The sequence below is a fragment of the Mytilus trossulus genome, chromosome 6, assembly GCF_036588685.1.
Source record: "Mytilus trossulus isolate FHL-02 chromosome 6, PNRI_Mtr1.1.1.hap1, whole genome shotgun sequence".
NCBI lineage: Eukaryota > Metazoa > Mollusca > Bivalvia > Mytilida > Mytilidae > Mytilus > Mytilus trossulus.
The window spans coordinates 35,209,273-35,273,026 of NC_086378.1; the positions used below are offsets into that span (position 1 = coordinate 35,209,273).

General features: G+C 32.1%; 2 protein-coding genes across 2 annotated transcripts; both read right to left on the reverse strand.

Moving 5' to 3' along the window:
- Nucleotides 1-13,377: 13,377 nt before the first annotated feature.
- Nucleotides 13,378-28,250, reverse strand: LOC134722682 (uncharacterized). The gene is made up of 5 exons (XM_063586301.1): nucleotides 28,183-28,250; nucleotides 27,093-27,279; nucleotides 25,863-25,936; nucleotides 22,632-22,703; nucleotides 13,378-13,517 (listed from the first exon to the last, which is right to left on the reverse strand). Exons 1-5 carry the CDS (start codon nucleotides 28,244-28,246, stop codon nucleotides 13,378-13,380), a joined length of 537 nt encoding a protein of 178 aa, XP_063442371.1. The 5' UTR covers nucleotides 28,247-28,250.
- Nucleotides 28,251-44,411: 16,161 nt separating this feature from the next.
- LOC134722683 (uncharacterized) lies at nucleotides 44,412-49,642 on the reverse strand. The gene is made up of 4 exons (XM_063586303.1): nucleotides 49,567-49,642; nucleotides 48,387-48,573; nucleotides 46,860-46,933; nucleotides 44,412-44,497 (listed from the first exon to the last, which is right to left on the reverse strand). The coding sequence occupies exons 1-4, from the start codon at nucleotides 49,628-49,630 to the stop codon at nucleotides 44,412-44,414; spliced, it is 411 nt and encodes a 136-aa protein (XP_063442373.1). The 5' UTR covers nucleotides 49,631-49,642.
- Nucleotides 49,643-63,754: the final 14,112 nt, after the last annotated feature.

Consider the following 63,754-nt stretch of genomic DNA (forward strand, 5'->3'; position numbering starts at 1 on the left):
TATTTTTTGTTCTATGAATAATGAGTACAGATTAAATTCTACTTGACAGGTAATCGATTTCCATATTGAACCAACTATAAAAGAGGGACGAAAGATACCAAAGGGACAGTCAAACTCATAAATTCAAAACAAACTGACAACGCCATGGCTAAAAATGAAAAAGACAAACAGAAAAACAATTGTACACGTGACACAACATAGAAAACTAAAGAATAAACAACACGAACCCCACCAAAAACTAGGGGTGATCGCAGGTGCTCCGGAAGGGTAAGCAGATCCTGCTCCACATGCGGCACCCGTCGTGTTGCTTATGTGATTACAAATCCGGTAAATAGTCTAATTCGGTAGGTCAAATTCATGAAAGGGAAGGGGATTGTAGTTACGACATAAGGAACATATCCGATATCATTTGTGAAACGGTCAACCAACTCGTGATGGCGTCCGTAAAATATACGAAGGGATGATTTCAACTTCGCCATTTGGAACTCTTTGTTTAATAGCTTCCTTGTGAGCAGTAACCATCTATCAAGAAAATCATGATAGGAAATGCAAGCACGGGAATATCGTATCAATTGGGAGATATATACCCCGTATGCAGGTGCTGCTGGAATGTTGCTTCTTAGAAATGGAAAGTTCACAATTGGAATGCTGAAATCATCTCTTTTGTAGTAAAGTTTTGTCTTCAACCGACTCTCATTGTCAATTTCTAGATGTAAGTCAAGATATGAAGCCGACTTAACTGTATCTGTAGTATCCTTTATCTCCAATTCGATGGGAATAAACTCATCATAGATACCAGGACTAAATTTAGTATATACGCCAGACGCGCGTTTCGTCTGCTAAAGACTCATCAGTGACGCTCGAATCCAAAAAAGTTTAAAATGCCAAATAAAGTACGAAGTTGAAGAGCATTCAGAACCAAATAGAATAGATGCGATCCACATAGTCACCAAATTTAGAATTGTTTAGTGAAAGAACGTCATCTGTATAGCGGAAAGTAGAGTTAAAGGATATTGCTAACTTCTTATCTTTCTTCCAAAGAAGTTCCTGCATGAAGTCAGCCTCATAATAATAAAGAAACAAGTCAGCAAGTAGAGGGGCACAGTTTGTTCCCATTGGGATGCCGACAATCTGTTGAAAAACACGTCCTCCGAACGTAACAAATATGTTGTCACTCAGGAAATCAAGCATCTTGATAATATCGGTTTCAGAGAATTTTTTGTTTGAATCACAGTGATTCTTTACACAGTAGGATTTATCCCTCCCTAAGACAAGATACTTGTATCTACGTTGGCCATTCTTTTTTATGAAGCAAAGTAATACCAACTCTTTTAATTTGTATTTTAGTTTGGAATGTGGAATACTTGTGTGAAGAGTAGAAAAGTCAAATGTTTTAATACTGTTACAAGATGAAAGAGAGTTAGATTGTATGTACTCTAAAAGATCTTTGGAATTTTTTAAGTATCCACATCTGATTCACGTCACCTCTAGAATAGGCAGTTTCACAATAACTTTGAAGCCCGTCTTTGATTGCTGATAAAATAGATGTCAATAATTAGGAAAGGGGTTTCGTGGAGCACTTGGAAGACCCAGCAATATACCGTTGTTTGTAAGGACACTTATGTAGTTTAGGTATCCAATACAGTGATGGAAGATCCAGTTCTTCATCTTTGGTTGAAATACCAAAGGAACAAAGAACAGACCTATGATTATCCAGGATTTCCTCTTTGGTTAGTGTCGTGAGGGTATATGTTGAGTTTCCAAGTGAATTGTCTATACCTAATTATTTTGGGCTTTGTCTGCAGGGACAACAACATATTTATCATGGAGGTCGGATAGGTTTTTAGCAACATTTGGGTCTTTGAAGATTGACGTAGTATGGGCATTGATGAACCCATTCAGTTTCTTAATTCTGATTTGTATTAACGACCTCACTGCCGTAATCCATTCGGATAGAGTGTCTACGTCTTTCTTCTCGCGCTTAGCCCATTGCCTGGCATAATCCTCGACTGAATCCATCAAAATTTTAAAGTTGTATTTCCAATTGATGGATTTAGGCTCACGATATTTCGGATCTTTCGATAACACGTTTCGTAGAGACGTGTTATTAACAATGTTAAGGTCACCGGTAATAACGTGCCCAGCAGGATTATATGTGAATTGGGAACTAACACAAGTGCAATCAGGAGTTTTAGACTTGAAGTCGTCAATTTCGAGATCCTGCAAAACGCGTTTGTAATTGAAAATTTTAGTTGCAATAGGTTTGGTATAGGTATAAGAAATTATTGGTACAGACTAGTCTTTGAAATAAGGAGGTATTTTCGATTGAACTAATTTATGATGAAGGATATTGCCTAGGTTGACGCCATCGAGACCTTTGTTGGCAAAGGAAAGATTTAGAAAAGATCTTTTCTCTTTTTCATCTTTCGCAATGCGAACTGGCTTGAAAAGTCTGTGACTTGCAATATCCGAAATAATAGCTTGTAGTTTGTATTGGTTTGAATGAGGGTTTGTAACAGTGGATTCCAAACATAAATTGAACAGAGAATGAAGTTTTGAAAGGGGTAATGAATAAAGTTTCGTGCGAATGTGATGAATACCTAACGGTTTTTGTATGTCTGGCAGCAAGTCATTAATAGAGACATCATGCAGAGAGGGTGATGTATAATGACGATGACCATGACTACGTCATATAATCAGGAGAGAGAGGCGAGGATACCAAAGGGGCATTTAAACTCATGCGTTGAAAATAAGCTGACAACGCCATTGCTAAAAATAAAGACAAACAAGCAAAAGTACACAAAACAACATAGATGGGGGTGAGTTCATGAACACCGGAGATGTAAACAGAAACTTTTCCTGCTGTGGCATCCGTCATGTTGCTCAAGTTATATACATTACTCTGTTATATAAATCTAATCTTCCAAAGAATTATTATTTGTTGAACTGTGTCCCTAACTACCCCTGATAGCATATATTATGAATGGGGTTGATGTTTTAACGTATCCACAATATGAAAAAAACTTTCTCGTTTAAACTGTTTTAAACGTCCTTTATTTCGGGCCCTTTAATATGATATGTGTTCACCCATTGTTGAAGGCGGTATGGTGACCTATTGTAACATACTTCTACTTCATTTTTATCTCTTTTGGAGAGTTATCACATTTGCGAACCTACCAATTGGTTTGATTTTCATATTAAAGTAAAGAAATGATTTTTATCGTTGTTCTTAAGACTATTGATCAACTTGTCAACTTCTAATTTTGTTAATATGTTTTATAAATTCTAATCATGTAAGATCAGTGTGTTTTTCAATCAAATAAAATACATTGTTAGCATCTTCCTTGATAAATGTAATCCAACTCATTTTCGCAAATACTTTATTTTGCAAATAGCCTAAAGTAGTCCACTTCGCAGCGATCTAATTTTGCAATTCTCAAATTAACTTGATGAAGTTAAGGTTGGAAAAAATCCCAGTATTACATATTCGCGACGATTTATATTCGCGATATATTTCCACTCGCAAATGTCGCAAATCTCTTTCTGAAATTAGTTGGTTCAGAGTATTTATGTCTTTGATTTTCTTAGTCAGCTGTGTAATTCATATGTAAATTGTTACATAGTTCTGAACTGCTGGTTCCCAATTAATGTCAATGCCAATAGTTTATATTGTTTGAATTTGTAAGTTTTTATTGAATTTCCCTTTTAAAATTCACAAAATTGTAATAATATGAACAACACGATGGGTGCCACATGTGGAGCAAGATCTGCTTACTCTTCCGGAGAACCTTAGCCCCCCTATTTTTTTATTGGGATTCGTGTTGCATAGTCTTTAGTTTTGTATGTTGTATCTTGTGTACTACAATTTTTCTGTTTGTCTTCTCTTTCTTCGCCATGGTCATGCCAGTTTATTTTTGATCTATGAAAATGTTCCTCTTGTATCTTTCACACCTCTTCTTTTTACATTGGCAACCGTTCTTTGTGGTTTGTTTTTAATTTTACTGCACCAAATGTGGATTCCGACGACTTGTAGTTTTTAGGTGATGTTTAAGGCTAAGGTACTTGCAAATCCTAAACCATATACCGACGTTGAAGTTGTGATAAAACCATATAAGAACTAAAAGTGAAATCAAATAAAAATATTGGATATCCGATAAGTAAAACGTATGAGTAATTTACATGTTTTTATTTAAATAATATTAGTCGCTAAATGTCAATCGTACTTTACATGTTGTTTTTTTGGAACTTGTCACACAAGCTGGTACAATTCTAAAAAAAAATACATGAATATGGACATCATTTACGTGCACACTGTTTCAAAGGTTCAATAAACTTGCTATAATAGCATAACTAGTAAATAGCTGATGTATTTTTTTCAAGTTTGGAGAAATCCAAACATGCCACGTTTAAAATTAAATGATAGCATAAACATGATGCAAGAGAAGGAAAGTTTTTTGTTTCTTTATTATGTGTTTATATCAATTCACAGAAATCAAAATCAAGGAACCTTGTGATAAAATGTCCGAACATATTATTTATGTATAGAGTTTGGTAATTGTAAATATATTAACGTACGCCAAGTATTGACAGATGACGAAGTAGAACGCAAACCTGTTTATGTTATAGTTATATACAAAATTAAAAAAAGAAATTCATGAAGTATTTGTTTGATTTATAAATTACTGAGAAACTGACGTCAAACCGGATTATTATTATCAATTGTTTTATAGTTATATTTTATTGCGCTATCAACGACGTCATTTATGACAAATGAAAAAAAAAATGAAATAAGCAATAAAATATGATTGCAAAAGTATATACCTTGATTAAAGTTTTGTATCTATCGACTTTCAAAGAGTTTATTGAAGGAAAGAAAATAAAAGTACCATAGAGACATTCGATATCAAAGGTAAAAAAAACAAACATAAATTCCATTGTCATTTTGTATCCGGTAAAGAGTTTTCCCTAGGCAATCGTATCACATCTTTTGTTTTATTTTAACTGTCTAAAAAAGAGAAAGACCAACAGATACATGTAAACAACAGTACCCCAAAAACAATATAGAAAACATAAGATCCCGCAACATTAACCCAACCAAAAACTGGGGTATATCAGGTGCTCCGGGGGTGTAAGAAGAAGTGGCACTCGTCATTGTCATAGGTGAATTATGGAATGAAAATACACAAATGTGCGATTTTTGTCAATATATGTTAAACGTCTCCATAGTATGAAATCCCTTTCTCTTTTGAACTGTTTTAAATTTGCCCTTTATTTCGGGGCTTTTAATATGATATGTTTTCACCCATTATTGACGGCGGTATTGTGACCTATAGTAATATACTTCTACTTAATTTTATCTGTTTTGGAGAGTTATCTAATGTGCAAGCCTATCATATTTTTTTATTTTCATATTAAATTATCAAATGATGTTTATCGTTGTTCTCAAGGCTATCTATTTACTTGTCAACTTCTAATTTAATTAATATGTCTTATACATTCTAATCATGCAAGGTCAGTGTGATGTATAATCAACTAAAACACGTTGCTGGCATCTTTGCTTGATTAATGTAAATCAACTTATTTTTGCGGATATTTTTCTTTGGCGAATTGACTGACCTAGTCCATTTCGAGGCGATTAAATTCGCGAATCTCAAATTTACTTGATGTAGTAAAGGTGGAAAAAATCCCAGATTATATATTAGCGACGACTTATATTCGTGATATTTTTCTACTCGCTAAAGTCGCAATAACACATCTCCGGCGAAAATTAGTTGGTTAACAGTATTTGTGTCTTTGAATTTCTTAGTCAGTTGAATTTATTTGTTAATTGTTACATAGTTCTGAACTGCTGGGTCTCAATTATTGTCACATAATACTATTATGTCTGCCTCGGTTGCTCATTAAAATTTTATCAATCTAATGGACTGTAAACACCTTATATAAATTCAAGGTTAGTCTAATGTATAACCCGCCATTTTCTTCGAAAAGAGTCTTTGCTAAATCAGGAATATGACAGCTGTTTTCTACTCGTTCCATTAGTTGATATAATTGGTTAGTCAGTTTTTATTGACTCTCCCTTTTCAAAATTACAAAATTTAATAATATGAGCAACACGACGGGTTGTTACATAACTGTCATGTAGAACCGGATCTGCTTACTCTTCCGGAGAACCTGATATCCGCCAGTTTTTTATGGGGTTTGTGTTGATTAGTATTCAGTTTTGTATGCTGTGTCTTGTGTACTAAAATGTGCCTGTTTGTCTTTTTCTTTGTTAGCAATGACGTTGTCAGTTTATTTTCGATCTATGATAATGTCCCTCTTGTGTCTTTTATACCACTTTTGTTTACATTGGCAACCGTTCTTTGTGGTTTTTTTTTTATTTTACTGAAATAAAATGTTGATTTCGACGACTGGTATTTTGTTTGTGGTGTTTAATGCCAAGGTTCTTCCAAATCCTAGACCATATACAGACGTTGAAGTTGTGATAAAACCATACAAGGACAAAAATTGAAATCAAAACAGAATATTGGCTATCCGATAAGTAAAACGTAGGAGTATTTCTCATGTTTTTATTTAAATAATATCAATCGCTTAATGTCAATCGTACTTTACATGTTGTTAGGGAACTTGTAACACAAGCTGGTACTATTCTAAAAAACGAAGAACACATGAATATGAAAATCATTTACGTGCACACTGGTCATAATGCAAGACAAACTTGCTATACTTTCATAACAAGCCAATTTGTTTTATTATACCGAAGTTTGGAAGAAATCTAAATATACCACTTTCAAAAAGATAGTAGCATAAACATAATGCATGAGAAGGAATGTTTTTGTTTCTTAATTATGTATTAATATCGTATTTACAGTAATCAAAATCGAAGAACCTTGTGATATTGTGATAAAATGTCCGAGCATATAATTTATTTATAATGTTTGGCAATTATAAATATATTAACGTACACCAAGTATTGACAGATAACGATATATTACAAACATGTTCTTTACATGTTTCATGATTAAGTTATATACAAAACTACAATTTGCATGAAGATTGTTCAGCAAATTATTTGTTTTGATTGATAAATAAGCTTTGAAACTGACGACAGACTCCATTATTATCATCAGTTATTTACACACAATCAACGACATCATTTTTGTCCAATAAAAAAAATGAAATGGCTAATAAAATATGATTTCTTAAGTATTTACCTTGATTAAAATATTTGAAACTATTGACTAGCAAATAGCCTATGGAAAAAGAGGAAATAAAGATTTCATAGGGACATTTCAAATCACAAGTCGAAAACAAACATTATGTCTTTGTCATTTTGTGTCTTGTGAAGAGTTGTTTCATTGGCAATTGTTCCACATCTTTTGTTTTATACTAACTGTCAAAAAAGAGAATGTCCAAGAGATACGTGTAAACAACAGTTCACAAAAAAAAACCATAGAAAACATACGACCCAGCAACACGACCCTCACCAAAAACTGGGGGTATATCGGGTGCTTTAAAAGAGTAAGAAGAGCCGCTCTACAAGTGGTACCCGTCTTTGTCATAGGTGAATTATGGAGTGAAAATACACAAATGTGCGATTTAAATATAGAATCAATATACTCAGGTAAACCATGTATAAGAAAAGGTATTTGATTCGATGTCGTACAAGTGAGAGGTTGTGCAAGCTAAACAACCACGTTTTAACCACCATTTTCTACCTAAGGAATTGACCTACCAAGCCAGGAACATGACAATTATAATCCATTCGTTTGATGTTTTTGAGCTTTTGATTTTGTCATTTGATTAGGGACTTTCCGTTTTGAACATTCCTCTGAGTTAAGATTTTTTGTGATTTTGCTTTTTATTTGTTATGATCTAAAAGCTAACTTTTATTTAAGAATACTGGCACACACATGTACTTTATTATATTAAGACAATGTGATTTAATCACTTACTTTTTATATTTCACTTAATTTGTATTTTTTTAAGTGAATATGTAATATTTTTTTTCCTTCCGGAGCACCTGAGATCACAACCTAGTTCTTTGTGTGGTTCGTGTTGCTTATTCTTTAGCTTTCTTTGTTGTGTCATGTGTAATGTTGTTTGTCTGTTTGTCTTTTTCATTTTTAGCCATGGCGCTGTCAGTTTACTTTCGATTTATCAGTTTGGCTGTCGCGCTAGTATCTTTCGCCCCTCTTTTACTATACCATGTATATTGCACAAGATTGTATATTCACTGTCAACATAGCACAAAAATTTGTGTTGTAGGCTTTGTTAATTAAGTTTATTAGTATGTTGGTTAAGATTTTCTTCTTTCAAATTTATGTTGATACATATGTATAGATAATGTTTTTGATACTGACTGTATCAGCAAAAATATCTAGCGAGTCAGCTAGGGCAGGATGATATTGAAGTTGATTAAGTCAATATCTCAAACCAAATGCCATTATTTTTATATTTGTATTTTTTTCTTACAAAGTTTGTTGTTTGAGAATATGAAATGAAATTTAGAATTAAATAAGATAAATTTATTTGTCGAAAAGGTTAGCATGGTTATATTATTATTTGGTTGTGTGGATGAAGTTGTGTAAATTCTATTAATAATTTTAAGCGTAATGTTGCTGCACTATTACAGGTTGTCATTGCCTAATATTTTCGAGTTCCAAATCTTTTCCATGATATAGAACAGGCGAGTTAAGATATACAGCGTGAAATAGTAAGTATAAAAAGTACCTATTATCGGTGACTATTTTTGGGGAAGAAAATATCCCTTTTAGAACTAATTTAAATTTGTATTATTTTTCATTGCGGAAAACGTTTGTAACCCTATTGATCAATCATTGCGTATTGTGAATTTCGACGACTGCTAGTTTTCCAGTAATGATTACAAACCCAATGTGGAATATCCGATAAGTAAAACGTAAGGGTATTTTACATGTCGTTATCTAAATATTATTAATTGCCTAATGCCAATCCTACATAACATTATTTTGTGATCTTGACACACAAGCTGGTACTATACTTTAAAAAAAGAAAAAATGAATATGGAAATCATATACATGCAAACCTGTCCGAAAGTATGAAAAACTTGCTATACTTTCATATCAAGTCAATATTTGTTTTATTATACCGAAGTTTGGAATAAATCCAAATATATCTCTTAATATCTAATTCTAAGTAATCAAAACCAAGGAACCTTGTGTAAAATGTCCGAGCATATAATTTATGTACATTTATGTTTGGCAATTGTGAATATATTAACGTACACCAAGTATTGACAGATGACGAGAAATTACAAATATGTGTTTACATTTGTTATGTTCAGGTTATATACAAAATTAAAAATTTTCATGAAGATTGTTCAGCAAATTATTAGTTTTTATTGATAGAATAATTTAGAAACTGACGACAGACTTGATTATTATTATCAATAATTTTACTGTTATATTTTATTATGCGAAAAAAATCCAAGCAACGCGCAATCAACGACGTAATTTTTTGTCCAATGAAGATAAATGGAATAACAAATGTTTGCAAAAGTATTTACCTTGATTAAAATATTTGAAACTATTGACTATTAAATAGTTTATAGAAGAAGAGAAAATAAAGATACCATAGGGACATTCAAAATCAAAAGTCAAAAACAAACAAAATATCTGTGTCATTTTGTGTCCTGTGAAGAGTTGTCTTATTGGCAATCGTACCACATCTTTTGTTTTATATTAACTGTCTAAAAAAAGAGAAAGACCAACAGATACACGTAAACAGTACCCAAAACACAACATAGAAAACATACGACCCAGCAACACGAACCCCACAAAAAAACTTAGGGTATATCAGGTGCTCTGGAAGTGTAAGAAGATCCCGTCATTGTCATAGGTGAATTATGGAATGTGCGATTTTTGTCAATGTAGAATTTACATACTCAGGTATACCATGCGCCTGTCATACAAGTGATTGGTTTCGCTAGCTATAAAACCAGGATCAATTCACAATTTTCTACATAAGAAAATGCATGTACCAAGTCAGAATTATGACAGTTGTTATCCATTTGTTTGATGTTTTTGAGTTTTTGATTTTTCCATTTGATTTAGTCCAGTCGATTTGTGGTAGATTTTTGATAAAATTTCTCAGATTGTGATAAAAGCATGAAATTTGGCATAGTGATAGTATATGACATTGACAACATTTTAAGCTATGGACCCACTCTGAAAGTCGAAAATGGCGGGAGAGGCGGCCATTTTAAAATGGCGGCCGTTTGATCTCTACAAATTTATAAAAAAAATAATCATGAAAATGATATTAGAGAAGATATTGATATGAAACCTATTTAATAGAATAACAGTGCTGATTCCAACTGTCTGGTTGAACAACATTTTTGAAAATATTACTCATATTGAAAGGTGGCCATCTTGAAAAATCTTGAAATTTTTAAGCCCAAATAGGTAGTCATTATTCGATAAAAATAAAATAAAATGCATTATATGTACATTGACAAAAATATACAAATCTAATTGTTTGAGCTATATAAACAGGACAAAAAGCGAGCCTATCCCTCTCCCCCTCTCGAGTTTTTCTTCTGTTTTGTAGCGGGTACAAATAACTATATTTTCCGACAATGTACTTTTATTGTTTTTATCCAAAAGTTCACACCCAACACTTGAAACTTGACTTGTTAAAATTTGAATCATGGTCTTTAATGCTTAAAAGTAATCGACATAGTTAAAACGCGGAGCACGAAAAGGATATTAAAATGATCTATTACGCTTAAAGCAATATTCATACTACCGCTTGTTCAACATAGGATAACCGGAGAAATTTATTTTACAAGTAATACTAAAGCAAAAAAAGATTTGTATACCTGTCATTTATAAAAGTTGGCTGATTATAGGATAATTTGTTTTGTTGATATTGGTGAAGGTGGTACATTGTACCTATAAAGTACTTTGAAATGTCAATTGAATTTTTTGAATTTTGTCACGTTGTACAACTGGAAATATTTACATGTAATCAATAGAATTTTTAAATGTTCTGTAACACATGTGTGAATAATTATGATAATTATTAACTTTCTTTGTCTGCAAAATTTGTTGAAAAAGTACAATGCGTAGTGTTTATATGAAACAACTTTCAAAAACCTTGATTGCAGACATAATGAGTTTCATATTATACAATTAATGTTATAAGAACATCAACTGCTCAAATGATCTCAATTGACGCTAAAAATATCTAACAATAAATTAAATGAAATGTACATGTTTTGTCAAACCGCAATCTGTTTATCATATTCTATCACAATGTCAAGAAAAGCGCTTCGGACGCAAGAAATTATTAAACGTGTTGTTTTAAAAAAAAATTCTCCAAATGTACACAGATAATAACAAGTTAATACTGCCTTTACACATTTGCAGTTCCTGGGTAACCGTGTTCACTTTGACTAATTAGTTAAACGCTTGCTGCAGGAAAGTATTATATAGTCATATGGTACATGCATCACAGATGATAAGGACTGTCATCTGAGGACTTCATATAGTGATTGTTTGGAAGCCATCTTGAATAATGGCCTTTTAACAAACATGAATTTCCAATATATCATTATTCGCTATTTCTATTAATTCACTGTTTGCATTAATACTTTTTTGTTAATTTAAATTCGATATTCACAAAGTGGTCAGATAAGGCGTGCACATGTTTACGAAATAAACATATCAATATCAGAATTACTGTTACTTACAAGTTTGCCTAAGTAATTTTTTAAAACAGAAATTACGTATATATGATATAATGTATGACCAAAAGTTGTTGTTGGAAAGGATCAAAACGAATAGACTAGAAGGAATGTGTGAAACGGCAAGAAAGGACATGTGAGGGTTTGCGATGCCAACAGAATAGACATAGACATTTTAGCTGTCAATTACTCCTTTGATGCAAGTAACGAAGATGTTGGGTCATGAATTGGTTTTCCTTTCGCTCATTTTGAAACAGATGAATGAAGTCTATGAAACTGCAGAATCATTCCAGAATCACAAGGCAATATGGCACAAATCCTGTCAAAAAAAATTTCAGACCTCAAAATATTTCATCAGTTAAAGTGAAAACATACATCTGATATTGAAGATAAGTTGCCAATTGAAAGAAAACAATGTGAAACCAGACACTAGCTGTAAAATTGTACTGAATCAACACAAAAACAATGATAGCAATGTATTTTTTCTGTGGTGATGTATCTTAAGATCTCTATGATACATCAACATTTTCAAATCGGCAAAAATAAGACATGACTGTGCACCTGTACTACAAGACATATTCTCTTAGCCAAAAGTAAGTACTGAACTTCAAGATTCAAATGACTAGTATCCTTCTTGATGATTGATAAAACTTGACAACATAGCAAATAGGCAAACACAGTAAGAAAGCCAGGAATCTTTTATCCTTGGAGTTTTTTTTCCAAAATAATAAAATACATTTACGGCACACTGGAAGAGATATTGTACCAATCTCCAAGCTTGTAGATCACGCTAAATTCTACAGTGAACGCCTTGAACAATTTGCAGTTATCATGGAAGGACGAACTGATACAATGCATCTTACAAAATTGAAATGTAGCTGCCATGGGATATCTGCATGCCTACAAGCAAGGTAAATTAGTTCTCTGGATTTTCAACGAAGGTATTCGTGAAGCTCTGAAACAGACCTCATAATAAAAGGGTGAAATAAAGGCATCACCATAGTCATAGCAGGCAAAATATGTATGCTAGATACTAAAAATAGATTTACCGGGACACTCAATAACAGCTGTTAACACGAATCAGTTCAACAGACATAAGTTTCCTTAGTAAGAATGATACAGGATGGCCAAACACCGAGACACAGTCCTGTAATATCCTTGAGTGACAGACAACACTTATCATTTCTCGGCAATAATAGTTCAATTGTGATGCTCGTCGTCGAAAGGATACAACTGCAACTTATAAGTCCTCCGATAGAGAGTAAGATGTCTCAAATATTATGGAACTGATTCAATTTGAATGTCACATTGGATGTCCCTACCTTTTTATAGTAGCAAGCATAGCTTTTCAAACTATTCTAGTTACTTTGACTATGGAGAGGCCTTCACCATCACGACTATAAGACATGGCCTGTTTCAGAATTTCCCCAACATATTCGTTGAAAATCCGGAGAAAGACGCAACCTTTCATATATGCTTGCATATTACCTATGGCAGCTAGTATTAAATTTTTCAAAAGTGTTGTATTAAATATTCCTTCCATGACAACTCATATTTACTAAGAATGTTTATTGTACAATTTACCGATATCAGCACTTTCAAATCATGAAAAATTATCTGTTCCAGACTGTGAGAAGTCACTGTTTTCTTCATTTTGGCAAGCCCCATTCCAGGTTCTTGACTTTCTTTCTGTGTCTCGAATTCTGTCTAATGGCCTTGTCGTACAGTTTTAACAAACAGTTAGCATGATATCTGCTCCTGAAATAGTAATCTCCAGCACTGAGTCTGGCTAAAAGAACAACAGTGGTTAGTAGTTCAAGTGACAGTCACATACTCTATTGTCGATTATAATTGTCAATGTTTCATGATGATAGTCAGATACCCCATCACAAAGAAAGAAAAAAAATCCCTGCAATCATTGTTCTTGTTGATTCATCACAACTGTGACTGGTTCTTTTACTGGTATTTCAATCAGTGACTCATCTTAGACTTTTTTCGATCCTGGAAAAATACATTTTGATCTTAAGATATGCTTTGACAGGATTTGCACCTTTTGCCTTGTGATTCTGGAGTGTTTCTCCCATTACATGGCCTTCATCAACATGGAACAACTGTATGATTTAAAACAATGACTGATTACCAGCGCAAATGTCTATGTCTGCTCTTTTTGTATTTGCTTGGCATAGAAAAAAATCATCACGTGTCCTCTCTTGGCGTTATAGAATTCCTTCCAGTCTATTTGTTTATAAGTTTTTTCAGCTCCGTCCGTAATTATGCCTAACATGCTAAACTGCAAATACAAGAATTTACGTATTTCTTTAGATACATTTATTTTGTCAACATATGCATGCCTTATTTGAGCACTTGGTGAATATATTCTTTATGAATAGCAACAGTCATAAATAAATGATAAGCAATACTAGTTGTAAATGTATAAAAAAAACCTTAGTATTAATTCAAATAACAATTAAGGATAGCGAATAACGATGTATAGGAAATTTACGTTTTCAAAATGGCCACCATTGAAGATGGCCATTTATATTACTTCAATAGTCCTCAGTTGATAGTCTTTGTCATTAGAATATACGAAAGGTTATCAAAATTGGTAAAATAATATATTGTTTGTATTTTTTTAAATAATTTTTATTATTTTTTTGGAGACAATTTCAAAATGGCCGCCCAGAGCCGCCATTTTTTTCCTGAATTGGGTCCATAGCTATAAATGTTAGTCATGACCTCAACTAACACTTTGCAAAGTTTGATGCTTTTACCACAATCTGAACAATTGTTTCACAAATCGACTGAACTAATTAGTGACTTTCCGTTTTGAATGTTTCTCTGAGTTAAGTTTTTTAGTGATTTTACTTTTTACTTGTTATGATCTACAAGCTAACTTTTATTTAAGAATACATACAAATGTACTTTATAATGTTACGTCAGTGTGATTTATTAACATACTTTTTTATTTCAGTTAATTTGTACTCTTTTAAAAGTGAATCTATCATCATGTTTTACTATTATTATTGTATATACCATGTTTACTGCACAAGATTATATTATTCACTATCAACATACTACACAATATTTTTGTTATCGGCTTTGTTAAGTTTTATTTGTATGTTGGTTTAGATTTTTTTTTAATTTTATATGTATAGATAGTGTTTTTGATACTGACTGCATCAGCAATAATATCCAGCAAGTCAGCAAAGACAGGCTGATATTTGACCTGATTAAGTCAGTATCTCAAACAAAATGCCATTATTCTTATATTGGCATTTTTTTTCTTCATAGGGTTTGTTGTTTGAGAATATGAAATGAAATTTTGTGTACGAGAGGCGTGTACTTAGGAGATTTACGATAATACCACCATAATGTTGAGCCTACAGTTTAGATGTTGTAAACTTATATTACTGTTACATGTACTTTTGATTTTGAATAATACAGTATTGATCTTTTAATCGACTTTGTGTTTATGTTAACTTGCAAGACTTCGTTAAGACTACAACTTGATCCATCTATATATTTATGTGACCAAGATTTCCTTAATCAAGCTACCAGTAGATTTATAGGGTAACCCTGTTAAAGAGTCTACTTTGCATTTGCTGTACGTGAACGAGTGAAACTTATACCACAATATCGTACTCAAATCTACAATGATTTTGTGAAAACCCCATTTTTTAATTTGTTCTTTCAATGAACAACACGACGGGTGCGACTAGTGGAGTTAGATTGGCTTACTGTTCCTCCCAATAAATAAGAAGATATGGTATGAGTACAAATGAGACAACTCTCCAGCAAATTCATAATGTAAAAATGTAATGTTTGAGGTTTTTTTTACCCTGCCCTCTGAACTCACGTGCTCCGGAAGGGTAAGCAGATCCTGCTCCACATATGGCACCCGGCGCCGTTGTGTTGCTCATGTTATTACCAACCCGGTAAATAGTCTAATTTGGTAGTCACATTCATTAATATAACATTATTGATCCTTTAATAAATACATTCTTAAAAGATATCAAATTAACACGGTAGTAAAAAAAAAATTTAAGGTTGCTTTTATCGGTTCTTATCAATAAGAGGATGATAGTCTCTTACATTGATTTAAATTTTGGAAAAACTAAAACATAACAAAATAATTTGCTTTATATATTCAGTTATAAGAACACAAAATTATATGTCCTGTCGAGACTGTTTACTTATAGTTTAACATTGCACAAGGTCATGCGTTTTTTCATGCTGTTAATGACGTGTTTACACATAATCTGTTCGATGTCTACTGATTGATACTACAGTTTATTTATAAGTTGTAATTTTTCTGAACTTGCTTTCAGTAACTGCATGTGAGAGTCGGTGCATTATTAATTTTTTCCTTGTGCATCGTTTCGATCTTTTAAGTTAACCAACCCAATTGCAATATATTTTAACAGTTTGTTCCTTAACTAGTGATGTGAAATCACTGTTTCAGGTTAGGCGAGGATTGAACGCTTAAATTTTTAACCTAGCCACAAACTTTAATTTCCTGTTCCCATTAGAACACTGTAGTTCAGTAGTTGTCGTCGGTTCATTCCTCACGAGTTTTTTTTTTTTTAGTATTTTTTTATTATTTGGGCCCTTAGTTTTTTTTATTTGAACTGTGTCACATTTATTAATTTCGGGGCATTTCATATATGATTAAACGGTATGTCTTTTTTTCTCATTGATGAAGATCGTAAGGTAACGTATAATTGCATATATCCACTTTTGAACTTTGGTGATTTGGAAAGTTGTCTCATTGCCAATCATACCACATCTCCCAATTTTAGTATAGTTGGTAAAATAATGTGCTTTGAACATTTATGTTCCTAACATCAATTTTTTTCGTCCATACCAGTATCAACATTATAGACCGTACCTGCATTTTACCCATATAATAATGTTAGCCTTTATTTTTGTGACTATGTTAGTAACCAATATGGATCATCGGAATATATTTTAAAGAAGTATTCCAAAACGGATTCGGGTCAAATTTCGTTTTAATACTTCTTGTCTTTTTTGTTATGGGGATGTATAAGTACCTCAGTGTTTTGTTAGAAGTATTTTTGGTTTGTATCGATCTAATGAGTTAAGCCCTTTTCAACAGTTTTTTTAAGTTTGATATTAAGTTTTATTGTTACACCATTGTCCCAGATTATTAAGCCTTTCAACTATTTATACCACGCCCCGCTCTGTATGTTCCTAGCATTAGTTAGGAGCCTTTAATTCACTGTTTGTCGTTTGTTGCTCTATACCACATTTGTTTTTCTTTCAATACTCTGTACAAAAATCAGGTCTCTAGTTTTCTCGTTTAAACTGTTTTACATTTGTCCTTTTGGAGCCTTTAATAGCTGACTATGAGGTATGACGTTTTTTTTTTTATTCTTGTAGACTACGGTGACATATAGAAGTTACATGTCAATTGGTCTCTTGGGAAAATTTGTAACATAACCTCAAAGTGGTGAAAAAACTCATTCAAAGTCATTTGTACTAGGTTAGCTAACGAAAAAACACGTGTGTTTGATATGTTAGTATTTTATTCTATTTCATAATTCGTGCATTAACCTCTAGTTTTCCTTTATCCAGAGTAACCATGTCGACTAGGTTTACCATACCGCTGAGGTCTCTTAAACCTGTAACTTCTGATTGACGTTTGTACTTTGCAGTTTCTTCCATTATCAAATGGCTCAGAATTTGGACAACGCACTTGTTTGTTGTTCCGTTTTTGGCATATAGACGGCAAATTGCAACCAATTGGTCGAGACATATCACGCATCAACGGTTGATCTAAAAGCATTAAAATCACAGCGTTAACTAAGAGATAAAACCGTACTGCAATATGCATGATATGTACAGAATTGAAACATATTTGATTAAGAAAAAATTTAATATTAAAGTAGTTTACAGAGTTTATCGATTAGTTAATTGTTAAAAGTCAAGTTTTGAAAAGGACAAACATGTGTGTGCGTGAATAGCTTGATATTCAAACGGTGTGGTACGAAGAGGGTACACAGATACCTATCTTGCTTTGCATATATTTATATATATATAAAAAAAGCAACTTTATTAACAAAATTGAAAATGTCGCCAAGATCAAGGCAACTTGTTGAGACCATGTCAAATTTGAGACCGGGTTCTTGTCTATCAATGACGGTCGCATGTTCACTTTATACATCTAACTACTAAATGAGAAGACCTCATTTTGTGTGTAGGTTCTTTTCCTTCCACAATAAATTAATCATCATGCCTCTGTGTCCTATAGGTGCCATGCATAGTCGCATTTTTCATCCTCGCTTATGATTATTCAGTTTGGGTTATTTTTTGGAGAACAACGAAAATAAAGGCGTCCGGATATTGTTTCCATCATCGAACGGACTTTAATTTTTAAGTCATAGACAAGACTTCTGTTTAGGACTGTTTATAAGATACTTGTGGACAGGACAATTATTTTCGCGTTTTTCTGTGTACTATGATCATTCATATACTATAAATAAAGTGTATTTGCTTTTTACTATCTATTTCAAGTGTACTATTCACGGCGTTCTGTCGTATATTATATAGAGAGTGTCTATATAATATTATCAGTGACCGCCGTGGATAGTCCAAATAATTATGACGTCTTGAAAGGCTGAATTAATCAAAATTCTGTGACTCCTTCCTACGCATCACAGAAAAAAATAATTAAAATAGCCTTTCTAGACGTCATTATTATTTGGACTACGCCGTGGATAGTAAACTTTGAATTGCCACAATGATGGTAAATAGCAAATATAACACTTTATTTATAGTATATATATGTATGTTCATAGTATACAAAAAACGCGAAAATAATTGAAATTAGCAGAAAAACTAAAAATAACGGGCTTTGAAAAAAAAGGGGACGACTAAAAAAAAATGTCCTATCCCCAAGTACCTATGACTTTTGATATCTTTCCTGAAATTCTCCACTCAAAAAGTCTTTTACAAACATTCATCCTACAACAGTATACATAGTTTCAACCACGCTCTAAATGCCCGCGATTTCGCAGGTGTTTTCTAGTTTTATTTAAGTCTGTATTGCTCTGAGATTTTTTACCTTTGACTTGTGTTTCTCACTTACTAATGTTCAAATCAAATCATATTTTCTTGTATATTTTTATTTTTTTTTCTATTATGTAAGATCCAACAGGCAACATGCGACCTATTGATCCCCCAAAACATTTTTTCAATACATTGTTTTGTTTTAACGTGCAGGCAGCATTATACCGCTTAAGATAAGATTTGATTTCCAAATTCCGACATTGACGCGGTTACGTGTTTATACATCTGTTACAACCTAACGAAGCAAATTTAAACCTGCAACCAGTTCTTTATCGCTTGGTACGAAAACAACGAATTTTGACATAAGTTCGAAAGAGTCTGCTGATATTTCAATATACTATAAATATAGTGTATTTGCTTTTTACTATCTATTTCAAGTGTACTATTCACGGCGTTCTGTCGTATATTATATAGAGTGTCTATATAATATTATCAGTGACCGCTGTGGATAGTCCAAATAATTATGACGTCTTGAAAGGCTGAATTAATTAAAATTCTGTGACGCCTTCCTACGCATCACAGAAAAAAATAATTAAAATAGCCTTTCTAGACGTCATTATTATTTGGACTACGCCGTGGATAGTAAACTTTGAATTGCCACAATGATGGTAAATAGCAAATATAACACTTTATTTATAGTATATATGTATGTTCATAGTATACAAAAAACGCGAAAATAATTGAAATTAGCAGAAAACTAAAAATAACGGGCTTTGAAAAAAAAGGGGAGGAGTAAAAAAAATTGTCCTGTCCCCAAGTACCTATGACTTTTGATATCTTTCCTGAAATTCTCCACTCAAAATATTTTTTACAAAAACTCATCCTACAACAGTATACATAGTTTCAACCACGCTCTAAATGCCCGCGATTTCGCAGGTGTTTTCTAGTTTTATTTAAGTCTGTATTGCTCTGAGATTGTTTTACATTTGACTTGTGTTTCTCACTTACTAATGTTCAAATCAAATCATATTTTCTTGTATATTTTTATTTTTTTTCTATTATGTAAGATCCAACAGGCAACATGCGACCTATTGATCCCCCACAACCTTTTTTCAATACATTGTTTTGTTTTAACGTGCAGGCAGCATTATACCGCTTAAGATAAGATTTGATTTCCAAATTCCGACATTGACGCGGTTACGTGTTTATACATCTGTTACAACCTAACGAAGCAAATTTAAACCTGCAACCAGTTCTTTATCGCTTGGTACGAAAACAACGAATTTTGACATAAGTTCGAAAGAGTCTGCTGATATTTCAATAGAAAAAGAAAGTCGTACGTTTGCCAACTGGAAACGGTTCACTGCGTCGAATCGTACGCTAGTAATTATGTTCTTATGAAAATCCGAAGATAAAAACATTAAAGCAAGTACTTATTATATACAGTCATTGCTAGAAAGGAGTATTTGGAATTGCATGTAGTCTTTTTTTTAATTTATATAAATATAATATACTCACTTCGAGCTGTAAGGGAAAAAAATGTTTCAATGAAAATAGTAAATACATCCATAAACAAAAGTAAAAAATATGACACTGATGCGTATTCCAAAGACGTTAAGCACTAAAAATTGCTCGGAGTCTTGATAAGATTATTTAACCTAGTATATACAAACTGGTATGTGTAGTTTTTCCTTTCATCACAACATATCAACATGAATTTTGACGCGTTTCTTTCTTTTATTCACACACAAATTCTTCATCAGGATTTTTTAAATGTAAAGTACGTTTTAATTGGAAATTTATAGTGACAGATTATGGAGGCTTTAACCGCCTGCTCAAAGTTAAAACAATCCCCACAAACCCGGACGGTGAGGTTAATGACGTTATTGGATGTGTAAAGATATCCAGCAGACTTTCTTCTATCGGTAGTATCCTTAATCTTCATTTCACTGGATTTTATGATGTTAGTACTCATTGAGACGTTCATTATTGAGTTTAAGAAAATCGTCAATATATCCAAATGTGGTATTAAATATCTTTACAAGATGCGTTTTCTTCTTGTCTTTGAAAAGTTTTTGTATGAATTCTGCCGGATATAAGTACAAAAATAGTCGTTCAGTAGACGTGCACAATTAGTACTCATGAGAATACCAACTTTCTGCTAAAATATAACTCCACCAAACTCAACAGATATTTAAGTAGATAAATAAAAATATCCGGCATTAAGTTGGTGTTTTTTTGCGAGGATCAGTGTATTTTTCACAAAATAAGTTAGCTTTGTTTAATGAGACGATGTAGTCAATTTTTGAATTGTAAAGAGTAAAAAATATCCCAGTATTTTGATATTACTGTAAAATTGTAAAGATTGCAATTGAATTTTTTTTTACTACATCTTTAGAATTCGCATCTTATTAACACCGCTGGTTTAACATATCTCATTGAAAATATTTCAAAAGACCATCTTAGCAGTAGAAAGAAAGGTTGAAGCACTTAAGAAAGATTTAAGTCATACATTTTTTATGACTCAGCTATATATCGTTCTTTACAAGGTTTGTTGTGAAGTTGATGTATCCAGTATAAAAATTGCAGATTTTGCATCGTCATTTTTTATGTTGATATCAAAGGGGAGAAAGACGGACTACATTTTATTCTTTCGTGGATGTAGAGGTGTATATGGTATTCCCAGTTGTGCTTTGAATTTCTAATTCTATAGTGAGACATTCCAAATATTTAGTTTTGCTTTTACAACAATATTGTTTAATTAAGTCTTTGTCTGCTGACAATATTTTTAACCGGATTTTTGTGACAAAAATGTCGGTTATTGGTTTGGGGATGCTCGGCGGGCGGGCGGGCGGCCGGGCGGGCGGGCGGTCGGGCAGGCGGGCGGGTGGGCATCAATCAAATGTTGTCCGTGCATTAACTCATGAACCGTTCAACCAAAGCTTTTATAATTTTAATATGTTGTTACTGACAACAAAATGAAGGTCAAGTTCAATAATGGCGATTTTGACTTTTACCGTTCAGGAGTTATGGTTCTTGAAAGATTGAAAAATGGCGTTTCCAGTCGTGTCCGTGCATTTACGCATGAACTGTTCTACCAATGCTTCCCAAATTGTAATATGTTGTAAATGATGACTAAATGGAGGTTAAGTTCAATAATGACGATTTTGACTTTTACCGTTCAGGAGTTATGGTTCTTGAGAGATTGAAAAATGGTGTTTCCAGTCGTGTCCGTGCATTTTCTCATGCACCATTCAACTAAAGCTTTTCAAATTTTAATATGTTGTTACTGATGACAAAATAGAGGTCAAGTTCAATAATGACGATTTTCACTTTTACCGTTCAGGAGTTATGGTTCTTGAAAGATCGTAAAATGGTGTTTCCATTCACGTTATTGCATCTACTCACGAACCATTCAATCTAAGCTTTTCAAATTTTAATATGTTGATACTGATGACAAAATAGAGGCCAAATTTGATATTGACGATTTTCACTTTCACCAATCAACAATAATGGTTCTTGTGATATTGCCAGGACACAAATAAATGCTAATACATCCGATTTGCTGTCGTTGTGACAGCCTCTTTTTTATGTTTCCTCTGCCATTCGCTGTCTATGATTTCTGAAGTGAATGACAGAGATTCGATACAGACAATGGTAAGCACATTTAAATGAATTATAATGTTAACAGTAATTTAAATGGAAACGTTAACTCACATTAGAAGCAGGTTATAGGTTTATCATCACTGTTTGTTGAAAAAACTTTCCATAAATCTTAATAACTGTAAGGGGAGAGATTCTTACATAACTAATCTATAGTTATAGTATATAAGTTTTTAAAAGGAAGTAGTAGAATAAAATCACGAGTTCTTACCTGAAAAATAAACAGGTCCTGAAAATTTTGAAGCATCACACATCTCACAGAAAGGTAACAGAGTCTCGCTTCCTGTAAAATCAAAGTTTCTATTTGCTTTATTAACTGATGGCAGGCGCGTAGCTACGTTTACGTCAAAACGCCCGGCCGTAAACTTGAATTTGAATTTGAATGAATATTTTATAAATCATAATAAAGTAATTTGATTAAAAAGAGTGTAATAGCAGAATCAAATCGGTAATAGGCAAATGGAATTTTGCGTATCAACTTGACGAAATTTACTTTTCAGCCAAATGGTATCATATAATGTATTCATGATATTTGTTCATTTTCTGTCAAGTCTGAATCTACTGTGAGTTCTATACTCAATTCCCTTTTTCAATGAGGCTCTTCAACTTTGTACTTGTTTTGCTTTTTAACTATTTTGATATGAGCGTCACTGATGAGTTTTATGTAGACGAAACGCGCGTCTGGCGTACTTAATTATAATCCTGCTACTTTTGAACTATTGTTTAAATAAATCATTATCATTTTGTGGTTTATAGATTTGTCAGCGGCGATCAGGTTCAGTATGCTGTTAAACTTTTTTTTTATAAATAACAATAACTTTGCAAGACCTTTGTGAAATTTTACGGAAGTTGAACAGGAACTGTTTATGCCAAAAGAGTAAACTGACTGAGAGCCTAATATTAAAGTTAACTTTCCCGTGTTTTACGGACAAAACTAGCATGTTCTAATAATTATAGTCTGGGGTTGACATTTTTTACACAACAATTTCTTTGTCAAATCTTCATAGAGTTATATAACATTTTAGCAGAATTCAAGCATTTTTTATAATTTGTGTCTGAAGCAAAGTTTTGAAAGTAAATTTGTTTATTCATTTCTCAGTATTATACCAACAGACGTCTTTTTATAAAAATTATAAATGCACAAATCTTCATGGATTGAAACTTGGGCCAAAACTAATGATCCAGATCAAGAAAAAATGTCTTAAAGAAACTGTTTGATTTTTAAAATACTGTAATGGACTGCTTTTTTGCGGGGGAAATCTCAGACGAGAACCAGGATTCCACAGAACCCTTTACGATATCTTATATTGCACCTGAACATCTCTGAAGATTAGTTATTATATAATTGCATGTTTGTTTTCGAAATTTGGACATAAAACGGTATTTTTGTTGACTGAGTGCTTTACCCTTCAGATCTTTTTTAAACATTTTAAAAAATTGACTGGTTTTGATATTTTCTCTGAATCCAATCCATTATATTTCAAATTAACAAAATGAATAATTTAACATAACAAGTTAACCATTTATATTCTGAAATATGTTGCTACTGATGAGTTTTTTATGACCGGAATGGTTTTTATCTCGATAACTCGTTAGCTTCCGAGGGCTTCACTCCCTAACTCTAAATCACCACCAGTAATTGTTTGACATGGACTCTCCTATAAGTTCGGGCGTACACGTAAAAATGACCTAGCTACGCCACTGGATGGCTTTATATGTGCTTCGGGTAAAATGGTCTGCTTTTGTATACGTTTTGCTACCCTCTTTCATATAAAATATCTGGGAAAATTGAATAATTTTGTTGTAGCGTGACGTTGCCAAAATACTCGTTAAATATTTTTTGCGTTGAAACACGATATACTTTTTACTCTTTTTACTCTTTGAAACATTCCCCATTTCCATTCTCAATTTTTGATACTATTAATTCACATTGAATGATGGAAAAAGAAACCTATTATATCCTGACTTGGCACATGCCTTCCCTTATGCAGAAAATGGTACAAAAACATTAAAATGGGTTATATTATATGATATTATCTAATAGGTTGATGTATATTACACAAATAAATTTATTTGTTTGCTCTATCTATACAACTTGTCTTGGATAAAAAAAAAATGTAACATAACTTTGTACAGTGCCATAGTAAATCAAATGCTGCCACTAGAAGCATCTTTGTCATCATTGTTTACACATTGCAATTCCGTCAAATGGAACTCAAAATTTTTATATACAAATGGCCACCGACATGGTACAACAGGTTATAAATTGGCATAATGATATACACGGAGTTTGTTCGTATCAAAATATCTTATCATTAAGATTTGTTTATTGAGATCTAAACAAATATTAAAAAAAAGAAATGTTCTTTTGACCGATACTGCCAATAACACATTAAATTTCGTCCGTATCAACTGCTTTTCTGGATTTAACTTCAATAAGAACGCTTAAATAAGACGCATGAGTAATTTTATTATTATTCAAATCTCTTAAATCAATTAAGAAGATGACAATTAAAGTATAACAAAAATAATGAATAAAATGAACTCCAAAAGGAAAGAGACTCGATGCGTCTTCTGCTATGCATGTATCCTCCGCCATGCGATTCCAATCCGTTTAAATATAAGGAAAGGATAAAATCGGTACATGCGCATGTTGGAAGAGAAACCGAGTATTCTTGAATTTAATGATATAATAACATTAACGGTACCAGTTTTACTGTACCACATGCGTTTTTCGACAATGAATATCTCTTCAGTGATATTTGATGCCAAAAAAAAAATGAAAATCCAAATCTTTTACAAACTCTGAAACCAAAAAGGAACAACATTAAAGTCAAACCCGGACAAGCCGGAAAAAAACTTAAAATGCAAGCCGCTAAAAGTGCGAAAAAATGTCGCTTGCCAGTTGAGACACAAACACAATTCTTAAACAGATTCATGTTTGTACTAAATTAGTAGGACTTAGAAAAATATAAATGAAAAGCATAAGCTCTGAGAGTATACTCGACATGAAAGGTATTTGTATAAGTAAAGAAACATATATTCAATAAAATATATGTACATAATTATTACATAGGTTTTAGAAATGTACAATAAGTAGATATAGGAAGATGTGGTGTGAGTGCCAATGAGACAACTCTCCATCCAAATAACAATTTAAAAATTAAACCATTATAGGTTAAAGTACAGCCTTCAACACGGAGCCTTGGCTCACACCGAACAACAAGCTATAAAGGGCCCCAAAATTACTAGTGCAAAACCATTCAAACGGGAAAACCAACGGTCTAATCTATATAAATAATAAGAACTTTTTATCATTATTTTCTCACATTTTTAGTTGTAGCCAATAGTCATCAGCAAAAGTTTACAGTCTTACAATAATTCGATATCGAAATCACAGGTGTTATTTACTATTATGTTTAATGTATGAAATAAACCTTACCCACGCTGAAGTATTCGAACCAGTCGGTAGCAGTTAGGGCAATAAACTTGAAGCAAAAATATAGTCCAAAATCGCTATCAGAAAAAAAAGAAAAAAAAAGTAAAAGTCGTGTTCTACAGCCTCTTCAACATATAAAAACATTTCAAAATGTGTGTGTGTCTGAATATTTGGATCATGCAACACGATACAATTTTTAATAGGTCCATCACAATATTTGATGTTAAAGCATTGGAGCACTATGATATAAGCGTTTAACAGATTGAAACAGATATTAATGTCAGCGCAAAATGATTTTAAAATGTCAGTAGTGTTAAATACAACATTAGGACAAACTGTCAAAATCAGTGGAAGAGCATGACTCATTTGATTGGCAGACACTACCGATCAAATAGTACTCGCAATTTAAAAAAAAGTTCAAACCCAATTGCAACTTTCCAGATTAATGTATATAGTATTGTTATTTGCTTTTGTGCTCCATTCAACGAGGAAAGCTCTTTCCAACTGATATTTACAATTGCATAGCTGTTGCTTCGCTTTCATCTGTTAGGGAGAGAGGTTATGCGCTCACAAAAAGGATTAACCCGCCACATTCTTTATGTGCCTGTTATTCAGTGGTTGTTGCTCATTGTTGCATGTAATATTTGATTTTTGTTTCTTGTTTTAGTAAAATTCAGTTCTCTGGTAGGTTCACATTATATCATATCGATGCCTTGGGTTTTCTGTAAAGGATATAAGCCGATAAAAGTCCATTCAGAATTGACTGTTAGAGATCCGGATCCTGTAGTTCAGTGGTTGCCGTTGGTTCAAGTCTGTAATATTTGTTTTTTGTAAATTGTTTTGTTATAAATGAGGCCGTTAGTTTTTTCAATTGAATAGTTTCATATTTTTCATGTCGAGGCTTTTCATAGCCGATTATACGGTATTGCTTTTTCTCATTGTTGTAACTTTAAATAACACAATATGTTTGTTTGATTCATTTTTTTTTCGAATTTGCCAAATACGGGGAGATAACTCCGATAAAGTAAAGTTCAGTTTCCTATAATTTCTTACATCCACTTCATTTGAACTTTGGTGGGTAGTTTTCTCATTGACAATCATACCACATGTCCTTATTTTTACATAGTAAAGTAAAGACTAGACCACACGAACTTAATTAAAATTCCTTAATGAAGTCGGGTGCTCCGGAAGTGACCTTTTGCTTCTAGGTTTTTACTTTTCATACAATCTTACCTGATTATAAAGAAAGGCCCCTGTCTCATAATACATTCAGATATTGATGTCTGATCTCCTATTGGCCGTGATAAGTTGGTATATGTACCAAAGGATGGATTATTGAGAATCCATATAGTAGACTGCTTTCCCAGGAGTGGTATGTTTTCTCTAAATTCGCACGGAAATAAGCATCGTGAAGGCTTGGCTATGAAAATAAAAACTTAATATGAGTTAACCGGAATATCAGGAAGTGATCATAACACAACAACTTACCAATTTCAATACAACTTATAAACAGAAAAAACGAAAGACTAACAACAGTTTTAATCCTTTTCATGTTTATTATTACTTGAGGTGGCTCGGGTGTCTCTTCCTCCATCTTGGATTTTGAAGAAGGAGATAACAATTGCTCTAGGTCTTTAATAAAATGTGCAAATTTTGAGAGTAGTATGTAATTTAATTGTAATAAGACTTCTAATGTAAACATAGAAAATGATGTGTTTTATCATATTTTACGGCTGTATTTTCTAAATATCACAATATGTTTGTTTGATTCATTTTTTTTTCAAATTTGCCAAATACGGGGAGATAACTCAGATAAAGTAATTTTACAATAGAAAATGTTGTGAATTTACCTATTTTAATATGTAGCAAGAAAACAAGTCTGCTGACCCCATATTTTTATTTTTCTAATCTGAAGGCATGTTATAATAGGAATCTTCTCACATTTTATCTAAATATTCTTCGGTGTAGTTTTCATTTTATCACACTTAATTGGATTTTCTATGTTATTGAAGGTATGCTATAATTGGTTTATATTCATAAGTACGGAAAGATTATGTTAAATATACTTCAAAGCAATACTTACTAAATGGAAAGGGTTTTGGTCATTGTTTAAGGTCGTTTGATGATCTATAGATGCTTACATCTATGTCCCATTGGTCTTTAGTAGACAATTGTCTCTTGTGAATATATGTCTCATCGGCAATCATACCACATCTTCTTTTTTTTTTATAGTTGTGTCATTATCAATCGAGTTTCATCTTTTAATTTTTTTATTACTTTCATACATTACATGTATGATTAGAAATTTCCATACAGTACCTACCTTGATAATAAGAATGAACAACACAAACTGTTAACAGGACAAACAAAAGAATTTGGAAACCCATTGCAACTAATTGGCTGAAATAAATCAGAGTGGTATGTTGTAGTGTAGTGAGCAAAATATTGTGAACCCATTTAAAACTGGTCGAGACGCTTCTCCGACATATTTCTAGGGTGCACATACAACCCGCACTTAAGATCAGTTATGAAACGTTGCAGACGAAACACATAGTATTAGTTCACTACTTATAACAATAAAAAAAAAGAGTTAGATTAGACCGAGGGACATTCCATACCCATAAGTAAAATTTTGACACATTCAATTTATTTAGAAAATTGGTAAACTTATAATGTTGGTATTCTTTCAGAAATAAAATAATTGAAAACTACTACTGCTATCTGAACTATAAACGAATTATCGTAATCAACATTTTCAGAGGAATAATGTATAAATTCTTGAACAATTTACAACTGATGAAAGACCTTATAGTTGTAAGATGTATTCATAAATTTATCAAAATACATTTAGGTTTGTCCTCATTACAAAGGGACACGTCTGAGGAAAAACATGAGTGAAAAATAAAAAATATGAGCAAAGAACTGTTTAAATAAGTCACATGGCATTATGATTATTTTTAACCACATCGAAATGTAACCTTGCCTTAAACGATACCTGCTTTCCTCCTTGCAATCAGCTATTCTAATGGTATTAAAAAAATAATGTTTTGTATTCTAATGAGTTTAAAACGCACTTTAAACATTAGGAGCTTGTCACACAAGCTGGTACAATTCTAGAAATAGCCTACACGGAATTATTGACTACGTTGTTTGTTTTGATCGTTGTTTGAAGGGATATTGATCTCATTGTTAACTCTTATTTGAGTAATTTTTTTTGGTCATTGTTGAAGGTCAGTGTAAAAAAATACATATATAGTGAAACATAGATTTTTATTTCTATTGAAAAGTAAATCGAAAGGTTTATGTTTTTGACTGTTCTTTGCAGGAACTTTCTTGTTTCATCAACCAAATTTTGAATAATAAAACAATGGACATGTGGTATCCCTCCATGACACAAAATCAGTACATGCACAGCAAATAAACACACAAAAAGCAAAGCGTTTGCTTAATCATATCTTGAAAATATGACTATTATTAAAGTGTCAAAGTGGCAATTTCGTAAGTTTTTATTTTGACTATTCAAGGAACCTGCATGTCATTATGTTTACTTTCAAACCCATCAAAATTGTATCTTACCTTGAGACTACAAACTAGCCCTGCTTTTCTCCTTGCAATCAACTATTATAATTGTATTAAAATTAATAATGTTTTGTTAAATTCTTGAGTACAAATAGTACTTTCACTTCCTCGAACTTGTCACCCAAGCTGGTACCATTATTGTTACAAGACATTTTTAAAGTGCTTTACTTAATAATGCAATTACTCTGAGCGCTTAACATGTTAAAAGATTTACACTATTTCATACAAACACTAAACTACAAAGAAGAAAAACACACGCTTAAAAACATGATGATGATGAAAGTTTGCAATGACCTTGACTAGCTATTCAGCCCTTGCACGGTCGGTACTGCCATTACTTACAAACATACAACATAAAATCAACTATAAAAAGTTAAAACTCTAAAAACTCCACCAGATTGGTTAAAAATGAATAAAAAAAATAATCAATGAATTCGTAAAAAAAATCAATAATTGCTAACAGAACTAAATATTATAAATGGACTTTGAGTATTCATAAACTTATCTTTTAAAATTGCGGATGGCTACAACTATTTTGTATTTAGAAAATAAAAGACATCGGCTCATAATAAAAAGTTATATAAAAATGTACAGAAACACAACAATCAAACTAAAATGTACAAATATATTATTACAGCAAATCAACACCAGTCAAATGCAATCAATCACAGTTCCAAGTCTATACCATAAGCGATCCACAAATGCAACTTTAAATAAATACGTCTTTAGCCCTTTCTTAAATATCTCCAGTGATTATTCTTTTCGAGGCTATTCCATATAGTCCCGGCCGCCACATCGAACCTCCGTTCACCATACATTTTGGTCCGTGCATTTTTTTGTTTGTATCTCAATTAAAGCAGTATTTTCAGATCGCAACGATTGTGCCGTTTTGTAAAAATATGAGTTCGCCAAAATAGGAAGGAGCAAGTCCATGCAAGGCTTAACAAGCTTCAGTTATATGCGCTCAGAGATTTCATCCAAGTTATCTAATGGTTTGATGACTTGGTAAGTTTGCGTATCATCTGCATAGCAGTGGTATGACATTCCATGCTTCTTACAAATGTCCCTTACCGGGTACTTAAAAATGGAATAAAGTCTTGGTCCCATTCCGGAACCCTGTGGAACATCATATTTCAGACCCATATTGACGGAGTGGAAAGACCCAATTGGGACACATTGCCACCTATAAGTCAAATATGAACGAAGCCAAGACAAAGCTGTTCCAGATAAACCAAAAGTATACTGTAGACGATCAAATAGAATGTCTTGATCGATCACGTCGAACGCTGTTGTTAGATCCAACATCAGCAATATTACACACGAGTTGTTGTCTAGTGCGTATATAATTTCATGATGAACACGGATCAGTGCTGTTTCAAGTGAATGTCCGGTGCGATATGCTGACTGCATGTCGTCATATAAAGAGTTCAAAATGATATGAGATCTAAATCTCGTGGCAACAACTTTCTCGACAACTTTGAACACAATTGTACAGTTTGACACCATTCTAGAAAAAGCCAACAAGGACGTGACAACCTAATAATAATCGTTGTTGGACGGGATCTCCTTTTGAACTCTTATTTGAGTTAGATTTTACTATAACATATTACGTCAGTGTTCATTAAATATTGCACATCAGGGATTTATATTTCTAATGAGAACTAAATTGAAGGGATTACATGTATTGAGGGGGATAGGACCTTTATCGGGACTCCGGGATCGGGTGTTTTTAAGCTCGGAATTTCGGGATTGACCCTTTCGTTATCCGGGAATTCATTTTTCGAATTTCGGGATGTCGGGATTTTAATTTTTTAAATTCGGGACCTCGATATTTTGTGTTTTTATAATGTGGTAGAGTGTTTAGCATTAATTTTTCTTTTCTTTTAGAATAATTAATATTAATTAGTAGTTTTATTATATGTTTATTAAGAGTTCATAAATTCTTCTATTCTCTTATATCTTCTTAGTACAGTTCTACTTTATTTTTCTGGTTCATTAGTCAGTCAGTCATGTGTCATATTATCTTGTCTACTATTGGTCACAGTCATTGAGTTCAGAGTTTTTTTGCCACTCTTTTTGATACACCTTTAGAGAAAGCTTTACATATAGCAGCCATATTTAAAATAGTTATACAGTTTAATATTCTGGACACTTATTCCATATTATTCAGGTCAGTTACTAATATTTCTAAGTCTTTAATATTTGCACAGTATTCTTTTAGTTTGAATCTGAGAGAAAATGTATTTTGAATAAGTCAGAATGATTGTGCATGAATGATAGATATTTTATTTTAAAGAAGTATTTTCATGAACTCAGAGAAATAATATATCATAGATATATTAATGATACATGTTATTTTATTATTATAGAAGGTCCAAAGCAATGTCTACTGAACATTTTACTTATTGTTTATAAATGCTATGCTGATATAGTTAGTTCATTAGACTTATGTAGGTTATATTTGTATTTTTAACAGGACCAGAATATCTTCATATTCTATTGATCTGATGATGTTTCCAAATTAGGAGATAGACCTTTGTACCATATACATGGTAAGATCAGTGTTACATTTATTTTTAGTTTACTGTATTGTCTGTGATTGTCTATTTAATTTTAGTTCAGTATATGTATTGTTTGTGTCTTGTGAATAGTAGTTACCTGTATGTCAATTATTACATGTAAACATTATAGTAAGAAATTAAAGTTCATTCATAAATCTATGAATGAGTAGCGTAATATAATTGGACATAATGTAGCACTTAACCCTGACTTGGTTGATAATTGAGTTTGATTGAATTCATATATTTATCCTATATACACTTAAATAGTATTGGTTGTATTCTTACAGAAAAGAGCTAGTTTATCGTATTTTATACATGTACTTTCAATTTTATGATTTAGAGTTATATCCCTTTGTACACTGTATTGTCTATGTATTTACGTTTTGTTATTTGTGTACTTTCAAGGTTAATTTATTTTTGTCGTATGAATAAAACATCTTAAACTTGACGAATCCTTTTATTCTGTCCAAGAACCCTATTACATTTGGCGCCCACATTTGCCATACCATCCGATGGGCAACGGCATGACTGAGAGATTTAACAGAACATTACTGTCAATGCTTGAAACTTTACAGCCAAAAGATAAGATCTACTGGAAAGAGTACGTAGCTCCGTTAGTGCATGCGTACAACTGCACTCGACACGAAGCAACCGGACAGTCACCTTACTTTCTGACGTTTGGCCGACAACCAACGCTTCCAATCGATTTAGCATTTGGACTTGTAAAGGACAAAGATAGAAAACCACAAACTAAGTACATCCAAGAACTGAAGAACAGACTAGTAGATGCATACAAGCTTGCTTCAGAATCAGCAAAGAAGGCACATGAGAAACAGAAAGAACATTACGATTTGAAAGTTAGAGGGGCAGTCGTAGGAAAAGGTGATAAAGTATTAGTGAAAAAAGTTGCGTTTGATGGTAAACATAAGCTGAGCGATAAATGGGAGAACGATATTTACCTAGTACTAGAACAACCGAACAAAGATATACCCGTCTACGTTGTACAGAAAGATAGTGGCGAGGGGCGTAAGCGAACATTACATAGGAATCGTTTATTGCCTGTGGGATATATTTCAAGTCAACCACCAACGACAGAACCATTACCTAGACCAGTTCCTAGACCGAGAACAAGATTGCAAAAGAAGATCAACAAGAACAACTCGAACACAGACTGTACCATGGAGGAAACCGATATCGATAGTGATGATGATTATGAGATATTTGTACATCCACGACCAATGGTTGACAACACTTCATCCAGTATTGATGATGATGAAACAGAGAGTCTTGATGGTCACGAAGAAGAAGTACTACAAACTCCGGAGTCAGATGGGGACGCCCATGGTATAGATATAGATGTGCAGGAACTACATTCCTTACACGAAGATGAAGAGCAGGAGGTGCCTTTAGAACCAGAGACGCTTGATCCAGCTCATGATGAAGATGATACACCTCCAGTTTTGCATCGTCGATCAGGTCGAGAGAGGACACAACCTAAGTGGTTACAGTCTGGTGATTTTGTAACGAAGTCTGCAGTTCCACCTACTGATACACCTGAAGTGACACCAGCTGAGTGGAGACAGAAGGCAGATTACCATCTAGCTGTATTGCTAGAGGTTCATTTTCAGGGATAGAGCTAGAAGCAGGGAAGGCTTTATTGGCCATTTTGACCGATCATTGATGTTTTATATTTTAGCTTTACTATTGATACTATTAATCTTATATTTGATAATATTTCAGTGGATTATCCTGATTGATTCTTGCTGTATTTATTAGGGATTGCAGTATCAGTATATTGCAGCTTCAGATATAATACTATTTCATTTTTATTTTTCATAGATATTGTGTTGTATACTCTGAAATGACGTGGATGTCATTTTAGATGCCAGGGGAGTATGTGGTAGAGTGTTAAGCATTAATATTTATTTTCTTTAAGAATAATTAATATTAATTAGTAGTTTTATTATATGTTTATTACGAGTTCATCAATTCTTCTATTCTCTTATATCTCCTTAGTACAGTTCTACTCTATTTTTCGGGTTCATTAGTCAGTCAGTCATGTGTCATATTATCTTGTCTACTATTGGTCAGTCATTGAGTTCAGAGTTTTTTTTGCCACTCGATTTGATATACCTTGAGAGAAAGCTTTACATATAGCAGCCATATTTAAAATAGTTACACAGTTTAATATTCTGGACACTTATTCCATATTAATCAGGTCAGTTACTAATATTTCTTAAGTCTTTAATATTTGCACAGTATTCCTTTAGTTTGAATCTGAGAGAAAATGTATTTTGAATAAGTCAGAATGATTGTGCATGAATGATAGATATTTTATTTTAAAGAAGTATTTTCATGAACTCAGAGAAATAATATATCATAGATATATTAATGATACATGTATTGGTACAGTTATTTTATTATAATTATAAAAGGTCCAAAGCAATGTCTACTGAACATTTTACTTATTGTTTATAAATGCTATGCTGATATAGTTAGTTCATTAGACGTATGTAGGTTATATTTGTATTTTTAACAGGACCAGAATATCTTCATATTCTATTGATCTGGTGATGTTTCCAAATTAGGAGATAGACCTTTGTACCATATACATGGTAAGATCAGTGTTACATGTATTTTTAGTTTACTGTATTGTCTGTGTTTGTCTATTTAATTTTAGTTCAGTATATGTATTGTTTGTGTCTTGTGAATAGTAGTTACCTGTATGTCAATTAATACATGTAAACATTATAGTAAGAAATTAAAGTTCATTCATAAATCTATGAATGAGTAGCGTGATACAATTGGACATAATGTAGCACTTAATCCTGACTTGGTTGATAATTTAGTTTGATTGAATTCATATATTTATCATATATACACTTAAATAGTATTGGTTGTATTCTTACAGAAAAGAGCTAGTTTATCGTATTTTATACATGTTCTTTCCATTTTATGATTTAGAGTTACATCATTTTGTACACTGTACTGTCTATGTATTTACGTTTTGTTATTTGTGTACTTTCAGGGTTAATTTATTTTTGTCGTATGAATAAAACATCTTAAACTTGACGAATCCTTTTATTCTGTCCAAGAACCCTATTACAATAAGCCCGAGATTTCGGGATCAGGACCCCTCCTACCCCCTCTCATGTATTTGTTTTACTGTTTTATGTAGGAGCATTTTATTTGTAAATCATTAAACAATTTTTTACTAGTTGATTTGCTTAATGAGTACCAATTACTTTACACCCTCCCGAACTTGTCACACAAGCTGCTACCATTTTAGAAATTGCCTACACGGAAGTGATGACTTCTGGTTTAATCGTTCTTTAAAGGGATATTAATTTCCTTGTGAAGCCTTATTTGAGTATGATTTTGCTATAACATCAGTGTTCATAAAAAAAAAAAAAAAATTGATCGGTCTATATGTTCTTTTCAAGCAAACTTTCCCTTTTATTGAATAGATTAATAAGGAAAAATTATTGGGACACAGGGACATCGGTTATTTTCTATTAGTTTTGGCAGAATTTTGTCCATTTTTCCTTTCCTTGTTAATTTCCGAAGTTGTATTTGTCATCGGGAAGGCAAATGATGAAACAGGAACTGTTTACCAAAAAGCCGCATATGTATTCCTCACTAACTTTTTGGTGCTAATATTTCTCAATCTTTACTTTCCTAAGAAGTGGGGTTCTTTTTGTACTATCGATTGTTTTTACCTTTTCGACATGAAGTTGTTCGTTTTATTTTATTTTGTCTAATTATTTTGATACGCCACACGTAGTCGGGACGTGTTATTAGTTACATAGTATGCTAGTGACCAAATACGGTATATATGGGGTCAGTAAATGCCATATGGGGTGAGAGCGAAGCTCGAATACCCATATGGAATTTACTTACCCCATATATATACCGTATTAGGTCACTAGCACACTATGTAACGAATTTATCTTACCGACTATCTTAACGTGTTAAATTTAGACTAATGACCTATCAAAATGACCAAGTCTTCAATACTGTTAGCATTAAGAAACTACTTCCATTTATCCTACAAAAACAGATACCAACAATAACAACTTGTTAGGTTTAAATGTGTTTTATGAATTTATTTCAATCTTAATCATCACTTTCTTCGTCTATTTAAACATTTTTCTCAGTACCGTTCTGTTTTTATAAAGAAACGTTACACTACTACTAACTGTGTATGACATAAGCCCCGCCTCCCTACTACCTTATAAGGAATATACACGGTCTCCACGAGGGCGCTTTTAACCAATCACATTCCTAGAAATGTATATGAGGTAAGATAAAGTGATATATCGTAGTCTATCTGTCCGTATGTGAACAATGTGTAAGAAGACTCAAATTTGCTTTACCAAATGCTCATGAAAAGTGAAGATGAAGTAAGGCCACTTAATTTGTTTGTGTCTTTGAATTCAAAATCAAAATGTAATAGAAATCTACATGATAACATCCATCAGATGATCATTAGACATTCATCTGTCAGAGGTCAGTACTTATCTTGTTGTATTGTGTCGTACAAATTGGCTTTACTGCTACAAACTTCTTATTTTTAGTGCAAAACAACAAAAACTGCCAAAATAGTCTCATTTTGAGACATTGTCATTAATATTTATATTTATATTTGAGCAACTGCTTTACCTCAAAATATACTTTGCTACAATTGGATGGACGGATAGGTTATAATGCAACATTAACATAACTTGTATTGTGAGCCAGCCGAGACAGCCTGATATTGAGATGATTAAGTCAGTTTCTCAAAAATAAAATGCCATTATTCTAATATTGGTAATTTTTTCTTCACAAAGTTTGTTGTTTGAGAATATAAAATGAAATTTAGAATTAAGTAAGATATGTTTACTCATCGAAAAGGTTGTGATAGTTATTTGGTTGTACGGATGAAGACGTGTACATTCTATTAAAAAAAAAAATCCATGATATAGAAAAGGCAAGTTAACATATTCCGCGTGATATAGTTAGTATAAAAACAAAATACCTATTATATAACTTTACATTTATTTTGTGAACTTGTCACACAAGCTGGTACTATTCTAAAAAAAAACATGAACATGGAAATCATAAACTTGCAAACTTGTCGGAAAGTACGACAAACTTGCTATACTTTCATAACTAGTCAATAAATGCTTATTATACCGAAGTTTGGAAGATATAATAATATACCAGTTAAAAAAAAATAGTCGCATAAACATGATGCACGAGAAGGAATGTTTTTGTTTCTATATTATGTGTTAATATCTAATTCACAGTAATCAAAATCAAGGAACCTTGTGATAAAATGTCCGAGCATATAATTTATGTATAATGATTGATAATTGTACAAATATTACAAATATTAACGTACACCAACTATTAACAGATGACGAAGTAGAACTCAAACATGTTAATTACATTTGTAATGTTTAAGTTATATACAAAATTAAAATTTTCATGAAGATTGTTCAGCAAAGTATTTGTTTTGATTGATAAAATTACTAAGAAACTGACGACAGACTTGATTTTTATAATCAATTATTTTATTGTAATATTTTATAATGCGAAAAAGTCAAAGCAACGCGTTATCAACGACGTCATTTTTGTCCAATGAAAAAAAAGGAAATAACTAATAAAGTATTTACCTTGATAAAAATATTTGAAACTATTGACTATCAATAAGTCCATGGAGGAAGATATAATAAAGATACCATAGGGACATTCCAAATCACAAGTCGATAACAAACATAATTTCTGTGTCATTTTGTCTCCTATGAAGAGTTGTCTCATTGGCAATCGTACTACATCTTTTGTTATATATAAACTGTCTAAAAAAGAGAAAGACCAACAGATACATGTTAACAACAGTACCCAAAAGGCACAAGGTTTAAAATTTAATACGCCAGAATTACTAACATACTCATGTATGTATACCTTGTATCAGAAAAGTTATTTGATGCGACTGTCATACAAGTGAGAGGTATCACTAGCTATAAAACCAGGTTCAATCCACCATATCTACATAGGAAAATGCATGTACCAAGTCAGGAATATAACAGTTTTAATCCATTCGTTTGATGTTTTTGAGCTTTTGATTTTGCCATTTGATTAGGGACTTTCCGTTTTGAATGTTCATGTTCCTCTGAGTCTGTTTTTTTTTGTGATTTTACTTTTTACTTGTTATGATCTACAAACTAACTTTTATTTAAGAATACATATCATATTACGTCAGTGTGATTTATTAACTTACATTTTATTTTTCACTTAATTTGTACTTTTTAAAAAAATGAATATATCATAATGTTTTACTCTACCATGTATACTTCACGAGATAATATTTCACAATCAACATATTACAAAATATTTTTGTTGTCAGGTTTGTTCAGTTTATTTGTATTTTGCTTTAGATTTTTTTTTATTTTAAAATTATGTTGATACATATGTATAGATAATGTTTTTGATACTGACTGTATCAGCAAAAATATCAAGCGAGTCAGCTAGGGCAGGATGATATTTAAGTTGATTAAGTCAGTATCTCAAACCAAATGCCATTATTCTTATATTGGTAATTGTTCTTTAAAAGGTTTGCTGTTTGAGAATATGAAATGAAATTTAGAAGTAAGTAAGATATGGTTACTTGTCGAAAATGTTATCTAGTTATATGGTTGTGTGGATGAAGTTGTGTGCATTCTATAAATAATTTTAAGCGTTACGTTGCTGCACTATTACGAGTTGTCATTGCCTAATATTTTCGAGTTCCAAATCTTTTCAATGATATAGAACAGGCGAGTTAAGATATACTGCGTGAAATAGTAGGTATAAAAAGTACCTATTATGCTGTTTATTGGTAACTTGTTTTTGGCTGAAAATATCACCTTTAGAACTAATTTAAATTTGTATTATTTTTCATTCCGGAATACGTTTTTAACCCTGTTGATCAATCATTACGCATTGTGAATTTCGACGACTGCTAGTTTTCCAGTAATGATTAAGGCCAAACTACTTGTAAACCCAATGTTGAATATCCGATAAGTAAAACGTAGGGGTATTTCACATATTGTTATTAAAATAATATTAATTGCTTAATGTCAATCCTACATAACATTATTTTGTGATCTTGACACACAAGCTGGTACTATTCTAAAAAAAGAAAGACATGAATTATGAAAATCATATACATGCACACTGGTTCGAAAGTACGACAAACTTGCTATACTTTCATAACTTGTCAATATATGTTTTATTACACCGAAGTTTGGAAGAAATCTAAATATACCTCTTTAAAAATAAAATAGTAGCATAAACATCATGTATAAAAAGAGGTGTTTTTATTTCTTTGTTAATGTGTTTATTTCTTGTTCACAGTAATCAAAATTAAGGAACCTTATGATAAAATGTCCGAGCATATGATTCATGTATAATGTTTAGCAATTGTAAATATATTAACGTACACCATGTATTGGCAGATGACGAAGTAGAACACAAATATGTTCTCTACATTTGTTATGTTTAAGTTATGTAAAAAATTAAAATTTGCATAAAGATTGTTCAGCAAACTATTTGTTTTGATTTATAAATAACTTAGAAACTGACGACAGACTATTGTTATCAATTATTTTAGAGTTATATTTTGTCATGCGAAAAAGTCCACCAAACGCATTACCTTCGACGTCATTTTTGTCCAAAATATGTAATAACTAATAAAATATGATTGCAAAAGTATTTACCTTACTTAAAAGTATTTGAAACTATTGACAATCAAATAGTTTATGGAAGAAGAGTTGTCTCATTGTCAATCGTACCACATATTTTGTTTTATATTAACTGTCTAAAAAAGAGAAAGACCAACAGATACATGTTAACAACAGTACCCAAAAACACAACATAGAAAACATAAAATCCAGCAACACGAACCCCACCAAAAACTGGTGTATATCAGGTGCTCTGGAAGTGTAAGTAGATACTGCTCTACAAGTGGCAACCGTCATTGTCATATGTGAATTATGGAATGAAAATACACAAATGTGCGATTTTTGTCAATATAGTATCTACATACTCATGTTTACCTTGTTTAAGAAAAGGTATTTGATGCGACTGTCATACAAGTGAGAGGTTTTGCTAGCAAACAAAATGCCATTATTCTTATACTGGCAATTTTTTTCTTCATAAGGTTTGTTGTTTGAGAAATGAAATGAAATGTTGTCTACGAGAGGCGTGTACTTAGGACATTTACGATTTTACCACAGTATTGTTGAGACTACGGTTTATATGATGTAAACTTATATTACTGTTACATGTACTTTGGATTTTGAATAATACAGTATTGAACTTTTAATCGACTTTGTGTTTATGTTAACTTGCAAGACTTCGTTCAGACTACACCACGATCCATCTATTTATTTATGTGGCCAAGAATCACTTAATGAAGCTACCACTAGATTTTTAGGGTAACCATGTTAAAGAGTCTACGTTGCATTTGTTGTACGTGAACGAGTGAAAATTATACCACAATATCGTACTCAAATCTAAATTGATTTTGTGAAAACTCCATATTTTAATTTGTTCTTTCAATGAACAACACGACGGGTGCGACTAGTAAAGTAAGATTGGCTTACTGTTCCTCGCAAGAAATAGGAAGCTATGGTATGAGTACAAATGAGACAACTCTCAATCAAAGTCATAATGTAAAAATGCAATTATTGTTTTTTTGTAGACCTTGCACTGCTGAAAATTTTCCCATTTACAGTTTCGTTTCTCTTTTTCTATTATAGGTTTCAAAGTAATAGCGAATAATGCATTTGATTTGTAAGAATCTTTATTTAGTACAATTACTCCAAAGGAACGTTTTATGATTATTGTCAAAAATAGGCATTAAATGGTATATAATATCCTTATTGTTAAGGTGGATTCATTTATAGAGCCAATATTTTCGGAACTATTAAAAAGAGGCTAAAGCTACAAGAGGGACAGTCAAACTCATAAATCGAAAATAAACTGACAACGCCATGGCTAAAAATAGAACGACAAACAGACAAATATAAGTACACAAGACACAGCAAAGAAAACTAAAGACTAAGCAACACGAACCCTTTAAAAAAATACATTCTTAAAAGTAATCAATTTAACACGGTAGTAAAAAAATTAAAGGTTGCTTTTATCAGTACTTATCAATAAGAGAATGAGTGTCTTTAACATTGATTTAATTTTTGGAAAAACTAAAACATAACAACATAATTTGTTTTATATATTCAGTTATGAGAACACAAAATTCTATGTCCTGTCGATACTGTTTACTTATAATTCAACATAACACAAGGTCATGCGTTTTTCATGCTGATTATGACGTGTTTAAACATAGTCTGTTCGATGTCTCCTGATTAATACTTTAGTTTAGGGGAGCGCGATTTATTTATAAGTTGTAAATATTTCTGAACTTGCTTACAGTAACTGCATGTGAGAACTCTTATATTAGTTAGTGCTTTGTTAATTTTTTCCTTGTGCATCGTTTCGATCTTTTAAGTTAACCCAATTGCAATATATTTTCACAGTTTGTTCTTAGCTTGTGATGTTACAGCACTGTTTCACGTTAGACGAGGATTGAACGCTTACACACATTTTTAACCTAGCCACAAACTTTAATTGCCTGTTCCCATTAGGACACTGTAGTTCAGTAGTTGTCTCGGTTCATTCCTCACGTTTTTTTGGTTTTTTTTGTAAATTAGTTTTTCATTATTTAGGCCCTTAGTTTTCTTATTTGAATTGTGTCACATTTATCAATTTTGGGGCATTTTATATACAAATAAACGGTATGTCTTTTTTCTCATTGATTAAGGTCGTCCAGTGACGTATAATTGCATAAATCCACTTTTGAACTCTGGTGATTTGGAAAGTTGTCTCATTGATTATCATACCACATCTCCTTATTTTAGTATAGTTGGTAGAATAATGTGCTTTGAACATGTATGTCCCTGATATCGAATTTATTTATCCATACCAGTTTCAACATTATAAACCATACCTGCATTTTACCCATATAATAATGTTAGCCTTGATGACTATGGTTGTAACCAATATGGATCATCTGGAAAAAAATAAACAAAAAATCTCCAACGGACTTGGCTCAAAATTTATTTTATTTGTTGTGGGGATGTATGAGTACATCCGGTCAGTGTTTTGTTAGAAATAATTCTGCATTGTATCGAGGTGATGAGTTAAGCCCTTTCCAACAGATTTTTTAAATTTGATATTGTGTTTTATTGTAATACCATTGTCCAAGATTAGTAGCAGGAGTGGCGCCTTCCTACTATTGTACCCCGCCCCACTCTGTATGTTCCTGTACCAAGTTTAAAGCCTGTTGTCCTTTGTTGCTGTATACCACATTTTTCGTTTTCTATCAATATTCTTACAAAAATTAGGTCTCTAGTTTTCTCGTTTAAACTGTTTTACATTTGTCTTTTCGGGCCTTGTATAGCTTGACTATGTATGCGGTATGGCTTTTTTCATTCTTTATATAGCAGTTTTAGAAGAGTAGTTTTTGTTTATTTGCATTTGTTAAAAGTTATCGGTTTTTTACGGCCTCAAAGTGATGAATAACTCACAAAGTCATTTGGACCAGGGGAGTTAACAAGATGACGAAAAAACACATGTGTTTGATATGTTTGTATTTCTTTATTTCATAATTCGTGCATTAACCTCTAGATATCCTATATCCAGAGTAACCATGTGGACTAGGTTTACCATACCGCTGAAGTCTGTTATACCTGTAACTTCCGGTTGAGGTTTGTACTCTGCAGTTTCTTCCACTATCAAATGGCTCAGAATTTGGACAACACACTTGTTTGTTGTTACGTTTTGAGCATATCGACGGTAAATTGCAACCAATTGGTCGAGATCTATCACGCATCAACGGTTGATCTACAAGTATTAAAAAATCACACTGTTATCAAGAGGTGATAGCCTTATTGTAATATGTATACAAATGGTATTTTTCATTATAATATGGTGGATGCTTTATAAAAATTTGAGTGAGCAAATTAATTTTTGCTTAGTAGAATACAGAGTATACCGAGGTTATTGAAAGTCAAGATATAATATAGACACAATGTGAGTTCATAAGTACCTATCAATTCAAATTAAATGGTGAGGAGAGGGTCCATAGGGTAAGCAGCTCTTGCTTTGCATGCATTATGAGCATCAATTTATTCAACCTTATTAAAATTGACCCAATGTCGCTCTCAATTGAATGCAATTTGTTGACACAAAACGGGACACTTGTCTTTCAATGACGGTGGTATGTTGACTTATGTATGTATTGATTTGAGATCATGTATTTTGACGGGTGCTTTTTACTTACTAATATAATAGTCAAATGATATTTCTTATATATTTAATCTGTTTTGTTCAATCTACAAAGTCCAAACTGGCAACATGCTACACATGGATCTCTCAGAACGTGTGTGCAAGTTTTCTTAACGTGTAGGCAGCATCAAACTGCTGTAGATAACTTTAGACTTCCAAATTCCGACCATGAAGTGGTTGCGCGTTTATGTATATTTCTGCTATATAAAGCATAACGAAGCAATTTGAAACCTACAAACAGTTCTTTGTCCATCTGCCAAAGCATAACGAAGCAAATTGAAACATACACACATTTTTTTTGTCGATTCGTACACAACAACGAATTATTGACCTTTATTCGAAAGAGTCTGTTGGTATTTAAATATGAAGAAAGTGTTGCGTTCGTCAACTAGCAATGCTTCACTGCGTCGAATTGTACGCTTGCTATAACTTTCCTATAAAAATCCGAAGATAAATGGAGCAAATACAAGTTAAATAGGTTTTTTTTTTTTATTTAGTTTACTCTAATTACTAATTTAACTATGAAAATAGTATACTCACTTCGAGCTGTAAAGTTAAAATGAATCATTCAATTAAAATGTTAAATGCATTCATACCTAAAGTAAAACATATTACACTTATGCTCAATATAAAGACGTTAAGCACTAAAAATTTTGCTGTGAATGTTTAGGTTTTTTTTTTGGAACATTTCAAATACTTTTCATATAAAATCTCGTGTCTATCTGCTAGTAAGTAATAGCATCTCCTTCGCAGTATTATTTCTGTTGTGAATGAGGGATATTCGACGCAGACAATGACAAGAACTTTTAAATAAACTATGGTGTTAACAGTTATTTGGATAGAAACGATAACTCATATAAGAAGTAGGGCATTAATATAGCACTGAAGTGTTTTGTAATTGTGATAAAATGAAAAAAAAAATGATACTTGAAATTAATTTTAAATGTTTCAAAAATATTAATATCTTTATGAGGTAAGATTCTTATACAACTTATCTGTAATCATTGTAAATAGGTTTTTCATAGTAAGCAGTAGAGCAATATCAATAATTTTTACCTGAAAAATAACCTGGTCCTGAAAATTTTGAACCATCACACATCTCACAAAATGGTAACAGAGTCTCGCTTCCTGTAAAATCAAAGTTTCTATTTGATAAATTAACTTATGGCTTTATATGTGCACAATGTTAGTCTGCTTATTCATATGCTTTGCTGTCCTCTTTAATATAATATATCTGGATATTTTGATGTTGTCCCACCTTGCCAAAATACACTAAAAAAAATTGTTTATGCCAGACGCGCGTATCATTTAGAAAAGACTCTAGAAAACAATTATAAAACAAAACAAACAGTGGAACCATAAGCAACAGTAGTCTACCTATGTCCAAATCATATGTAGACAAATATAGATAATAAACAAAAACCGAGAGAATTGAAAAGGAGCGAGACTATTTGCGTCGATAAACGGGTAAACGTGTCCAAAGAAATAGTTATAACGTATAGAGTTAAGATAAACAACAACTATTATTTGTTTCCTCTATCTATACAACTTGTCTCTGATAAATAATTATATTACATAAGTTTATAAAGTGCCATACAAATTGTAATGCTGTCACAATAAGCATCTTATATAGCTTATACATTTCTATTCCCGTAAATTGAACGCATAGGCTTTTAAAAACAAATTGTGACCGACATAATACCGTATCTTATAACTATACATGGTGTTTGTTCGTATCAAAATATCTAAGATTTCCGATTTCTTCATTGATAAGATGGATAAAGATATTTTTAAAGGGATAAGAAATAATGTATCGAACGAACGCATTACAGTAAGAGATCTTGTGCGCCTTATTCTGAGTGTTGTGAACGTTTAATAACACGACAATACTTATTTGTGTTACTACAACGTCGTTCCCGGTAAAATTGACAGTTGCCGATTTACCGTTACGAAATTCCGCCAACATGTGGCGTTCGAATAATATCTTTGTTTTCTAGCTTGTTATTAATTTTACATTTCTTTAGTTACTTGTATTTACATACTCTATATTGTTGAATCGGTGTCGAGACTTATGACACCGTGATTTCGTTCTTTTTAATCCAATATTGATGTACGTTCTAACAGTGATTTACATGATTAACCTTGAACTGTAACGATATAATTTTGTGCACGCAATGTTATTGTGTGATTCGGTTTATAAAAAGGGGTTTTCCCGTTAAAAACAGGATAATGATTAAATTTGAACTGATCGTGACAAAATCCAATAGGTAAATAATGCATGCTCAAAAATACATACAACCGTCAAATATATTGCACTTTTTATTCTTTGTATTCATTGTTAGTAATAATAATACCCTAAATAGTAGTTTAGTTATTTTTCAATTTAGAAAACCTGAGACTATTGAATATCTAGAGACTAAATATATTGCTTAAATAAAGATTGCCAACAATCTTTACACTATGCATGTATCATTCGCCTCTCGAATCCAATCAGTCACGAGCTCAATCATTAAAGTCATATGACATCTCAAATTAAAAAAAAAATGATGCATATGTTTTTATAACTGAATGGGTAGTTTTCATTATAAAACTTTTGTACATGTACTTTGTTCTGAAGAAAAATCTTTGATTTGTCCACATTCAGATAAAGTTTACCTTTTTTTAATTGATTGCTTCCAGGAAGCAATTCGCCGACATATTTTCCGTATTCAAAGTGGCCCGTCTCGTGAAAATCCGGTAATTGCAATACGCAAGGATCTCTCATTGAAATAAACTATTATCTGATTGTACATGCTATACACGTGCTCAATATACATGTTTCTTTGTTAATAGTTTCCTATAAGGTGACGATCGGTAAACTTCGGCATCAAAACACGACAAATAATTAGCCACCATATTTTCACATCATAACAGACAGAGAGAAAAAAAAATTGACGATAATATATGATATGTTTGCGTAAAAAATGATAAAATCGTGCACATAAGACTAAGTTTATTATAGCTCTTCATCTTTTATTTAAGATTTGGATTTCAAATATTTTGGCCACGAGCATCACTGAAGAGACATGTTTTGTCGAAATGCGCATCTGGTGCAACAAAATTGGTACCGTTGATTTTATTATGATAAATACATGCATTGATTTAAGATTGAAGAAACATTATTTTTCACCAGTCCAAACTTGATTCATATGAATTAAACAAATATTTTTTTTTTACTAAATTAGAATGGTTTAGAAAACTACTAGTATCAACAAAAAATTGACAACTCTGAAAGCATATAATAAATGTACTTGTTTAAGTAACGAGACATATATTCAATGAAATATTATATGCTATTTAGAAGTGCACAAGAAGAACTTTTTATTATTAGAATCTCATATTTTATTTGTAGCCAATAACCATCTGCGAAAGTTAGCACTCTGATAATAATTCGGTAACTAAATCACCACTACCTTTCAATAGTATGTTGTATGATAGAAATAAACTTTACCTGCGCTGAAGTATTCGACCCAGTCTGTATCAGTAAGGGCCATAAACTTGAAACAAAAATACAGTCCAAATTCTCTATCAGAAAAAAAACCAAATTAGTTAAAGTCGTGTTCTACAGCTACATGTATTTTAACATAAACGAACATTTCAAAATGTTTGTGTGTCTGTAGATTTAGATCATACAACATTTGATCGCATTAATTGATGTTTATGCATTGGAGCACAATGATAAAAGATTTTTTTAAATGACAATGGTCAATGAGCACAATTAGGACTAATGTCAAAATCAGATCACAAAAAAGATGTGTCTGTTTTACAGTGGTTGTTTTCAATTGTCATATTTCTTTTTTGTTTCTTATTAGTATAATTCAGTTTTATAAGAATTGATGACAAAATGGACTTAATTGTCTCTGTTTATGGTCCAAGTTGTGTCTTCAGATATATATTTTTTTTAAATCCAATATACCACCTAGATAATAGTGTACAACACCAGAAATTATACACAATTCAATAATATAGGACTGGCCTTTTTGTTTCTCATATTGACGATACACCATGTGTCTTTAGACGGTTCGATTTATTTATTTCATATACGGTCCCACATGTCTTCTGGTTGAGTTTTTTTTTTCTTTCTCCAGCCTTACTGTGTTTCGTATAAAATTTTGTGAACAGTTCCGGTAAGAAATGATTAGTTGCAAGTAATATAAAAATGTGTAAAAGAGCGTCAGTATACTTGGGTTCTATGATGTTTAACTCGCTATTTCATTCGTATGAGTAAATAGTATATATTTAACTTAATAAAATAATTAAGGTTACAGAAATTTATTTCATGATTGATTACCTTTTAAAAGATTTAAACTTCGTTTTTACAGAAGGTGTTATTTCTTTTTGCAAGATTTTTTAATTGAAACACAAATAAATTAACAACGGCTTTTCAATAGTTTTCGATTGAGATAAAAATTAAATATAGAGTTTGTCAAAAATAAACAAATCTCGTTCAATATGACATACTATAAATGGCTTGTTCAGAGTTGCAGTTTTTACTTGTTTACATGTTTGAAGAGTTATAAGATAAAACTAAATAACAAGTTTTACATCGGCTATTGTCTTTTTGAAACGCTGACAGAAATGAACTATCAACAATTACAAATAAAAAACGTTCTTTATGTGCCTGCCCAAAGTCAGGAGACTGTAGTTTAGTGGTAGTCGCTAGTTCGTGATTGTTATATCTATTTTTCATTTCATTAGTTTTCTGAATTGAATTTGTGCATGTTTTCCATGTTGGACCTTTTATAGGCGCCTATACAGTATAGGTTTTTCTTATTGTTGAATGCCGTACGGTTGCCTTTAATTGCTTACATCCAGTCCCCACGTGAACTATGGTGTATAGTGGTCTGCATTTGCAATCGTGCCACATCTATCTATATTTACAGAGAAAGTAGACTGTCACTAAAAGTCCAAGATTTAAATCAGATGATCCGGATGTGACTTTTTGCCTCAATGTTTTTTGTTTTTCGTGCAATCTTACCTGAGTATAAAGAAAGGCCCATGTCTCATGATACATTCAGATGTTGATGTCTGCTCTCCTATTGGACGTGATAAGTTGGTATATGTACCAAAGGATTGAGAATTTATAAACCATATACTACTAAGCTCATTCACGATTGGTATGTTTTCCCTAAATTCACATGGAAATAAGCATCGTGTAGGCTTGGCTATGAAAAAGAAACCTAGTATGAGTCGGAAGGGATATCAGTATATTTTCATAACACAACTCATCAATATCAATACAACTTATAACACAAAAACAAACGAACAGACTTATAACAGTAGTAATGCTTTTGTTTGTGCGTTTGAGTTTGTCAACTGAAATGGTTAATTGATTGCACGTCCAAACAAATATATGTCGGAACGTATACAATACCTTGTAGTTAAAATGTTAAAAACTTAGAACAATGTGAAAAACTAGACAGAGGCATACTTTTATTGTTATACAAAAGTAGATTACCAGGACTCAGTCTCAGAACAAACTATTAGCACAATTGTACATCAAAAACTTGCTAAGAATTACTAACTCGCTTAAAAAAATACTGGTTATCAAACTCACTTCTTTAATGTCAAATACTGTGGATTCATTAATATTCGTTGGATACCAATTTTCGTGGATTTTGTGGGTACAGGAGAACCACGAATTCAAATGTTCAACGAATAACAAATTTTTTAAAGGAATGGGTGTAGACTTTGCCAAAACCACGAAATCAAATATCCACGAACATGTAAATTTTCCTCAAACCACGAAAATTGATACCCACGAAAATAAATGAATCCACAGTAGAGGCTTTTAACACGAAATATAATTTTGGTAAGACTTTTTAAAGGGGACACCTTGTCGTTGATCAGTTTCACAGATGCAGGGTATCAACACCAGAATACAGAAAATAAAAATGTTACATATGTTATTGAACATGTTGAAGGTATGCAATATTTGGTCAATTCACATAAATACTAAACAATTATGTTTAAATAAACTTCAAAGCGATACTCACTTAAAGGAATTGGTTTTGCTCAGTGTTTAAGGTCGTTTGATGATCTATAGTTGCTTACATCTATATCCCGTCGATCTTTGGTAGACAGTTTCAATCGCGATACATTTTTTTATTTTTTATTTTTCCATACATTACTATAAGAGATTTGCATACAGAACCTACCTTGGTTATAGGAATTAACAACACTGCCTGTTAACAGCACACACAATAGAACTTGAAAATCCATTGCAACTAATTGACTGAAATAAAACACAGTCATACTTTGTAGTGTAGTAGGGGAATATTGTGAACCCATTTGAAATTGGTCGATACACTTATCTTCGTGCTGTAGTTTTGGCTCTTTCCGATGTATTTCTAGGATGTACAAACAACCAGCACTTAAGATCGGTAAAAAGATGTTAAATAACAAATAAATTGTATTAATTAACTACTAGTAACAATGAAAAAAAGAAATAGATAATACGTACCAAAAGATATTCAAACCTCATAAGGCGGATTCTGACAAATTATTTTTACTCAGAGATTGGTAAATAGATAATGTTGGTATTTTTTTTTAGTAATAACACAAATGAAACTTGATATTGCTGTTTAACATGTTTAAATCATTTATTTAAAATTATCTTAGTCAACATTTTTTTTTCATAAGAATAATGTTTAAACACTTGAACAATTAACAACTGAAAATTCAACTTAAGTTTAACGTTCAAAGATGTATTTCTTATTATCGACAATATGAAGAAAAGAAATATTCGTTTGACCAAATAGGTCAAATTTTAGAAATTTTCCATCCAGGTTGAATATTTTACTATTGCAGACGACTCAATTTTTTTCATTTGATGATCTATAGTTGCTTACATCTATATCCCTTCGATCTTCGGTAGACAGTTTCAATCGCGATACATCTTTTTATTTTTTATTTTTTCATACATTACTATTAAAGATTTGCATAAAAAACATATCTTGGTAATAGGAATTAACAACACAGACTGTTACTAGCACAAACAATAGAACTTGAAAACCCATTGCAACTTATTGACTGAAATAAAGCACAGTGATATTTTGTAGTGTAGTAGGCGAATATTGTGAACCCATTTGAAATTGGTCGAGACGCTTATCTTAGTGCTGTAGTTTCTGCTCTATCAGATGTATTTCTAGGATGTTCAAACGACCTGCACTTAAGAGGTTATAGGACGTTAAAGAACAAATACATTGCATTAATTAAATACTAATAACAATGAAACAAAATAGATTAAACGTACCAAAGATATTCAAAACTCATAAGTCGAATTCTGACAAATTATTTTTACTTAAAGATTGGTAAATTGATAATGTTGGTATTATTTTAGTAATAAAACAATTGAAACTTGATATTGCTATTTAAATCATTTATTTAAAATTATCTTAGCCAACATGTTTTTCATAAGAATAAGGTATAAATAGTTATCAAAAGTACCAGGATTATAATTTTATACGTATAAACACTTGAACAATTAACAACTGATAAATAACTGAAGGTTGACGTTCAAAGATGTATTTATAAATTACTCAAAATATATATAGGTTTCTCCTCAATAAAAAGAGACACGTCTCAAGAATAAAAAAATATGAGTGAAACATTAAAGAATATGAGCACAGATATTTTTAAAGATTTTACACGGCATTATGTTTACTTTCAAAAACATCGAAGTGTTACCTTGACTAAAATTATGCCTGTTTTCATACTTGCAATCAAATATTGTAATAGAATATAAAAAAAATGTTGTGTTAATTCAATGAGTATCAAACTCACTTTAACCCTTTCGAGCTTGCTCCACAAGCTGGTACATTTCTAGAAATAGCCTTCACGGAATTATTAACTACGTTGTTTTGATCGTTGTTTTGATCGTTGTTTGAAGGGATATTGATCTCATTGCAAACTCTTTTTTAGTAAGTCTTTACTATAACATCTTACGTCAGTGTTCATAAAAACATTATGTATATTGAAACATAGATTTATATTTCTTCTGAAAAGTAAATTGAAAGATTAATGTTTTTGACTGTTTTTTGGAGGAACTTTCTTGTTTCATTAACCAAATTTGGCTTATAAAATAAGAATAGACATAGGGTATGCTTCCTTGACACAAAATCAGTATGTGTACAGCAAACAAACACACAAAGCAAAGGGTTTGCTTAATCATAACTTGAACATTTCACTATATATATAATTTATCATCCCGTTAAACTTAATTATATATATGTCACTTCGTTGATGTAAAGCAAAGATTAACAAACTTAGGCAACATTTGTTACATAGATAGATTAAGATGATACCAAAAAAGTAAAAAGTAACAATTCGAAATAATCACATGATCTCAAATATGATGCGATAACTGATGCGAGATGATACATCATTGTAATTTGCTCAATATATGTGATACGCTCAGCAACTAACATTCACTATTTGAGCATCAATATATCCAATCAAATAGATTAAAACCCTGAGAAGTAGAAGATATCAAGGGCAATAAAAACACATTAGTCGTATTCTTAAACTTATCACATTTATTAAAGAAAATGATTTTAATATTCTCTGGGAAAATACTTTAAAAAAATTAAGCACCTGAGATCACACTCAGCTTTAGTCTTACGCAGTGCTTAGTTTTCTATTTGGTGATGTATGTATGTACCGGGGTTTTTTTTTGTCATGGCGTTGTCATGTTTATTTTGTCTTATAAGTTAGAAGAATCTCTCTTTGGTATTTTTGTATCACTTTTTTTTAAATCCTACTGCTATTTAGATTATCAATGAATTATCTTTATCAAAATTGTTCATAATAATAATAATATATACTAGTAAACACTTAAAAATTACAAAAAAACTGATGAAAGACCTTGTGGATGTAGGACTGATCCTATGGTTTCACGTCATTGTTTTATGGATTTCAAAAGTCCGAGGAATAATAGAATAAAAGTGAAAAATACGAATAGGAGCACAAACCTATTAAAAGTAGTAAAATGTCATTATGTTTACTTTCAAATCCATTAAATTTTATCTTACCTTAAGACTACAAATTGGACCTGCTTTTCTCCTTGCAATCAGCTTCTCTAATTGTATTAAAACAAATGATGTTTTGTTAATTTATTGACTACCAATCGTACTCACACTCCTTCGAACTTGTCACACAAGCTGGTACTATTATTATTACAAGGCATTTTTAAAGTGCCCTACATAATAATACAAGAACTCTAAGTGATTTACATGTTAAAAGATATACAAATCGTACATACACTAAACTACAAAAGTAAAAAATAAACCTTAAAAACATGATGATGATGGAAGTTTTTAACGACCTTGACTGGCTAAACAGCCCTTGCACGGTCGGTACTACCATTCATTAAAAACATACAACATCAAATCAACTATAAAAAGTTAAATCTCTAACAACTTCACCATAGTTAGACTTAAAATTTGTGTATGCATTAACTTACCTTTTAAAATAACTATTTTGTATTTAGAAAATATGTTACTGAAAGACATCGGCTCAAAATAAAAAAGTTATATCAAAATGTACAGAAACACAACAAATCAAACTAAAATGTACAAATATATTACATGTATTACAGCTAATCAACACCAGTCAAATGCAATCAATCACAGTTCCAAGTCTTTACTATTAGCAATCCACAAATGCAACTTTAAATAAATGCGTCTTTAGCCCTTTCTTAAATAGCTCCAGTGATTTTACATTTCGAGGCTATTCCACATAGTCCCGGCCGCCACATCGAACCTCCGTTCACCAGGAATTTTGGTCCGTGCATTTTTTGGTATCTCAATAATAAAAGCAGTATTTTCAAATCGCAACGATCGTGCCGCTTTGTAAAAATGTATGAGTTCACTAAGAGAGGAAGGAACAAGTCAATGCAAGGCTTAACAAGCTTCATTCATATGCGCTCGGAGATGTCATCCCACTTATCTAATTGTTTGATGACTTGTTAAATTTGCGTATCATCTGCATAGCAGTGGTATGCCATGCCATGCTTCTTACAGAAGTCCTTTACCGAGTACTAAAACATGGAATAAAGTCTAGGTCCCATGATGGAACCCTGTGGAACATCATATTTCAGAACCATATTATCAGGGAAAAAAGACCCAATGAAGACCAATTGACTCAAGTATGAACGAAGACACGACAAGGCTGTTCAAGATAAACCCAAATTTTACTGTAGACTATCGAATAGAATTTCTTGATCAATCACGTCGAACACTGCTGAGAGTAGACCGAGATTACTCTGACGTCCGACGGCTGTTTTGCCAGACAAGCTGGGGCCGTGGGACGTCAGAGCTTGTCTCATATCAAAAAGTGGATATTTGCCCACCCAAAATAGATGCGCTGCTGTGTCGCTTCTGGAGCCGACTGAGGGCCTTGGAATTATATAAATCGTGCTTCAATCTCTTCATTTTTCATTTATCTCTTAATTTATGTATGTTTCACCTACCTGCCAAACCTTTCTTTCTATATTTTAACATTTTTCACAGAGACCCATGATTTCTCCATTTTGCTTTTCATTTTCAAAGATTATCGCGTGACCACGAGAAAACAGTTTAAATGACCATAATGTAACACCTCGTTCATTTACGATGCAAGTTTCCTAAATGGCCGAGAGCTTCCGATTGTTATCGTGGTCGGAACTAAATGCTTGTTGTCGATCTCCTGTAAAGGAGGAGAAAAAATGTGGTTGCTTCTAAATGTTAACCATCGATTCCCCACAAAGGAGGTAACAAAATATAAAAATTTGCATATTTGAGTCTCGAGGCCACAAACTCTCTCGTAACTTGACGTCCATTTGAAAGTGAAAGTCAAAAATGGAGAAAGCATGGGTCTCTGTGAAAAATGTTAAAATATAGAAAAATAAAAGGTTTGGCAGGTAGGTGAAACATACATAAATGAAGAGATAAATGAAAAATGAAGAGATTGAAGCACGATTTATATAATTCCAAGGCCCTCAGTCGGCTCCAGAAGCGACACAGCAGCGCATCTATTTTGGGTGGGCAAATATCCACTTTTTGATATGGGACAAGCTCTGACGTCCCACGGCCCCAGCTTGTCTTGCAAAACAGCCGTCGGACGTCAAAGTAATCTCGGACTATGCTGAGAGTTCCACCATAAGCAATACTACGCAAGATTTGTTGTCGAGAGCGTTCGTAATGTCATGATGAACACGGATAAGTGCTGTTTCAAGTGAATGTCCGGTGCGATATGCTTACTGCATATTGTCATATAAAGAGTTCAACATGATATGAGATCCAAATTTCGTGTCATCAGTTTTCTCGACATGCCAAGTTTGACATCATTCTAAATGTTCTATAAATAGCCAACAAGGAAGTGATGACCTTGTTTTGATCGTTGTTTGAAGGAATTTTGATCTCCTTTCGAACACTTTACTTATTTAACTTAGTTTTTACTATAACATCTCACGTCAGTGTTAATCAAATATTGTAAATCATGGATTTATATTTCTAATGAGAACTAAATTGAAGGGATCACATGTATGTGTTTTACTGTTTTATGTAGGAGCATTTTTTTTAAAATCATTAAACAATTTTTTACTTGTTGATTTGCTTAATGAGTACCAATTACTTTACACCCTCTCGAACTTGTCACACAAGCTGCTACCATTAAAGAAATAGCCTACACAGAAGTGATGACTTCTGGTTTAATCGTTCTTTAAAGGATATTAATTTCCTTGTGAAGCCTTATTTAAGTATGATTTTGCTATAACATCAGTCAGTGTTCATAAAAGTATTTTTTTTTTAAAGAATTGATCGGTCTATAGATTCGAATTCTTTTCAAGCAAAATTACCCTTTTATTGAATAGATTAATAAGGAAAAATTAATGGGACACAGGGGACATCGGTTATTTTCTATTAGTTTTGGCAGAATTTCGTCCATTTTTCCTTTCTTTGTTAATTTCCGAAATTGTACTTGTCATCGGAAAGGCAAATGATGATACAGGAACTGTTTACCAAAAAGCTGTATGTTTTCCTCACTTATTTTTTTGGTGCTAATGTTTCTCAATCTTTACTTTCCTACGAAGTGGGTTTGTTTTTTTTTGTACTATCGATTGTGTTGACCTTTTCGACATGAAATTGTTCGTTTTATTTTATTTTGTCTTATTGTTTTTATACGCCACACCACACGCAGTCGGGACGTATAATGATATATCGTAGTCTATCTGTCCGTATGTGAACAGTGTGTACGATGACTCAAATTTGCTTTACCAAATTCTCATGAAAAGTGAAGATGAAATAAGGCACTTAATTTGTTTGTCTTTGAATTCTAACATCAAAAAGTAATAGAAATCTACCCGATAACATCCATCAGATGATCATTAGACATTCATCTGTCAGAAGTCAGTACTTATCTTTTTGAATTGTGTCGTACACATTGGCTTTACTGCTACAAACTTTTTTCAACTAATTAACTGGGGAAACGTGGGTTTTTTTTTTTTTTTTTAAGCCGGAACTGGTCGCTGTTTGAACTAAAATTTTGACATCTTCAATTTCCTTCAAAAGATTGACGTTTATTGTATTACTCTGGGAAATTAATGAAGTTTCCTTTGCACACTAAATCAAGGAATAGTATTATACAATGGACAATATAACAGTTTCTGAGTGGAACAACATAATATCAGAATCTCTTATACCAAACATTATTATACTTGCGATTTTTGTCGTTCTTGGAACATGCGGAAATGTTTAAGTTTTGTTGGTTTATTTATTTCAAATGAAAGAAACACCAGATGAAAGATATTTCATACCGATTTTAGCTGCATTTGACTTGATAGCAAAGATCTATTGTGGAATTTGCATGATGATAAAATGTCTTAACCAGGTGACATTTACTCACAATATTTTGTGTAAAACCACACAATTTTGTTTTGGATTAACAATATTTATTCCGTTGCTGTTATTACTCATCATTGCAGTTCAGAGATATATGAAAGTATGTCTGCCACTGATACCAGCAATATCGCTACCAGTTAGGAGAACTGCGTAGCTATTATCAATTGGTTTTTCATTATTATGTGCACTGCGATTACCGTTTGTTAGAGGCTCTGTTCCAGTTCATAGCATGCGCATCACTTATGGAAATACTGGAACACGTTGTGGTAAAGTAGAGGAAAGTCACAGCTTATAGTATGTATACCTCATTGTGATAGGTGTTATGACTGTAGCTTTAGTCACAACACTAATCGTCTTATACTCAATAATTGGATTTACAGTCTTTAGCCAATTAAAGATGAACAAATGTAAAAGTAGTAGAGTAAAATTAAGAAATTCAGTGACTAGAACCGATAATGATGGCGTATCGCAGAATACTGTCCCTTCAGTTATGGATGCGAAAATAACAAATTCAAATATCGTTAAATTTGATATAAATTTTAAAGAACAGCGGTTGGAAAACAATCACCAAACACCTATATCTCAACTTTCTGTATCCAAAAGAAGACGAAAAGATAACAGGAGAATAACTCACAAAATGACAATTATGTTTTATGTTATAACTTTGGTCTTCATATTTAGTTATTTGCCGAAAGTGATATTGCTTCTTGTTGAAGGTTTAGACAAAGATTTTTGGGGAAACGTGTCAAACACTGAAAGACCTGGGTTGATGTTTCTATATCATTTGTCTATTATAAATAATATTGTAAACCCTTTTATATACGCTTTTACGGATAGCAAGTTTCGGAATGAAGCGACAATTTTCTTTTGTCGTGTTTTGCAATGCAATTTTTAATGGCAAATAATAAACAAGGCTATATTAAAGAAAACCCAGTATAACGTACGCACATTTTTGCAAAACATGACATCTGTTATAATTAATAAAGATCATTCCACACCACATTAATTTGTTTACATGTTCTTTGGATTGTTTTCCATTTCATGTAGACGATATCGATGCACGGTTTTTTTATCTCAATTTGTCGCTAGTTAAAAAATGTTAAAGAGCACAAAACATGATGAAGAAAAGGGCAAGTTACTTTTAGGAATTTTTGGTCCCCAATGCTCTACAACTTCGAACTTATTTGGCATTTTTAACTTTTTAGTATTCGAGCGTCACTGATGAGTCTTTTGTAGACGAAACGCGCGTCTGGCGGAAATACAAATTTACATCCTGCTATCTATTATGAGTTTATTTACAACCACTGGACGACGCCACTGCTGGTGGAGTTTTTATTCCCCGAGGGTATTACCAGCCCAGAAGTCGGTACTTCTGTGTTGACATGAATTATCATTGATATGGTAATAATTATAAATTAAATTTTCGTAAAACTTTGAATGTTTGTAATACTAAGGCTTTTCTACCTCAGGAATAGATTACCTTAGCTGTATTTGGCAAAACTTTTAGGAATTTTTGGTCCTCAATGCTCTTCAATTTCGAACTTTGTTTGGCCTTTTTAATTTTTCTTTATTCGAGCGTCACTAATGAGTCTTTTGTAGACGAATTGCGCGTCTGGCGCAAATACAAATTTACATCCTGGTATCTATGATGAGTTTATTTACAACCACTGGATCGAAGCCACTGCTGGTGAAGTTTCCATTCCCCGTGGGTATCACCAGACCAGTAGCCAGCCCTTCTGTGTTATCATGACTTATCATTGGTATGGCCATAATTATAAATTAACTGTTTATAAACCTTTGAATGTTTGAAATACTTTTTTAGTACTAAGGCTTTTCTACCTTAGGAATAGATTACCTAAGCTGTTTTGGCAAAGCTTTTAGGAATTTTTAGTCTTCATTGCTCTTCAACTTCGTTTCTTATTTGGCCTTTTTAACTTTTTTTTATTCGCGCTTCACTGATGAATCTTTTGTAGACGAAACGCGTGTCTGGCGCAAATACAAATTCACATCCTTTTATCTATGATGAGTTTATTTACATTTGTTTACCGGATTTTTATGATTACTTGGAGCTAGCGATTACTTTTCACTTTAAAAAAAACAAATCTGACATAATGGAGTGAACTTTTAGTTGGTTAATCTTAAGTTCTTTATTTAATGTTTCGTTGATTTGTTCGCCTTTTCGTCGTTTTTCCATCTTTTACAATGGCTTTGTTAGATTGTTTTGAACGGTCCTATTATCTTCCGCCTCTTTTTTTTTTAGAGAAATAGACGCGATAAAGCGATAAAGTAAAGTTGTGGCATACAGTTATCTTTGGTTTTAAAAAAAAAGTTAAAGACAATTTGGGAGTCCAGCAAACAACAAGATTCAGTGGATTGTGATTTTACTTTTTACTCCATTTGACGCGAACGGTAACTGCCTCTTCTTTTACATTCTATTTATTAAAGATACACAAATTCCTATATAATTCTAAGAGAATATGAACCAATTATATTGTACTATATTACCTGACGCACGAAAGACTTACTAGTTTTTTAAAATATAATGTGACCATCAAAGATTCAAAACGTGTTTTTTAAAGGATTCGCATAGAGTTGTGTGTTTACAGTTTTATTGGGAAATGTTAGTGTTTCATAATCATCGGATTTTTCACCTTATAATACAACATTTTTTCACAGATTTCAAAGTTAAATGGTATTTATATGCATTTATGATCTGGTACCAGATCTTCCAAGATCCGATAGCAAATCTTGACCACCGTTACTTCTTCACAATGTTTTACCCGATAAACTGTGTGACAGAAAATTAATCTGTTTTGCAACATGTCCTGTTCAAAACATCACACAGTGATGTGATGTTGAAAATCAAACCATATTAAAATCTGACAACTGGTATAAAAGCTTTTTTTAATGTTTTATTGAAGGCTTTTTGGTCCAATTTTCTGCCTTTAATCGTGTTATTGTAAATTTATATGGTATTTCATATGAATATACTTCTTTTATTTTATGTTTTTTAATTGTTATTATGCTTCTATTACTTTTTATTAAGTAGATTTAGGAACATGTGGTATGAACGCCAATGAGACAAATCTACAGCTGAATAGTTATAGTGCCGACGAGACAACTCTCCATCCAAGTCACAATTTATAAAAGTAAACCAATAAAGGTCCATGTACGACCTTCAACACGAAGCCTTGGTTCACAGCGAACAACGAGCTATAAAGGGTCCCAACATAACTAGTGTAAAACCTTTCAAACGGGAAAACCAACGGTCTTATCTATATAAAAAACGAAAAACGAGAAACACGTATAAATTACATAAACAACCTACAACAACTGACATTCAGATTTCTGACTTAGGACATGTGCGAACATTTACAGCGGGATTAAACGTTTTAATGGTACCAAACCTTCTCCATTTTCTGAAACAATAGTATAACATCCCAACATAGAAAAATACACGATAAAATATCAATTGGAAGGCTTAACTCATCAAAAAACGTAAATTAAGACCTGTTTTGATTTAGACGGATAAAGTCTCGTATGTTATACTCTAAAGTTAACATTTAGCCCTCCCAATAAAATAACCAGGTACGATAAAAAAAAATGGTTCATTATACCAAAGACATAAATGGAAAGTGGCGAATGAGACAGCAACACAATTTATGTGAATGTCTGGCCAAGAATTGGAATAAAAGTTACCTAACTTTACTTTAAACTAAAAATAAAATAAAATAGTTTGTTTATGTTATTTAATATTCAACAATAACTTCCTTGTTATGTGTTTAAAAATAACAATTGAATTTATAAAACTTGTTTTTATTGTTTAAGCTAAAAGGTGTCGCTGTGTTTCTATTTTCTCGAAAAGAAAATCGCTTAATGTATTTCTCTTGGAAATAAATGAATTGTCCTTTGCTGATTAAATCAGTGGATGTTTTATACAATGGAGAATATTACAGTCTCTGAGTGGAACACCATTATATCAGAATCTCTTATACCAAACATTGTTATACTTGCGATTTATATTTTTCTTGGAACATGCGGAAATGTGTTAGTTTTGTTGGTTTATTCATTTCAAATGAAAGAATCATCAGATGAAAGATATTTCATACCGATTTTAGCTGCATTTGACTTGATAGCAACGATCTATTGTGGATTTTTTATGATAATACAAAGTCTAAACCAAGTTATATTTACGCACAATATTTTGTGTAAAACGGCACAATTTTTTATTGGATTCACAACATATATTCCAGTTCTGCTATTACTCATAATTGCAATTCAGAGATATATGAAAGTGTGTCGGCCTCGAAAACAAGCTATGCCGCTCCATGTTAAGAGAACAACGCTTATACTAGCCATAGTCATTTCTTTTTTGTGTGCATTACCGTTACCGTATAGTTACGGTTCCGTTCCATTTCACAGCATCACTTATGGTAGGATTGGACAACGTTGTGGTAAAGTAAAAGAAGGTCATAGACTAGTGAGGACTGTTTATGCCATTGTGATAGGTGTTTTTGCTGTTGCTTTAGTAACAGCACTTATAGTACTATACTCAAAAATTGGATGTACAGTATATCGTAAATTAAGGATGAACAGATCTAAAAGTAGTGAAGCAGTATTCAGAAATTCGGTGTCAAAAACTGATGAAGACGGAGTTTCTGGATCGGAATATAGTGACGCTACGCAGAACACTCTAGATTCCAAAATATCAAATTCAAATATTGTCAAAATTGATACAAGTTGTATAGAACAGCAGTTAGAAAACAAACAACACACAACTACATCTCAACCAGTTGGATCCACTAAAAGACGAAAAGATAACAGGAGAATAACTCACAAACTGACAGTAATGTTTTTTGTTATAACTTTGGTCTTCATATTTAGTTATTTGCCGAAAGTGATATTGCTTCTTGTTGAAGGCTTATACAAAGATTTTTGGGAAAACGTTTCAAATACAGAAAGACCTGGATGGATGTTTCTATATCAAATGTTTGTTATCAATAATATCGTGAACCCTTTTATATACGCTTTTATGGATATCAAATTTCGTAGAGAAGCGACAGTTTTCTTAAAACGATTTTTTCAATGCACATTTTAATTGCAAATAATATAAAAATATAACTTGCACCTATTATTACAAAGCATAATATATATTATGTATAACCAATAAAGATAAGGTAATTTCAAATTAATTTGTGGACATGCTCTTCTTTTTTGAAAGGGATAGCGATGCTCGGTATTGCTTTTTCTACATTTGAAAATGCCTGTACCAAGTCAGGAATATGACAGTTCTTGTCCATTCGTTTTTGATGCGTTTTGTTATTTGATTTTGCCATGTGATTATGGACTTTCCAAATTGATTTTCCTCTGAGTTCAGTATTTTTGTGATTTTACTTTTTGCTATCATCAACTAGTCGATAGTTTAAAAATAAAAACTGATAAGATGCACAAAATATGCCGGGAATAGGGCTTGACTTAACTCTTTTAAAATAAAGTTCATGCTTCGCCTTAGATTTGCTACGAACAGTTTTGTGATTATTTGTCTTTCCGTCGTTTTTTTGTTGTTGTTGTTGCTTTTTTCGTAATTCTTGGGGCTTTGTCATTTATTTTGTCTTCGACATGTGAGTTTTGAATGTCTTCTGGAAATTATCATCTCTTTGTTTTAAAAAATAGGCGCAATAAATCAGATGTATATATTTATTTCTGGTTTAGATTTTATTCAAACCATTTTCGGAGTTCCACAGACAACAAGATACTAAATGCATTCTATGTCATCATTTCACGCATCGGAAATACAATACACAAACTACATTTCGCTTTCGGAATCCTAGTAAGGCATTTGATAAATCCCCGACTCAAATTAGAGGTTAAAAGGATGATAATATGACCGTAAAAGAAACAGCTAAATTATGGCGTAGAAAAAAGTTTAAGAACTAATAAACTATAATACCTTAGCCGTCAAATTTGTGATACATGCTGTATTAAGTTATTTGTTTTCGATATTATTAAGGGTTGCAATAAAATCCTGTGCACAGCTATATACAATTGTCATTTGATAAGTTGCTTTTAATTCCTTGAAAGCCTTCAAAGACTTCTGTAATTAAACAAATGCGGAGCTAATACCACCATTAATTAACTGCATATACTTGTTTAACTTTTATACTTTAACTTTCCTAATTGATTATACCTGTATGTGTTTCTGTCTCTGACTTTCACTTTAGTCTCAAAACTCCGTTTATTTTGCCTTATACAAATCTTTTTTTCTTTTCTTTGTCCATTTTTTCCAAGGAATTATGTGAAGACTATTAAATCATATTTGTGAAACTTCAGCATATCAATGTGGTGCACCATATATTGATGTGACGTTGGAATTTGTAAAAAAAACTAAATGGCTGCCATTATTATTAAAACATCACAAAAACGAACAAAAATGAACGTGAACATGCAATTACTTTACGGAATTATCATTAGGCATTATAAGATGTGTATATAGAGTGGACATAAAAGTCATGTACTTCAAATTTAAAAACAAAATCGAATGCTTATTATATAACATGTACTTGAATGGTAAGTAGGATTTTCCGTATGGAGTGATCTTAACCACGAGACTTTACGTTAGTACGCAAAGCTGAAGGGCGAGGAAAAACCCGGGATGAAAGACAAAATAAACAAACCTGGAAAAAAGAGATTCTGAGAATGTATTTTTAATACACAAAATTGCCAAAGTTATGACAAAGTTTTTAATTTACAAATACGTAAAAACGCATCGAAAATTAACCAAAAAAAATACGTGGCTTTATCATTTTTATAATTTGTATATTTATCAAATGATAGTTAGTGTGCTCCATGAGTTGTGTTGATTGATTATAAACTTGAAGGCAATGTTCGATAAACTTCGTCAATAAAACACGAAAGTTAATAAGCAAAAGTTTAGTAAGTATACATAAATTGGTTCAATAATTCCCCTAGCATCACAATTTCAAGAATCTGGATTCGTTTTACTTTTAAATTAATTGAACTTACATATCATTTCATGTATCTTTTGGTCCAAAAGCTCTTTTCGTATGGAGGTACATAAAGATTTGTTAAAGTAAATATCATTTCTTTCCTTTATTATTTCGTTTCGCAGTAGTAAAGGCATCCACTTTTTAGTCATTTCCCTTTTCCAACATTTTAATCATAAATAAAGAAAAATAAAAAATGTAGATTTTAAAGCGAAATTATCAAATCTGCACGTTATATGTTTAGTATTTTTAAAGATTGAATAAATATCTGAACTATTAAATTTTAAAACACATTTTAGAATTTTCGTATTTCAATTATTTTGTGAAGTTTTCAAAATTTCAAAAAAGAAATGGAATTTTGATATTTTAAAACTTTCATGAAAAATTGTAGAAAAAAAGGAAAACTTCAAAATTCTGAACTGATAAGTGTAAATCGGACCAATAAACATTTGTTTTCATTAAGA

Coding starts and splice junctions, on each gene's coding strand:
- LOC134722682 (XM_063586301.1), bottom strand. CDS start 28,246: ATGGGTTTCCAAATTCTTTTGTTTGTCCTGTTAACAGTTTGTGTTGTT. Junction 27,280..28,182: donor TGTTCATTCTTATTATCAAG/GTAGGTACTGTA, acceptor TTATTTTCATAG/CCAAGCCTTCACGATGCTTA. Junction 22,704..25,862: donor GTTCGAATACTTCAGCGTGG/GTAAGGTTTATT, acceptor TTGATTTTACAG/GAAGCGAGACTCTGTTACCT.
- LOC134722683 (XM_063586303.1), bottom strand. CDS start 49,630: ATGGATTTTCAAGTTCTATTGTGTGTGCTGTTAACAGGCAGTGTTGTT. Junction 48,574..49,566: donor TGTTAATTCCTATAACCAAG/GTAGGTTCTGTA, acceptor TCTTTTTCATAG/CCAAGCCTACACGATGCTTA. Junction 46,934..48,386: donor GGGCCTTTCTTTATACTCAG/GTAAGATTGCAC, acceptor TTTTTCTGATAG/AGAATTTGGACTGTATTTTT.